The following is a 72,089-nucleotide window of genomic DNA, read 5'->3' on the forward strand; positions in this document are numbered from 1 at the left end:
ATCTATCGAATCGATTCGCTCGGGCGACTCCATCTCACCATGAACGGTCGTGGGTCTGAATAGAGCGATAAAGGACCGGCGGGAGGGTCACTAAACAGTTTTATCTAGGGTCTGTGTGTAAACATTTCCCATCATCCTACCTGACCTGTAGTGGGGAGCAGGGCGGGTCGATAGGTTTTCACACAGATTTGAACCCCGGATCCACCTGAGCTCCACATGTAATACATTATCCTACCAGACCTCATTAATACACACAATTAAAACGAAATCTATAAAATCATGACTATTATTTGATCAGATCATTTTAAAGCATTTAGATTCAGGTTTTATTTGATGGTTTATGTTTCTGACGGACGTATAAAATCCTCGTGAGCCGAATTCGGCCGCGGTCGGAGCGGCGGTGCAGCGGCGGGATAAAAATAATCCCGGTTGATTGAAATTGGCAGGAGCTTCAATCAGGCCTGTAATCAGCGTGTGGATGTGGTGTGGAGGAGCAGAGGTGCACGCTGGGTGGCTTTACTGCCAACCTATAAATATATGCATATATAAATAAATAAATATATACAAATGAAATATATACATATATACATACAGAATTACCAGCAGAACGTTTGTGAGTCTGAATGTGTTTGAATGAAGGGAAGCGGCTATTTAGAGACTTTTATTTAATGAAATCTTTACTCTGTACTTAAATACGAAGGGCTCATGATAAGAGACGAGGGCGGACACACATGCAGAGATGTATAAATAAATGTATAAATGTATATTAAATAAATAAATACATAAATTAATTAATTAATTAAATAAATAAATACATAAATTAAATAATTAAATAAATAAATACATAAATTAATTAATAAATAAATGCATAAATAATTTAAATAATTAAATAAGTAAATAAATATAAATACATTTATAATTTAATACATAATTAAATTATTCATTTAAATAAATACATAAATAAATACATAAATAAATAAACTAAATAATTAAATAAATAAATATAAAAACATTAATAATTTGATATATAATTAAATTAAATATTTAAATAAATACAAAAATAAATACATAAATAAACTAAATAAATAAATATAAATACATAAATAATTTAATACATAAATAAATAACTACATAACTTAATTAATTATTTAATTAATTATATACATTAATAAATTTAAATAATAAATAAATACATATAAATACATGAATAATTTAATACATAAATAAATGTATTTACTATATAAATAAATAAATACATGCATAAATGCATAAATAAATAAATATAAATACATAAATAAATACATAAATAAATACATAAATAATTTAATACATAAATACATTTATTTATTATATAAATAAATAAATACATAAATAAATACAAAACATACATACATACATACATACATAAATGTATTAAGTACATTAATTAATTCATTTATTAAATACATAAATACACAAATAAATAAACAGGACCACATATAAGAATGTATAATCTGATTTAGATCAACTTTTAATCTGTACTATTTTTAACGTGGTTAGATCTCAGCAGTGCTATCGGCCAGCCGGGCATTTACACAGACTTGATTGGCTTTATGGCTTGGTACCCTGTTCTGGATATTTCTGCCTGGCACCCTGTGTTTCTTGATGTAACTGGACCCTCTGTGACCCTGACCAGGATGAAGTGAGGATGCTGGCGGTAGTGTCGGTTCATTTCCACACTGAGTTTTGATTTCTGTACATGCACACAGGTGTTTTAGACACGTCCATCACGAATCAGGTGTAAATGTAATATATTTCATAAACTGTATTTATATGTAGTAACAGTTTAGGGAAGGACTTTACTTGATTCAGCATGACACCTCCCCCTGATCTGATGACATGATGTGAACTCGTCGGGCGTGTCCTCTCACCGTGTTTCACGCCCTCTCAGTCGTGGGTTTGAATCATGGATCAGATGATCGGGAGCAGGACAGGTGCACTGCAGATCAAAGAGCAGAACAAGGGCTGAGGGATCGCCCAGCGTGGTGACCTCTGACCCTGTAGACGATGCCATGTCACACCTTCGGCGTCTGTTCCTGCCATCAAACGCCTCACCCGCCGCGAGGAGATACGCCAGCCAGTGAGGGTGGATTATAGCCAAACGCTCCACTGTTATGAGCCCTGTGATCGTCTCCAGAGACCAGACCAGTGGTGGGATCTCCAGGAGTTCCCAGGCTAGCAGGGAGATATAACCCCTCCAACCCGGCACCTCCGCCCAGTTCCCTAGTTGGCTGTGCCTGGTGTACCTCCAACAGGAGGCGCTCAGGAGGCGTCGTCAGCTGGCTCCTCTCTATTATTGGGCTCCTCAAACCACCGGATAGACCTTACAGTCATTACCCCAAAGCCCCTGACCATCGGTGAGAGCTTTGCTTTATGGCTTAGCTCCCTCGGTCAGGTACTAAGAAAACGACCCCCCCCCCCCCCCCCCCCCCCCCCCCCACGTGTGGTAAAGATAACGCTGCGCCAGCAGAGTTCCCGACATGCCTGCTGTAGTTTCACGTACTTCATCATCACCGCTTCAGAATCTGAACTGTTGCTCATCACTCTCGCCACCTCATTTCTGAGAAACCAGCTCAGAATTAAAAACCATCACAAAACCGCCGCTGCCTTTTTTTAGTCGAAAACAGGAAGCGCCATCGTGCCATCTCGTAAAAATACCTACAGGGAGAGCTCGCTCAGAAACGGCAGCGTTTCCTCTTTCGGAAGAGCTTCCCCTTCATCGTCCTTTCATCGAAATCAGGACGTTCCACACCAGACCATAAAAAAGCACCAGATAATAGTGCAGTGACGAGGTCAAAGTGTTCGGGTTTCTGTCTACTGGTGAATTTGTTAAATAGTTCGAACAAAATTTGTACAACTAAGCCTCATATGTATTTATTGATTTCATGTGTCCGTATCTTGCACGGAGAGTCACTCACCGATCTCCATCATCCCCCGTCTATGTGCAGTACCATCGATCAGCCAGCAGAGGGCGTAACTGCAGCACTTATGAGTTATGCCCTCCATCCCTCTCTCTGTCAGACGAGCCGACAGGGCAGTTATTAAAACATTTCACTGCTAGTTATACCATGTATGACCTGTATGTGACAAATAAAACATTCATTCATTCATTCATTATCTGTTTTGACCTGGTCAGGGTTGCTGTGGGTCCGATTCATTGGGCGAAATGCATGAAAACACCCTGGACAGGTCACAAGCTTGCGAATCTCGAATCTCGAATCTCAGCCCTGCTAGTGGCTGACAATCGGCTCGTCTGAGGGAGTGGATTCCTCATAACTGCTGCAGTTACGACCTCTGCTGGCTGATCAAGGCACTGCACAGAGACCACAGATAATGGAGATCGGTGTGTGACTCTCTGAGCACGATACTGATCTCCGTATGAACCCTCCTGGTGCAAATGCTGTCATTTTTTGACTGCAAAGGCACAAATTCCCACACACAGACGTACTTTAAGTCTTCTGAGAAGCTTCTCTTAACAGAAGAGAGGCCGTTCTGGTTGAACAGGTCACACAGAGGTCAGTCTGCTTTAATATAGTTTGTTTTTTAAATGGGACACCCCAGGATAAGCTCACGGTCAGGTGTCCACATACGTTTGGCCATATAGTGCATCAATATTTTATTTTGGTTCTAAATTCAATCCTTCCAACAAGTTCGTTAAGTCCACGTGTTGCTGAACGGAAAGTGCTGAGGAGAAATGCTGCCCCCTGCTGTACCAACTGAAGTACTGCGCATCTAATGATTGAACACTCGTGCACCTGTCATACATAACATGTAGTACCTGATCAGGGTCACGGAGGGTTCAGAGCTCATTTAGGAAAAACTGGGTGCAAGGCAGGGCTACCCTGAACAAGAACCTTAAACTCACTACTGGCATCAGCTGCAGGGTTTGTGCCACACAGATTTGATCCCGACGTGTTGTGACTGTACAACACACCGGTAGGTGGATTGGCTAACCTGATTTGCCTGTATGAACCTGTATGATCCAGGCTGGATTTCTGCCCTCGTTTTACAGGCAGGCTCAGTGCCCGTTGCAACCCTGACCAGGTTTAAAGCTTACTGAAGATAAATGAATGAATAAATGAATGTTAAGCTGCAAATGGTGCCAGTTCTCTAAACTGATATAGGGTGGCACAGTGGCATGGTGAGTTGTGTGGGTGCTGCAGGGTTCACCTCACCTCGGGTCACTGTTATGAGTTTGGCATGTTCTTCCCAGGGTTTTCTATGGTTTTCTTACAACTTTGCTGGGTTTCACCTCCAAAAACATGCAAAAGTTGGACCGCTGGGTCTAAGTGGGTAAGCGGGTGGTGCCCTGTGATGGAGCTGCATTGGCACCTTGTGCCCAGTGTCGTGCCAGTCAGCGTGACCCTGAATATTCGGAAGAGGTTCATAAAATAAATGAAGGAATAAACTCATATGCTGTGTGTATAAAGTTTTACATGCTTATTAATTCAACAAATTCCAAAAAAGTTGGGACAGTAGGTGAAATGCAAATAAAAATGCTTTAATCGTTTTCATTTCTCGTATCAGCATTATTAATATTATATTCATATATTAATATCACAATTAAAGAGGCTAATAATGACGCCTGCGACACATTCTATGTGTCCAAAAGTATTCGGACACCCGACCGTCAGCTTACCGGACGTCCCGTTTCCAAAACAAACTCAGAGCTAATTAAAATAGAGCGCCCTCCATGTGATCCTTTCAGCTTTTCGTAAGACTGAAGTGTGTCTGTGTGTGGGGATTTGTGCCCGTTCAGTCAACAGGTGGGTGCTGATTGATCAGTCGACGTTCCGGTTCATCCCAGAGCTGCTGAGTGGGGGTGAGGTCAGGGCTCTGGGCAGGACGCTGGAGCTTGTTCATGCTGGATAAGGAGAGGACCTTCCCCAAACTGTTGCTGCAAAGTCGGAAGCACCTGATTTCCTATATATGATTATATGATTGATTTATTACACCTAGAGACTGTTGTAGTCTAGCGGTTAAGGTACTGGACTAGTAATCAGAAGGTTGCTGGTTTAAGCCCCGCCACTGCCAGGTTGCCACTGTTGGGCCCTTGAGCAAGGCCCTTAACCCTCAATTGCTTAGACAATATACAGTCACAGTACTGTAAGTCACTTTGGATAAAAGCGTCTGCTAAATGCAGGAAATGTAAATGTAAAAGTAGGGCCAGCATATTTAGTCAAACTCCTGCACCCTATCTGCCCCGCCCGAACACTCAGGTCCTACAAAATTTAGAAGGGTCACTGCTGAGGGACCCCCACAGAGCAGGTATTATTTAGGTGGTGGATGATTCTCAGCACTGCAGTGACACTGACATGGTGGTGGTGTGTTAGTGTGTGTCGTGCTGGTATGAGTGGATCAGACACAGCAGCGCTGCTGGAGTTTTTAAATACTGTGTCCACTCACTGTCCACTCTATTAGACACTCCTACCTAGTCGGTCCACCTTGTAGATGTAAAGTCAGAGACGATCGCTCATCTATTGCTGCTGTTTGAGTCGCTCATCTTCTAGACCTTCATCAGTGGTCACAGGACGCTGCCCACGAGGCGCTGTCGGCTGGATATTTTTGGGTTGGACGATTCTCAGTCCAGCAGTGACAGTGAGGTGTTTAAAAACTCCACTCATACCAGCACAACACACACTCACACACCACCACCATGTCAGTGTCACTGCAGTGCTGAGAATCATCCACCACCTAAATAATACCTGCTCTGTGGGGGTCCTGACCATTGAAGAACAGGGTGAAAGGGGGTAACAAAGCATGTAGAGAAACAGATGGACTACAGTCAGTAATTGTAGAACTACAAAGTGCTTCTATATGGTAAGTGGAGCTGATAACATGGACAGTGAGTGTAGAAACAAGGAGGTGGTTTTAAGCCTTTAATATTTTTCCTGGGTTAGCAGGGGCCCTTTTATCTCCTCCAGGGTGCAGGAGGGTGCAGGAGGGTGCAGGAGGGTGCAGGAGGGTGCAGGAGGGTGCAGGGTGGGGGCACGATCGGCTGCGTTTTTGTGCTGATTTGTCATCGTCATAAATCCACAGCTGTTTGGACTCTTCACATTTTTATTTGTCAGCTCAAAAGCGGCTCCCGTTCCGGCTCCTGATGAGGGTCTCTACGCTACTGTAGATCCCGACCTCCCGACCTCTGCTCTCATCCGTCTCTGTGAACGATCCGCAGGAATTTGTGCTTCTCAGCAGGTCTTAAACACTTTCCTTTTGTCTGAGGTCTGTGCTCGACTTGTTAGTATTTTTATTTTTATTAAGACCTTTTCTATTTTTTATTTCGGCTGCTCCCGTATTTAGGCGTCGCCACAGCGGGTCTGGTCCTAATACCCTCTTATTTCTACACTATATTACCAGAAGTATTCGTTCGTCTGCCTTCACACACACATGAACTTGAGTGACTCCCATTCTTAATCCACAGGGTTTAATATGATGTCGCCACCCTTTACAGCCATAACAGCTTCAACTCTTCTGGGAAGGTTTTCCACAAGGTTTAGGAGTGTGTTTATGGGAATTTTTGACCGTTCTTCCAGAAGCGCATTTGTGAGGTCAGACACTGATGTTGGACGAGAAGGCCTGACTCACAGTCTCCGCTCTAATTCATCCCAAAGATGTTCTATCGGTCAAGTTCTAGTCGAGTTCTTCCACACTAAACTGGCTCATCCACGTCTTTATGGAGCTTGTGCTTTGTGCACTGGTGCCCAGTCATGTTGGAACAGGAAGGGGCCATCCCCAAACTGTTCCCACAAAGTTGAAGCATTAAGAGTTCCTTTCACTGGAACTCCTGAAGAACACCCCCACACCATAATCCCCCCTCCACCACACTTTACACTCGGCACAATACAGTCAGACAGGTACCGTTCTCCTGGCAACCGCCAAACCCAGACTCGTCCATCGGATCGCCAGACGGAGAAGCGTGATTCGTCACTCCAGAGAACACGTCTCCACTGCTCTAGAGTCCAGTGGCGGCGTGCTTTACACCACTGCATCCGACGCTTTCCATTGCGCTTGGTGATGTAAGGCTTGGATGCAGCTGCACGACCATGGAAACCCGTTCCATGAAGCTCTACACTGACCAGGATAAAGCGCTGGTAAAACAGACTGAATAAATGACTCTCATGACTGATTAGTCGAGTTGCCACTGTTGGGCCCCTGAGCAAGGCCCCCAGACATAACTGTAAGTTGATTTGGCTGTATAGAAGCGTTTTCTAAATGTCATAAATGTACGTTTTAAAACTATACAGGGCAGTGGTAGCTTAGCTTAGTGGTTAAGGTTGTTGGTTCAAGCCCCATCACTGCCAGGTTGTGACAGTTGGACCCCTGAGCAAGGCCCCTAGTCATAACTGTAAGTCATATTGGTAGAACAAAAGCGTCTAATACGTCATAAATGAAAGTTTTAAAAATATACAGGGCAGTGGTAGCTCAGTGGGTAAGGTTGCTGGTTCAATCCTCGTCACCGCCAAGTTGCCACTGTTGGGCCCCTGAGCAAGGCCCCCAGGCATAATTATAAATCGTTTAGGTGGTTTAAAAGTGCCTGCTGCATGCTGGAAATAAATGTATGGTTTAAAACTATACAGGGCAGTGGTAGCTTAGCGGTTAAGGTTGTTGGTTCAAACCCCATCACTGCCGTGTTGTGACAGTTGGGCTCCTGAGCAAGGCCCCCAGACATAACTGTAAGTCGATTTGGCAGTATAGAAGTGTATACTAAATGCCATAGCTTAGCAGTGGTAGCTTAGAGGGTAAGGTTGCCGGTTCAAGCCCCTTCACCACCAAGTTTCCACAGTTGGGCCCCTGAGCAAGGCCCCTAGTCATAATAATAAATCATTTAGGTGGTTTAAAAGTGCCTGCTGCATGCTGGGAATAAAAGTACGTTTTATGAATATACATGGCAGTGGTAGCTCAGGGGTTAAGGGGGTTAAAGCACCAAGCTGTCACTGCTGGGCCCCTGAGCGAGGCCTTTAATCCTCAATTGCTTGAATTGCATTGCGATGAACAGTAAAGAAAAACTAAGCCTGGTGTGACATACACGTTCGCCAAAAGTATCTAAACTTTTATTAAGTTTAACGGTAAATATCGTGAATGATATCGAGCATGGTGATAAGAATCGTGACACTTCAGCTCCGTGTAGAACACGATGTAGCCCAGGCTTAGCCTCCTGACGCTGAGCCAATCAGCGCCCTCGTTACTGCGCCTATGCGGCCTGACCAGCCAATCAGCATCGTCGTGTTTGCAGCGTCGCCGTGGCGGTAATGTTATGGAGTTTTCTTTCCCTGGTGCATTAGGAGTTAAATGGAGGAAATGTGAGCCGCGCTACATAATTCTGACTTTTTACTCTTAATGAGGTTCAGTTATTAAGAACCTGATTATTAAAGTATCAGAAGCGAGAGCTGGAGAGAGCGGCGCAGAAATGGTGGTTCTTAAAATCAGAGATCAGGTGAGTGAAACCGTTAGCATGCTGGCTACATAGCGCTAGCTCTGATGCTAACCAGTTCAACCAGTTTCGGTTAGTAGTGGTTTATTAAGAGAGGTGGAATAAACTAAATCTAATCTAAGGTCAGTGTTTATTCTGATCTGATCTGACTGTATAACCCGGCGTGATTAATGACATTAGCTGATGTTGCTAGGTTAGCATGTTAGCTGCTAACAGGCTACCAGTATGCAGGCCAGAATATTCGGATCGAACCGGTGTTCTGTCGATTTGTCCTACCCTATCGAAACTTCCTACCGTAGCGCAGATTTATAGATCTATCTGTCGATTTGTCCTACCCTATCGAAATGTATTCCTGTAGTAAATATTTAAGTTTTATCGATCTATTCTTATTAAAATTATGTCTATCATATTATAAATTATAGGTATCTTATTATAACTAGTGGTAGCACATCTCGATAGGTATGTATCTTATTATAAACAATAGGTAGGACATCTCGATAGCTCTATATCTTATTATAAACAATAGGTAGGACATCTCGATAGGTATGTATCTTATTATAAACAATAGGTAGGACATCTCGATAGGTATGTATCTTATTATAAACAATAGGTAGGACATCTCGATAGCTCTATATCTTATTATAAACAATAGGTAGGACATCTCGATAGGTATGTATCTTATTATAAACTATAGGTAGGACATCTCGATAGGTCTATATCTTATTATAAACAATAGGTAGGACATCTCGATAGCTCTATATCTTATTATAAACAATAGGTAGGACATCTCGATAGGTATGTATCTTATTATAAACTATAGGTAGGACATCTCGATAGGTATGTATATTATTATAAACAATAGGTAGGACATCTCGATAGGTCTATATATTATTATAAACAATAGGTAGCACATCTCGATAGGTCTATATCTTATTATAAACAATAGGTAGGACATCTCGATAGGTCTATATCTTATTATAAACAATAGGTAGGACATCTCGATAGGTCTATATCTTATTATAAACAATAGGTAGGACATCTCGATAGGTATGTATATTATTATAAACAATAGGTAGGACATCTCGATAGGTATGTATATTATTATAAACAATAGGTAGGACATCTCGATAGGTCTATATATTATTATAAACAATAGGTAGGACATCTCGATAGCTCTATATCTTATTATAAACTATAGGTAGGACATCTCGATAGGTATGTATATTATTATAAACAATAGGTAGGACATCTCGATAGGTCTATATATTATTATAAACAATAGGTAGCACATCTCGATAGGTCTATATCTTATTATAAACAATAGGTAGGACATCTCGATAGCTCTATATCTTATTATAAACAATAGGTAGCACATCTCGATAGGTCTATATCTTATTATAAACAATAGGTAGGACATCTCGATAGCTCTATATCTTATTATAAACAATAGGTAGGACATCTCGATAGGTATGTATCTTATTATAAACTATAGGTAGCACATCTCGATAGGTATGTATATTATTATAAACAATAGGTAGGACATCTCGATAGGTATGTATCTTATTATAAACTATAGGTAGGACATCTCGATAGGTATGTATATTATTATAAACAATAGGTAGGACATCTCGATAGGTCTATATATTATTATAAACAATAGGTAGCACATCTCGATAGGTCTATATCTTATTATAAACAATAGGTAGGACATCTCGATAGGTCTATATCTTATTATAAACAATAGGTAGGACATCTCGATAGCTCTATATCTTATTATAAACAATAGGTAGGACATCTCGATAGGTCTATATCTTATTATAAACAATAGGTAGGACATCTCGATAGCTCTATATCTTATTATAAACAATAGGTAGGACATCTCGATAGGTATGTATCTTATTATAAACTATAGGTAGCACATCTCGATAGGTATGTATATTATTATAAACAATAGGTAGGACATCTCGATAGGTATGTATCTTATTATAAACTATAGGTAGGACATCTCGATAGGTATGTATCTTATTATAAACTATAGGTAGCACATCTCGATAGGTATGTATATTATTATAAACAATAGGTAGGACATCTCGATAGGTATGTATCTTATTATAAACAATAGGTAGGACATCTCGATAGGTATGTATATTATTATAAACAATAGGTAGGACATCTCGATAGGTATGTATATTATTATAAACAATAGACAGCGCATCTCGATAGATCTATGTCTTATTATAAATAGTGTTAGCACATCTCGATGGGCTTATATTTTATTACAAATGATAGGTAGCACACTTGATTTATTGACCTGTCTCTCAGACATTTATCTTAATTTTTAATTTATTTATTAGGATTTTAACATCATGGTTACATTCATGACAGGGCAGGTAGTTACTCATTACACAAGATTTATTAGTTCACACATTTAATATCAAACACAGTCAGAGACAGTTTTGTATCTTCAATTTACCTCACTTGCATGTCTTTGGACTGTGGGAGAAAACTAGAGCACCCGGAAAAAACCCCCCACATACACATGGGGAGAACATGCAAACTCCTCACAGAAAGAATCCACCTGTAAATGGAGCCCAGGACCTTCTTGCTGTGAATCAACAAAGCTACCCACTGAGCCACTATACAGCCCATACATCTCAAATAATTGTGTAATTTTTAAACTAGTTTATTAACAACAACACATCCTGAGTCTCTGGTGGATGTGTCTACATTTTTTACATATGTATTTTGGGTGTGATTTGTTATATTCTGCACATTAAAATGTACCCATCTACTGTCACACTGCACCTGAGTAAAACAGGTAACAATGCTGTACAAATCAGTAAATAATGTTCACAATAACTTTTTAATAATAAAGGTAAAATTAGATAAAATATATCTGTATATCTGTATAATATAGCTGCTCTAAATATCTATCATTTCAATCATGCTCTTGTCAGCTCTGTCTTGCAGCATGGAGCAACTTATGCAGTAATCCTCTGCATTGTCTTAAATCACCACTCAGCCCTGCTGTCATGAAGTTCACTTGGCTTTATAATTCCTATTAATTAATGGAGACAGTGGCAAAATCTGGTTTAGCAAAATTCTAACTAGTTTAAAATGTTCAATAACAATATTACCTCCAGCTATTTATACATGCATATGAACTTGAGTTCATCCTGAAAAACTTATCATGTATAAGCACTCTGTAGTTCTAAAATTACTGACTGTAGTTCATCTGTTTCTCTACATACTTTTTAACCTGCTTTCACCCTGTTCTTCAGTGGTCAGACCCCCCACAGGACCACTACAGAGCAGGTATTATTTGGGTGGTGGATCATTCTCAGCACTGCAGTGACACTGACATGGTGTTAGTGTGTGTTGTGCTGGTATGAATGGATCAGACACAGCAGTGCTGAGTTTTTAAACACCTCACTGCTGGACTGAGATTGGTCCACCAACCAAAAATATCCAGCCTACAGCACCCTGTGGGCAGTGTCCTGTGACCACTGATGAAGGTCTAGAAGATGACCGACTCAAACAGCAGCAATAGATGAGCGATCGTCTCTGACTTTACATCTACAAGGTGGACCAACTAGGTAGGAGTGTCTAATAGAGTGGACAGTGAGTGGACACTGTATTTTAAAACTCCAGCAGCACTGCTGTTTCTGATCCACTCATACCATCACAACACACAATAACACACCACCACCATGGCAGTGTCACTGCAGTGCTGAGAATGATCCACCACCTAAATAATACCTGCTCTGTGGGGGTTCTGACCATTGACGAACAGCATGAAGGGAGCTAACAAAGCATGCAGAGAAACAGATGGACTACAGTCAGTAATTGTAGAACTACAAGCGAGTTCTTTTGGCTATGTAGTGTGTATATGTAGTGTTGGCTATGTAGTGAGTATTATATGTATATACAGTATATGTATGTATATACAGTATGTATATATATATATATATATATATATATATGTGTATGTGTGTATGATGTATGTACATTTTGATTTTGTAGTAAATAATATTCTAACCCGAAGAACATCTTAATCTCAAATAATTAGAACTAAACTGACAGGGGAGCAGCAAAAAATAGTTGTACATATACAAATAACTGAGTACATAAAAAACGTAATAAATGCTCAACATATTCATTCAGTAATTCACTTTAAACTCAACTTTAACTTCAAACAACCGTTACTGTACATATTGAACTGCTAATAAAGCACAAAACTGAAAAATAACCTAATACATTTTGTGTTGTCATAATGTTAAGGTCGCAGATGGTTATTTAAAAATGATTGGCTTTTCTAGATGTATGAAAAACGCATCTAAAATTACCAAAGGCATGTATAAACGTGGTTAAATACAACGTTAACACAGCATTATTAAGATACACAGTTATTTAACTGTAATCAATCAAGTACAGCTCATTTAAGCACTTTGAATATTTTTATATAGCTTTTTTTTTTAAAGTCACATAATAACATCATTACATACACTTAAACTTTAAACTTTTTAAAGAATTAAAACGAAACCATACGTTACTAACCGCTAGAACAAATAAATTAGGCAAAGGTAGCACAGAATTATAGGCGTTCCCCGCAACGAGTCAAAACCGATGTGCGCATGCTCAGTAGGACAAATCGATGGGTAGGATAAATCGACAGAACACCGGCTGTGTGTGTGTTTTTAGACTCTTTTCTGCACCACCTACACCTCGTACCGCGGCTGCTTAGTGTCTAATGTCACTGAGACATGAGATCAAGGTCTGGCTGATCTGATCTGATCTGTCAAAATAACCGAATTCTTTACTCGAATTCGAATTCCAGTTTTGTGTTCTGTAACTATTATAGAATTGTAATAGAGGTTAAGGAATCGGAAGGTTGTTGGTTCAAGCCCCCCACCTCTCCTAGGTTTGATGGTGTTTTTAGTCTCTTAAAGAGGAACTTGGTGGAGGTTTTATCTTACAACAAGCCTAAAGTGGATTCATATGAGCACAGCACACTGACTAGATGATTATTCCATAAGGTTTTATATTTTATACTCTATTATTATTATTATTATTATTATTATTACACTTTATTACTCTATTACACTTATTTGGTCAGCCAAAACCTTAAGAGTTTAATAAAGGTTGAAAAAAACGTATAGATGACAGAGATGTAGTTTGTTTGTAGGTTATTTTGTAGTTTGTATTTTCTTTAGCTTAAGCATAAATTATATCAATACATTATATCAGAAATTATTTCCATTTTATTCTTGAAATTATTTCTATTTAATTTGACCAATAATTTCCATTTTATTGTACAAATTATTTCCACTTTATTCTTAAATTATTTCCACTTTATTTTTTAAAATTTCTATTTTATTTTTGAAATTATTTCTATTTTATTTTACCAATAATTTCCATTTTATTTTCAAAATGATTATCTATTTTATTTTGAAAATGATTTCCATTTTATTTGGGAAATTATTTCCATTTTATTTTTGAAATTATGTCCATTTTTTTTTAAATAATTTCCATTTATTTGTGAAATTATTTCTATTAAATGTTATCAATTATTTCCACTTTATTCTTTAATTATTTCCACTACTTTTTTAAAATGATTTCTATTTTATTTTTGAAATTATTTCCATTTTATTTTTTAAATTGTTTCCATTTATTTGTGAAATTATTTCTATTTAAGTTTACCAATTATTTTCACTTTATTCTTAAATTATTTCTACGTACAAAATCTTATGGTGGTTGAACGTCTGCTGAAACCTTACATGAATATTATGAGCACGGTGCCTCAGAGACGAGCAGCCCCATATTATGATGCTCCCACTTCTGTACTCTGTGAATGATCAAAGTGTTTTTGTGCTCTTCTTACTCCAAACACGACGAGCTGAATTACTGGCAAAGAGTTCTATTTTGGTTTCGTTTTACAATTGTTTTCTGCTGTGTGAGTGTGTGAGTGTGTGTGTGTGAGTGAGTGTGTGTGAGTGAGTGAGTGAGTGTGTGTGTGAGTGAGTGTGTGTGTGTGAGTGTGAGCGGCTGAAAACCTGCGATGGACTGGCGCTCTGTCCAGGGTATTTTGTAGGGATGTAACGATACACTCTACCCTTGATGCCATGCGATTCATGATACTGGGTTCCCGATACGATTTTCCCCCCGATTTTTTTAAAACTGAAATTGAAGACAAATTATGACAATTATTATGATAATTAAAAGTTTCCTTTCATTATTTCTCTTAAAAAAAGAAAATAAATACAGTGTACTCTGACCATATTTATATTTATTATGAGTGCACTATTGTTTTTTGAGCGTGCAATACCCCACTACTACCTCACTGCTGTTTTAAACAATGTCTATTGTCCTTTTTTATAGTTATAGTTTATTCTTTTTCTTTATATTTAAGATTCTTAGACATACATACATACATGTGTGTGTTGTGTATGTGTATATAATTTTCTTTTTGCTTCTAGTTTTACTTATTGTATGTGTAAGCACAAAATCCTGTATTTGTGATTTATCTTTTATTTATCTAAATAATGAAAGCCCTTTTATTTCTGAGGTAGGTACAAACTATGCAAAACAATTTTGAATTAAGCTTGCATCTGGCAACCAGGCGTACAGCACCAGTGACGTCAACCAGGCGAGATGTATAGCGCCAGCACCCGCTGCTGTATAAAGTGAATATCGATTCATTTTACATGTCAAATCGATTTGAATCGGTTATTAAGTGTCTTGTGGTGCATCGTTACATCCCTAGTATTTTGTACTCATGTCTTGTACCCTGTGTAACTGGAAGATTTAGTCGTGTTACCAGGTACTCCTGCTACAGCTGAATGGACAATACAACAGCCACAAAAACAGTACAGCATCAGACAAAGTGTGCAATAAAGCTGTACAGGAGATTATTTACTTGTAATAATGTGCACTGACTGCATGAGGGAAACGTGGGAGGCATGTGTGATAAGATCCAGGTTTATTCTGTTAAAGCGGAGGGATGTGGGAATAGTCCTCCTTTAGTTTGGTGATAACCTGGGGAACGAAGCTATAGAGGCGGCGGTTGGTCTAAATCTTTAAAGCTCTCGATTTAAAAATATGACTTAATCTTTTAAAAGAAAAATAAGATAGTAAAATATCCTGACATGAATGTAACAAATCAATAAATAATCAAACAAGCAATAGGCCGCCGCACCCCTACGAGGATCGTTGGCAAACGTACTAACCTGATGTTTCTCTCCTCGTCTGTTTCAGCCTCCTCTGCTCAAAGCGATATTTAACGTGGACCCTGATGAGGTGCGCTCGCTCATATTCAAGAAGGAGGACGTGAACGTTCAGGTAAACTGTTCCTCTTTTACATGGGTACGCCTCCGAATCCTGGAGCGCCCGTGAGATTCTTGACATCAAGAGATTCTTTAATGTTTATTTATTACATCTTTTAACGTTAGCTTATTTCTATCTTTTTATTTATTTCTTTATGTAATGTGTATCCATGAGAGAGCGATCAGTATGGTTACTTCAGGCGTCTGGAAGCTTCGCTGATCCTCTGTGGTGTTTGTTAAGGTGGAATTTCTTGTTTATTTTAGGATAACGAGAAGAGGACTCCTCTACACGCCGCGGCCTACCTGGGAGACGCCGAGATCATCGAGCTTCTGATCTTATCAGGTCAACACCAGTCTTATTCACTCACTTATTAACGTCTCCAGGACGACAGGTCTGGTTCTTCTAAATAATCTCAGTTACTTGCTAAGTGGTTTCAGCGTCCGTATACTAATGACACTGATGTTTAGAACATCGAGAATTTCTGTATTTGTGAAAACAATACAACAGTAGAATATTACCAAATCCTCCACTTCCCTTATTTTAACACCAGGAGGTTCTTACAGCCAGAATATTAATACTTTATTCTCGACATATTGCATTTTATTCTTGGAATTATTTCCACTTTATTCTTGATATTATTTCTATTTATTTTTTAAATTATTTTCACTTTATTTTTGAAATTTTCATTTTATTCTTGAAATTATTTCCATTTCATTATTAACATTATGTATATTTATTTTTAAAATTTTACATTTATTTTTGAAATTATTTCCACTTTATTCTTGATATTATTTCTATTTATTTTTGAAATTTTCACTTTTCTCAAAATTATTTCTATTTACTTTTGAAATTATTTCCACTTTATTCTTGAAATTATTTCTGTTTATTTTTTAAACTATTTCTATTAATTTTTTTAATTATTTCTATTTATTTTTGAAATTTTTTATAATTTTGAAATTATTTCTATTTATTTTTGAAATTATTTAAATTTTATACTTGAAATTATTTCTATTTATTTTTGAAATTATTTCCATTTGTTTTTGAAATAGTTTCCACTTTATTTTTGAAATTATTTTTATTTTATTCTTGAAATTATTTCTATTTATTTTTGAAATTGTTTTCATTTAATTCTACAAATTATTTCAACTTAGTATTGCAAAGATATTTTCATGTTTTTCTTGAAATGATTTTTACTTTTGTTTTAAAAATATTTTTATTTATTCTTGAAATTATTCTCACTTTTATTTTTAAAATTAAAATGTAACATTTTATTTACAGGTTTTAATACGTCGTTGTAATTTAGTGTATTTTGTACTGAATGTTGTTTATGGTGTTGGTGGTTTTTGCAGGGGCGAGAGTAAATGCCAAAGATAATAAGTGGTTGACTCCTCTGCACCGGGCCGTGGCTTCATGCAGTGAGGTAGGGCATGACGAACGTCACCTTTCAGACAGCGCTCGCTGTACAGTGGAGTCCTAAAGTATTCTGAATACTTTCTGACTCCGCCGTATATAAGACGCCGTGGTCCTGACGCTGTGTTCCCTGCCCTGTGTTTCTCCACGCCCCCTCAGGAGGCGGTGCAGGTCCTGCTGAAGCACTCCGCCGACGTGAACGCCCGCGATAAGAACTGGCAGACACCGCTGCACGTGGCCGCGGCCAACAAAGCCGTGCGCTGCGCCGAGGCGCTGGTGCCTCTACTCAGCAACGTGAACGTGTCGGACCGGGCGGGGCGCACCGCCCTGCACCACGCGGCCTTCAGCGGCCACCTGGAGGTCAGTGCTGTCCGGGTTTCATCCTCGTCGAGGGTTGTTTTAGCATAGCGCTAAGTATGTTTTTCTGGTTTAATCAGATGGTGAGATTGCTGCTCTCCAGAGGAGCCAACTTTAACGCCTTCGATAAAAAGGACCGGCGAGCCATCCACTGGGCGGCGTACATGGGTACGGTCTGCCTCCCGATGCACGTACACGCTGAGGTTCAGTGAGTGTGTGGGATGTATGCTAACCTGGGTCCCGTCTCTCTGCTCTCAGGTCATCTGGAGGTGGTGAAGCTGTTGGTGTCGCACGGCGCCGAAGCCGCGTGTAAGGACAAAAAGGCCTACACGCCCCTGCACGCGGCGGCCTCCAGCGGCATGATCAGCGTCGTCAAGTACCTGCTGGACCTGGGAGTGGATGTGAGTTCTGTTCCCACGTTTTTATTCATCATATAAACATTTACACACGTTCGGTACGATGAACTGGACCAACAGTGGCTGCATAGCAGAGTTTGGATTTGAACCGACAGTCTTCTGATGGATAGCTCACTAGACTCACACTGTCCAATTTTAGGCAAATTCTGGGCACCAATAGTGCAACTCGAGTATCTGTATCAGCCAATGAAACGATAGCAATGATGATTTCATCCCTGATGTGCAATTTAGTCACTATTTTGGTGCTTATGTGGCCTCAGGTTCAAAAATCCTGTTATATTAAACAATGAGACTTAGTTTAGCAGGTTTATTTAAAGGTGTAAAGCACAAACGTCATTTTATGTGGCCTGCGAGAGCTTAAAAGGCGAACGATTGTCTTAAATTACAGAAGAACCTCGATTTAACAGACTAAAAGGGGTGTGCACTGGTCCGTAAAACACTGAGGTTTTTCCTGGGTGGTGCAAAATTATACGAAAACGCAGCACTGAGGTCCACAAAATTACTAAACCTGCACATGTGATCAGCAGTAAAATGAACAATGTAAGTAGAGATGTATGTCATATGTCATGTAAAACCTGTAAATAAATCATAGTTTTTCTTTAGACCTACGTATATCACAACGTATATAAGTTCTAACTTTTGAGTAATACCTTTATACCTCTTTTACTCACCACTTCCCTCGTCTTTTGAAGCCAGAAATGATCACTAGACCTTGCAAAAATGAAGCATGAAACACAGAAAGGCGAGAACAAAACGAGACTCCCGACAAAATAAAGCCTCTCACTCATGTAAACAGAGAGACGTGCGCCGCCTAGTGGACGATTACTGAACTAATAATTTCAGGGGAACTTTAAACATTCGGACCAGTTATTCGGTTTGAGTTCAGTGACCACTGAAGTGACCTCATCTCGCCACTAGATGGCGGTGTTTCCAGTGATGTGATGTTGAGAAATATCTGCAAATAATCCCAAAATGTCCAAAAGAAAAGAAAATTGATGCACATTGATAAATAGTAAAAATAGAGATGAAATATGTAGTGTAAAACCTGTAAATAAATAATTTCACTTCTTTAGACCTGCGTGTATCACAACGAGAAGCCATAACTGAGCACTAAAACTCGCAAACATGAAGCTAAAACTCAGAAAAAAGGCAAGAATGGAGCGAGTCTCCCAACAAAATAAAGCCTCTTGATCATGTAAACAGAGAGACGAGCGCCGCCTAGTGGACGATTACTGGTCTTACTACAGGTCTCGGTGCGCTTCTCACAGAAACTTTAAACAATCAGACCGCACATTCGGTTTTCCAGGTTCCTCTGTAGATTGTAAAATCCTACATAAACTACATCTCCCACAATGCAAGTCGATTTTGTCACCAATGGATTGACTGATATCCTGCATCTTGCCGCTAGATGGCGGTGTTTCCACATCAGTGTTTAACTAACAACAAGTGATGTTGAGAAATATTTACAAATAATCCAAAATGTCCAAAAGAAGAGAAAATTGATGCACATTGATGAACAGTGAAATGAACAACGTAGTCGGGAGTCTCCCGACAAAATAAAGCCTATCGATCATACAGAGAACAGAGACGTGCGCCGCCTAGTGGACAATTACTGAACTATTAATCTTGGTGCGCTTCTCACGGGAGTATTAAAAAATCGTACCAGATATTCGGTTTTCCAGATTTTGTCTGTTAAATCGAGGTTCCTCTGTACATTGTAACATCGTACATAAACTACATCTCCCACAATGCATGTTGCTTTTGTGACCACTGAAGTTACCGCATCTCGCCACTAGATGGCGGTGTTTCCCCATCAGCGTTTAACTAAGTCGGTTTCCAACAAGTGATGTTGAGAAATATCTACAAATAATCCCAAAATGTCCAAAAGAAGAGAAAACTGGTGCAGAAGGAGGGCAGTATAATTTAATTCACTCAAGTCCTCAATATTTCTGTGTCCCGCGTAGATCAACGAGCCCAACGCGTACGGGAACACGCCGCTGCACGTGGCCTGCTATAACGGCCAGGACGTGGTGGTGAACGAGCTGATCGAGAGCGGCGCCAACGTCAATCAGGTCAACGAGAAGGGATTCGCTCCTCTGCACTTCACGGCGGCGTCGCGGCACGGCGCCCTCTGTCTGGAGCTGCTCGTGGGGAACAGCGCCGACGTCAACATCAAGGTCAGAGACCGCTATCGGAGAAACGCGGGGCGTAGCACGACGCGCTGCAGCGGTATGTGTTGTTTTAAACCTGATTTTAATGTTTTACATTTTAGAGCAAGGACGGGAAAACGCCGCTGCACATGACCGCCATCCACGGGAGGTTCTCACGATCTCAGGCCATCATTCAGAAGGGTGAGTGATGGGTGCTGAGTGTATCAATGATTACTCAGTGCGGAGGGTGGATTGTACAGAGGTGCTGAGTCAGGGTGACGGAGGGGGATGTTCAGGACAGGGATGATCCACTATGGCGCCCCCTAATGGGAGCAGATGAAGATTAACGATTACATGAAGTGATGCACGGCTGTTTTGGAATGAATGCGCAGGTGCCGAGATCGACTGTGAGGACAAGAACGGGAACACGCCCCTGCACATAGCCGCGCGATACGGACACGAGCTCCTCATCAACACGCTCATAACCAACGGAGCCGACACCTCCAAGTGAGTATCCAACACCCGCCCGCTCGGACAACTCACACACACACTTCACTACTCAGAATGTGTTTGGGTCGAATCTCAGGCACCTTTGTTTCATATGTATGAGGTTTCTAAGTGGAAGATGAGCTGTACATAAGAAACAGAACTGAACGTAACAGGACTAAAAGTAACAGCACTAAAAGTAACAAGGCTGAACGTAAGAGGACTGAACGTAACAGGACTAAACGTGAGAGGACTAAAAGTAACAGGACTGAACGTAACAGGACTAAAAGTAACAGGACTGAACGTAACAGCACTAAAAGTAACAGGGCTGAACGTAAGAGGACTGAACGTAACAGGACTAAACGTGAGAGGACTAAAAGTAACAGGACTGAACGTAACAGCACTAAAAGTAACAGGGCTGAACGTAAGAGGACTAAAAGTAACAGGGCTGAACGTAAGAGGACTGAACGTAACAGGACTGAACGTAACAGGACTGAACGTAACAGGACTAAAAGTAACAGGGCTGAACGTAAGAGGACTGAACGTAACAGGACTAAACGTAAGAGGACTAAAAGTAACAGGACTGAACGTAACAGGACTAAAAGTAACAGGACTGAACGTAAGAGGACTAAAAGTAACAGGACTGAACGTAACAGCACTAAAAGTAACAGGGCTGAACGTAAGAGGACTAAAAGTAACAGGACTGAACGTAACAGCACTAAAAGTAACAGGACTGAACGTAAGAGGACTAAACGTAAGAGGACTAAAAGTAACAGGACTGAACGTAACAGGACTAAAAGTAACAGGACTGAACGTAACAGCACTAAAAGTAACAGGGCTGAACGTAAGAGGACTGAACGTAACAGGACTAAACGTAAGAGGACTAAAAGTAACAGGACTGAACGTAACAGGACTGAACGTAACAGCACTAAAAGTAACAGGGCTGAACGTAAGAGGACTAAAAGTAACAGGACTGAACGTAACAGCACTAAAAGTAACAGGGCTGAACGTAAGCGGACTAAACGTAAGAGGACTAAAAGTAACAGGACTGAACGTAACAGGACTAAAAGTAACAGGACTGAACGTAACAGCACTAAAAGTAACAGGGCTGAACGTAAGAGGACTGAACGTAACAGGACTAAACGTAAGAGGACTAAAAGTAACAGGACTGAACGTAACAGGACTGAACGTAACAGCACTAAAAGTAACAGGGCTGAACGTAAGAGGACTGAACGTAACAGGACTAAACGTGAGAGGACTAAAAGTAACAGGACTGAACGTAACAGGACTAAAAGTAACAGGACTGAACGTAACAGCACTAAAAGTAACGGCTGAACGTAACAGGACTGAACGTAACAGGACTGAACGTAACAGGACTGAATGTAACAGGACTAAACGTGAGAGGACTAAACGTAACAAGACTAAACGTAACAGGACTGAACGTAACAGGACTGAACGTAACAGGACTGAACGTAACAGGACTAAACGTAACAGGACTGAACGTAACAGCACTAAAAGTAACAGCACTAAAAGTAACGGCTGAACGTAACGGGACTGAACGTAACAGGACTGAACGTGAGAGGACTGAATGTAACAGGACTGAATGTAACAGGACTGAACGTAACAGGACTAAAAGTAACAGGACTGAACGTAACAGGACTGAACGTAACAGGACTAAACGTAAGTGGACTGAACGTAACAGGACAGAACGTAACAGGACTGAACGTAACAGCATTAAAAGTAACAGCACTAAAAGTAACGGCTGAACGTAAGGGGACTGAACGTGAGAGGACTGAATGTAACAGGACTGAATGTAACAGGACTGAATGTAACAGGACTGAACGTAACAGGACTAAACGTAAGTGGACTGAACGTAACAGTAACAGTAACTGATATAAAATAAAGATTAAAAACATGGATGTGATCTGGAGTCACCGAACGCTGCAGGATAAAAGCATTTCTGACTGATTTTACTCTGATATTTCATTCTAAAGTGTCGGGTTAGAGAGAGGGGACGTGAACTAATACTATTATTCAGGTCTTATAGGTTTTTTTTTATTAATGTTTTAAATTATAGATCCTACACTTGCAGGTAAATGAATGTGCAGGACACTTTGACCCCAAAAAGCCCTAAAAATGCAGTAATAAAGAGAACGTTGCGTATGTGCTGCTGACCCTTGATCTGATCCCGCTGGTTATCTCTGGTGTGTCGTAGGCGGGGGGTCCACGGCATGTTTCCTCTGCACTTGGCCGCTCTGAGTGGATTCTCAGACTGCTGCCGGAAACTTCTGTCCTCTGGTAACCAGCTTTAATACCTCAGCAGCGTCTCGGTACGTTCAGTATACATTTATATGTATTGATTTATCCCTCTAAACGACGTGTGTGTTATTTCTCAGGCTTCGATGTCGACACGCCGGACGACTTCGGAAGGACGTGCTTACACGCCGCGGCGGCCGGCGGGTCGGACACTTTTCCTCAATCGCTCATGAAATAACGGCTAGCACGTGCTTACTCTATAAAATAACCCGTTTGTTATCCATCCGCCTGTGCAGGAACCTGGACTGTCTGAACCTTCTGCTGAACACGGGGGCGGATTTTAATAAGAAGGACAGTTTCGGGAGGTGAGTCCTGCTACCACGGATCAAAGTCTTGTTTTCCTCTCAATTTAGTCGTATCCAGTTCCCCCATTGCACTGCTGCAGACCTCCCCTCTTGACTAACATGTGTGAGACGAGGAGGCTTCATACAGAGACCCGTATCATGCATGGAGGGTCACATACCGTCTCTGTGCAGCACCTCGATCAGCCAGCAGAGGGCGTAACTGCAGCGGTTATTAGGAAACCGTATGGCCGGTTTCAGACCCTGACCAGAATAAGCTGGTTCATAAAAATGAATTAATAAAACAAGGTTTTAACAGAAAAGACGATAAACAGACGTAATAATATTCTTTATCTACGTGATTGTATTATTTTTATTAAAGTACTTTATTCAAATGACTTCATTAAATGCAGTTTATTTCTTTTCCAGGACGCCTTTGCACTACTCAGCAGCGAACTGTAACTATCAGTGCCTCTTCGCCATGGTGGGTTCGGGCGCCAGCGTCAACGACCTGGACAACCGGGGCTGCACGCCGCTCCACTACGCCGCCGCCTCCGACTCTGATGGAAAGTGAGTGGTGGGATCGTGGACTCGTGCGTGGACGGAGCGTCGCGGTCAGACGATCGTACGTGTAACCGTATTTTCTCGCCGCAGGTGCCTGGAGTATTTGTTGAGGAACGATGCTAACCCAGGGATTCGAGACAATCAGGGCTATAACGCGGTGCACTACGCCTCAGCGTATGGACATCGGCTCTGTCTGGAGCTGGTAGGAGCAGATTTTATAGATTAAAGCAGGATTAAGTGTTTTAGACTCTTTTAGCACCGTGCTGTTCCAATGAAAAAAGTTTCATTGTTTGTCGTTTCGTTTCATTACTAACACGTTTGTCTATTTCTCTGTCTGTCTATTTATCTGTCTGTCTGTCTGTCTATTTATTTATCTGTGTCTGTCTATTTATCTGTCTGTCTGTCTGTCTATTTATTTATCTGTGTCTGTCTATTTATCTGTCTGTCTGTCTATTTATTTATCTGTGTCTGTCTATTTATCTGTCTGTCTGTCTGTCTATTTATTTATCTGTCTGTGTCTGTCTATTTATCTGTCTGTCTGTCTATTTATTTATCTGTCTGTCTGTCTATTTATTTATCTGTGTCTGTCTATTTATCTGTCTGTCTGTCTGTCTATTTATTTATCTGTCTGTGTCTGTCTATTTATCTGTCTGTCTATCTATTTATTTATCTGTGTCTGTCTATTTATCTGTCTGTCTGTCTGTCTGTCTGTCTATCTATTTATCTGTGTCTGTCTATTTCTATGTCTGTCTATCTGTCTGTCTGTCTATGTGTATTTATCTGTGTCTGTCTTTCTCTATGTCTGTCTGTATTTATCTGTCTGTCTGTCTGTCTATTTATTTATCTGTGTCTGTCTATTTATCTGTCTGTCTGTCTGTCTATCTATTTATCTGTGTCTGTCTATTTCTATGTCTGTCTATCTGTGTCTGTCTATTTATGTGTATTTATCTGTGTCTGTCTTTCTCTATGTCTGTCTGTATTTATCTGTCTGTCTATTTATATCTATTTATCTGTCTCTTTCTCTATGTCTGTCTGTATTTGTCTGTCTGTGTCTATCTATCTGTCTGCCTCTCTATCTGTATCTGTCTGTCTCTCTAGTTGTATCTGTCTGTCTGTCTATTTATCTGACTATTTATCTGTCTGTCCATCTACCTGCCTGTCCATCTATTCATCTATCTACCTGTCTGTATGTCTGTCTGTCTGTCTATCTACCTATATATCTATCTGTCTGTCTGTCTGTCTGTCTATCTATAATCTATTTCTATAACTGTCTGTCTTTCTATCTATTTATCTGTGTTTATTTATTTGCCTGTCTATCTATCTACCATATTTATGTCTGTCTGTCTAAATAACTGTCTGTCTATATATCTGTCTGTCTATTCATCTGTCTGTCTAAATAACTGTCTGTCTATATATCTGTCTGTTTATTCATCTGTCTGTCTATATATCTGTCACTCAATTTGTTTATCTGTCTAATGTAATCTCTGTCTTTAATCTATCTGTCTGTCTGTATATTTATTTATATTTATATCAATCATTTATAACCTGTCTCTCTCTCATCTCTCTCTCTCTGGTGTTCTCCTCAGATTGCGAGTGAAACTCCTCTAGACGTGGTGAGTTTACGACGTTTTTATGATCGTTAGATTTCCGAGTTCTGTTATAGATTTGTAATGTTATTTTATTTCTGTAGCTGATGGAGACGTCAGGGACCGACATCCTGAACGATTCAGACGTACGAGCTCCCGTCAGCCCGCTTCATCTCGCCGTGAGTACACACACACACACACACACACACACACACGCGCTCTACCGCTTCTTATCACCTGCCAGTGTTCCCACACAGAGCCGCATCACGTACATGCTGTGTTTTGCCAGGCGTACCACGGGCACCACCAGGCGCTGGAGGTGCTGGTTCAGTCTCTGCTGGATCTGGACGTCAGGACGGCGCAGGGTCACACGCCGCTGGACCTGGCCGCTTTTAAAGGTCACGTGGAGTGTGTGGATGTTCTCATCAACCAAGGAGCCTCAATCCTGGTGAAGGACTTCACCCATAAACGCACGCCCATCCACGCCGCAGGTACCGCTCACCGCTTAACATTCGCCACAGTGCTTCCTGTATCTGTTTGCTATATGTTTCCTGTCCGTATTGATTTTTCGCCTGTATGTTTGTCCTTCCTGCAGCTACGAACGGGCACTCGGACTGTCTCCGGCTCCTGATCGGGAACGCCGACCTGCAGAGCGCCGTGAATATTCAGGACGGGATCGGACAGTAAGTCTTGTTATAAACGTGTAGATTAATTTCCTTCAAGCTTGTGAATTCAGATATTATCAGACTAACGTCTGCCAGGTGGGGGGAGCGGAGGGATTCCTCATCACTGCTGCCATTACGACCTCTGCTGGCTGGTCGAGGTGCTGCACAGAGACGGGGGATAATGGAACTTATTAGGAATTTATTATTGATATATTTTAAATGTATTAGGCGCATATTAGGAATATTTTGGGAATTTATTTGGAATATATTAGGAACTCATTTGGAATTTATCAGGAATTTATTTGGATCTTTGGAATTCATTAGGAATATATTAGGAATTTATTTGGAATTTATTTGGAATTTATTAAAAATATTTTAGGAATTTATTAGGAATTTATTTGGAATTTATTAAAAATATTTTAGGAATTTATTAGGAATTTATTTGTAATACATTAGGAGTTTATTAAGAATTTATTAGGATTATATTTGGAATTTATTTATAATACATTTGGAATATATTTGGAAATTATTAGGAATTTATTTAGAATTTATTAGGCATTTATTAAGAATTTTTTGGGAATTTATTTGGAATATATTTGGAATTTATTAGGAATTTATTTGGAATATATCTGGAATTTATTAGGAATTTATTAGGAATTTATTGGGAATTTAATAAGAATTTATTAGGAATTTATTCGGAATACATTTGGAATTTATTTGGAATTTATTGGGAATTTATTTGGAATACATTTGGAATTTATTTGGAATATATTTGGAATTTATTTGGAATATATTTGGAATTTATTTGGAATATATTTGGAATTTATTGGGAATTTAATTGGAATTTATTTGGAATACATTTGGAATTTATTGGGAATTTAATAGGAATTTATTCGGAATACATTTGGAATTTATTTGGAATTTATTTGGAATATATTTGGAATTTATTTGGAATATATTTGGAATTTATTTGGAATATATTTGGAATTTATTGGGAATTTAATAGGAATTTATTTGGAATACATTTGGAATTTATTTGGAATTTAATAGGAATTTATTTGGAATACATTTGGAATTTATTTGGAACATATTAGGAATTAATTTGAATTATATTGTATTAGGAATTTATTGGGAATTTATTTGGAATTTATTAGAATTATATTAGGAACGTTATAGAAATATATTGAGATTATATTAGGAATCTTTTTGTAATATATTAGAAACGTATTGGGAATAAATTAGAAATATATTAGGAATGTTCTTCAGCCGTTTAATCCCCCCTCCTTATTTTTCAGGACTCCTCTGATGCTGGCGGTGTTGAGTGGACACACGGACTGCGTTTATTCTTTACTCAATAAAGGAGCCAACGTGGAAGCCAAAGATAAGTGGGGTCGCACGGCTCTACACAGAGGGGTAAATCATCTCATTCTAACCACACGGTGTGTTTTAGTAAATCGATCGATGAGGAAGCATCGTTCCGTCTGCACGAATGAGAGTCCAGTTCGTTAGACGCTTCCACCAATCCCGGCTCGGATCATGTTTGGGATTCGGGGGCATTTTCACGGCGTGACTGTTTCTCGTTTGACTTGTCCAGGCGGTGACGGGTCACGAGGAGTGTGTGGAGGCTCTGCTGCAGCACAGCGCCAGCTTCATGGTGCGGGACTGTAAGGGGCGCTCTCCCGTACACTTGGCCTCCGCCTGCGGTCACGTGGGGGTTTTGGGAGGCCTTCTGCACGCCGCCCAGTCCCTGGATTCCGTTCCTGTTATTACAGACCATCATGGATACACACCTCTGCACTGGGCCTGTTATAACGGTAACTATAAACACAAACACACACACACACACACACACACACTTCTCTCATGCTAAGATCACATATCACAGCGGGAGGAGACCCTGTCTGACCTACTCTCCCTCAGACACGGCAGCAGTAGAGCTGTAGTTGGAAATGACTAGATCAGGATGGCGCCCCCTAATGTGAACAGCTGAAAATGACCTTTTTTTTGTCTCTTTTTTTAATTTCAGGTCACGACACGTGTGTTGAAGTGCTGCTGGAACAGGAGGTGTTTCAAAAAGCCGAGGGGAACAGCTTCAGCCCCCTCCACTGTGCTGTGTGAGTACCATTATTCCCCCAAATATTAACCCCTGTGTACTATATACCCCCAGTATAAACCCGTGTACTATATACCCCCAGTATGAACCCCTGTGTACTATATACCCCCAGTATGAACCCCTGTGTATTATATACCCCCAGTATAAACCCCTGTGTATTATATACCCCCAGTATGAACCCCTGTGTACTATATACCCCCAGTATAAACCCGTGTACTATATACCCCCAGTATGAACCCCTGTGTACTATATACCCCCAGTATAAACCCCTGTGTATTATATACCCCCAGTATGAACCCCTGTGTACTATATACCCCCAGTATGAACCCCTGTGTATTATATACCCCCAGTATGAACTCCTGTGTATTATATACCCCCAGTATAAACCCCTGTGTACTATATACCCCCAGTATGAACCCCTGTGTATTATATACCCCCAGTATGAACCCCTGTGTACTATATACCCCCAGTATAAACCCCTGTGTATTATATACCCCCAGTATGAACCCCTGTGTACTATATACCCCCAGTATGAACCCCTGTGTACTATATACCCCCAGTATAAACCCCTGTGTATTATATACCCCCAGTATAAACCCCTGTGTATTATATACCCCCAGTATAAACCCCTATGTACTATATACCCCCAGTATAAACCCCTGTGTATTATATACCCCCAGTATAAACTCCTATGTACTATATTCCCCCAGTATGAACCCCTGTGTACTGTATACCCCCAGTATGAACCCCTGTGTACTATATACCCCCAGTATAAACCCCTATGTACTATATACCCCCAGTATGAACCCCTGTGTATTATATACCCCCAGTATAAACCCCTGTGTATTATATACCCCCAGTATAAACCCCTGTGTATTATATACCCCCAGTATGAACCCCTGTGTACTATATACCCCCAGTATAAACCCCCTGTGTATTATATACCCCCAGTATAAACCCCTGTGTATTATATACCCCCAGTATAAACCCCTGTGTATTATATACCCCCAGTATGAACCCCTGTGTACTATATACCCCCAGTATAAACCCCTGTGTACTATATACCCAGAGTATAAACCCCTGTGTACTATATACCCCCAGTATGAACCTCTGTGTACTATATACCTTGAGTATAAACCCCTGTGTATTATATACCCCCAGTATAAATCCCTGTGTATTATATACCCCCAGTATAAACCCCTGTGTATTATATACCCCCAGTATAAACCCCTGTGTATTATATACCCCCAGTATAAACCCCTGTGTATTATATACCCCCAGTATAAACCCCTGTGTACTATATACCCCCAGTATGAACCCCTGTGTATTATATACCCCCAGTATAAACCCCTGTGTACTATATACCCCCAGTATGAACCCCTGTGTACTATATACCCAGAGTATGAACCCCTGTGTATTATATACCCCCAGTATAAACCCCTGTGTATTATATACCCCCAGTATAAACCCCTGTGTATTATATACCCCCAGTATAAACCCCTGTGTACTATATACCCCCAGTATGAACCCCTGTGTACTATATACCTTGAGTATAAACCCCTGTGTATTATATACCCCCAGTATAAACCCCTGTGTATTATATACCCCCAGTATAAACCCCTGTGTATTATATACGCCCAGTATAAACCCCTGTGTACTATATACCCCCAGTATGAACCCCTGTGTACTATATACCCCCAGTATAAACCCCTGTGTATTATATACCCCCAGTATAAACCCCTGTGTACTATATACCCCCAGTATGAACCCCTGTGTACTATATACCTTGAGTATAAACCCCTGTGTATTATATACCCCCAGTATAAACCCCTGTGTATTATATACCCCCAGTATAAACCCCTGTGTATTATATACCCCCAGTATAAACCCCTGTGTACTATATACCCCCAGTATGAACCCCTGTGTACTATATACCTTGAGTATAAACCCCTGTGTATTATATACCCCCAGTATAAACCCCTGTGTATTATATACCCCCAGTATAAACCCCTGTGTATTATATACCCCCAGTATAAACCCCTGTGTACTATATACCCTTAGTATAAACCCCTGTGTATTATATACCCCCAGTATAAACCCCTGTGTACTATATACCCCCAGTATGAACCCCTGTGTACTATATACCTTGAGTATAAACCCCTGTGTATTATATACCCCCAGTATAAACCCCTGTGTATTATATACCCCCAGTATAAACCCCTGTGTATTATATACCCCCAGTATAAACCCCTGTGTACTATATACCCCCAGTATGAACCCCTGTGTACTATATACCCCCAGTATGAACCCCTGTGTACTATATACCCCCAGTATGAACCCCTGTGTATTATATACCCCCAGTATAAACCCCTGTGTACTATATACCCCCAGTATAAACCCCTGTGTATTATATACCCCCAGTATAAACCCCTGTGTATTATATACCCCCAGTATAAACCCCTGTGTACTATATACCCCCAGTATAAACCCCTGTGTATTATATACCCCCAGTATGAACCCCTGTGTACTATATACCCCCAGTATAAACCCCTGTGTATTATATACCCCCAGTATAAACCCCTGTGTATTATATACCCCCTGTATGAACCCCTGTGTACTATATACCCAGAATATGAACCCCTGTGTATTATATACCCCCAGTATAAACCCCTGTGTATTATATACCCCCAGTATGAACCCCTGTGTACTATATACCCCCAGTATAAACCCCTGTGTATTATATACCCCCAGTATAAACCCCTGTGTATTATATACCCCCAGTATGAACCCCTGTGTACTATATACCCAGAGTATGAACCCCTGTGTACTAAATGCCCCTGTGTTCACTGTATATTGTAGAATAAACGATAACGAGGGAGCAGCGGAGATGCTGATCGACACGCTCGGACCCACCATCGTTAACGCTGCCGACTCTAAAAACAGGTAAATCAGAATAAATCACGTGTTTCAGCCTCAGCAGTCACTATCAGGTGTAATAAATCATTTATATAAGGGAACAACAACAGTTTAGGGAAGGTCCTTTGCTCCCTGGAAGCTCCAGTGTCCTGCACCAGAGTCCTGACCTCAGCTCCACTCAACAGCTCTGGGATGCTGTCATCTTTTGACTGAATGGGCACAAGTTCCCACACACGCAGTCTTGTGAGTAGCTTGAAGCTTCTAGCTGAAAAGCTCACGGTCAGGTGTCCAAATACTTTTGGTCATATAGTGTAGCTGAACATGGCAGCAATGTAAAAGCCAAGCTATATGATTAAAAGTATTGGGACACCTTTACATCACACCTACAGCAGCTTTTATGACTCTACATTCTAGATCCATGAGCACTGAGATGTAGTAGACCCCCCCTAAACCAAACTTTGCATCTAGAACGGCTTCCTACAAGATTTTGGAGTGTGCCTGTGGGAATTTCATGGACCTTGCTTTGTGCACTGGAACAGAAAAGGACCTTCCCCAAACTGTTTCCTCAAAGTTGGAAGCATACGGTCATCCGAAATGAAAGATTCTCCTTTAAAACAGCCAATCTTGACTCTCTTCCGGTCATCTGGGCGCCCCCTAGTGCCTGCAGCAGAGAAAATCGGCCACTGGTCTGCTGGGTGGGGAAAAGACGGGACTAAAACCAAAAGTGGGCGGGGTCTTGGGCATGGTGTTAAGGACCCCGGTCAGGGTTATCTCAGTACGTGGGGATAAGAAGGGGTCGTGTCTGAGGGAGGGCGTGTCGGGAGAATATACGTCAGGGTCTCCAGCAGAGGAAGAGGAACCGGTTATGACTAAGAATGCAGAATTGAATTGGTTTGTTCGGTCTCTCAGGACGCCGCTTCACGCTGCCGCCTTCACCGATCACGTGGAGTGCCTGCAGCTCCTGCTGGGTCACGACGCCCAGGTGAACTGCGTCGACTCGGCCGGCAAGACGCCGCTCATGATGGCCGCCGAGAACGGCCAGACGAACGCCGTGGGTAAGCGGAGATCCGTTATCTGGGCGTGAATACGGTCGCTCCTGAGATCAGGTGAATACGAGCGGTTCTGGTCTGACTCTCGCTGTGTGTTTGGCAGAGCTGTTGGTGAGCAGCGCTAAAGCGGATCTGACCCTGCAGGACGCCAACAAAAACACCGCGCTCCACCTGGCCTGCAGCAAGGTACGTACCGACAGCTTGGACACAGATACAGTCGCCTGTCTAGGGAAAAAGTATTCACACCCCCACAAACTGCAGGTCTTCTATACACATACACACCCCCGCCCACCTGCCACGCCCGTTCACCCGCTGCACTGCGATCACACTCGCATTTTGTTCAGGGAAAAAGAAGCACCTCTCTAGTTCTATTTTAAATCTTCCCGCCCCCGCCGGTCCGTGGAATTATATCTTCAAATAAAGGTCGGGGAGCGCTGGCGTAGACCCTCATGTTTTGAGCTACACCAGACGAATTACATTGAAAATCATATAAGGAGAAGGTTAATTTTTCGCACCGTGGTCTGTAAGATGCAGGTCATGTCGCTGGTCAGAATTAAGTGTCATATCTAAGGTTTCCTGCGTAATATGCAATTTGCTGCGATATCGAACATGTAAAGTTTGTGTCTAGCGTTCAAGTACCTCACGGTTTACTGGTTAATCTGCACTACGAGGCGTCCTGGTGTGACCGAACATCTTGTTAGAGTTGCTGAGTTTATAAATCTATGAACATAGATGAACTCTGGGGAGCAGAAAACTTCACTGCTTTGTTCTTTTGAGGCGCCGCACAGAGACGATCACGCGTGTAGAGAAACACACTTTTACATTCATTGTGGATCCACAAAGGGACAACACACACGTCGCACACTGTCAGCACACGGTAGCACAGAAACGTCTCTTACACTAGCGATCCTACGGCAATTCAGTTAGTCCAAGTCGTGGAGTGTAAAGCAGCTAAAATATCACGACTCGGGTAACTGAGTTTGGAAAACTAACAACCAACAGTCCACTGAAGTCGTGCGTCATTCTGTAGTCCTCGTTATGCCCATATTCGGAGACCCGGGTCTAAGTCAGATTTCCTATAGGAATAATGAACGGGGTTTTCAAAAGAATCGACTCTGACGCATCCTGTGCTGAATAAACATGTTCAGAACCCTGTACGTTTCGTCCTGTGTACATTCTTCTCCTGTACATCGCCGGATCCTCTGAATTACGAGGTTTTTAAAGGGGCGTAATACTAATACTGCTACACGAAAGCCGAAAGACGTCACTGAACTGCACCAATCGAATCGACGGAACGAGCAGCCCGTGTTTGGTGAGTACAACCAAAGGCGTAACACCCGACCGTCCTCGCTTTCTACTTTAATGTAGCTAGCTACTAAAAATATAAAGTAAAACTTGTGAATATCACGGCGCTGTTACACCGTGCGGTTATTTAAGAGGCTTATAAAAGAAAAAAAAAGAAAACATTAAGAGGCTTCCAGTCTAGTGACGTCAATTCAGTGCGCAGTAGCGTTAGCTTACATGTAGCACTATTCATATTTTGACTCTTTAATGACTTCGTAATTCAGAGGATCCAGTGATAATAGACCGAAGAATCTCCATAAAACAAAACCTAACAGCTCTGGAACATTTTTTATGACTAAGGGATGTGAGAGAGGCAATTTTCGAATCTCCGTTCATATTTCCCATTCAACATTTCTCTTAGACCCGGGTTACCAAATATGGGCATGACAACATGGCGTGGCCTACAAAATGACGAAGCGACTTCAGTGGTCTATTCTGTGGACGCATGAGGGGGGGTCAAAGAACATGAAGCCTCGCACCGTGGCTGGATGTTCTAGGTTCACGTTTATCTATTAATGCCGCTGTGCCGTGTATCGTAGCTTCATTTATTCTATCGTTTCATTTATGAGTGAAATTTAATGACCGGTGTGAAATGTGACACTTTTATTAATAAATCCCTGAAATCTGTGATTCAGAGCATCTCACATCCTCAGGACTCTGAGACTTTGCTGTGCTGTTGACGTTTTTCTGTCCTGCTCTTATTTCTCCCCCCTGTAGGGACACGAGACCAGTGCCTTGATTGTTCTGGAGAAGATCACGGACCGAAATCTCATCAATTCCACCAACGCAGCTTTACAAACGTACGTATTTACACACTAAATACATCTTTTATGGTCCAAAGGCACGTTATCCTGGTCAGGATCGCAGCAGGTCCGGGTCCACGGGGAAACACGGGCTGGGCGGGGCACCTATCCCTATATTTATCCCCTTAAAGCAATTGTCTAATTGCTGATCAGTCCGTCCAGTGTATAACAGGTACCTGCTCCAGCACCAGTGCAGTTTTACTCTCTGTGTCATGAGAGAACATACAGGTACCTGTACCGTACAGGGCCTTGCTCGAGGGCCCAACAGTGACTGCATGGCAGAGCCTGGATTCGAACCGACAATCTTCTGATTGATTACCCAAAGCTCCCACCCACTAGTCTCCCACTGAACACGTCATTCATTACAGTCTTGCAAAGGCTGTTTTATACATGTTCCACCAATTTAGTCATATCCAATTGCAGTTGATAATTTGGTGCTGTTCTTTGTTCAGGCCGCTGCACGTGGCCGCCAGGAACGGACTAACGGTCGTGGTACAAGAGCTTCTGGCCAAGGGTGCGAGCGTGCTGGCTGTCGATGAAAACGGTAAATATCTGCACGTCTTTACATTATTTATTTATTTATTTATTTATTTATATACAGTGGTGGTAAAAACTCGTCAACCTGTTTAGTCATATCCGATTCCCTGACTGTATTTCCCCTATACTGCTGCAGACCCCCACTCCTAAGTAACACAAGCCCCCTCCGACACACGTGCAGTAAAAAGATCTCGTTCATACGGAGATCCGTATCGCGCACAGAGTCCATATGTTATCCCCCGTCTCTGTGCAGCACCTCGATCAACCAGCAGAGGTCGTAACTGCAGCATTTATGAGGAATTCTGCCCAGACGACCATGAGCAGAGGCAGGATTTGAACCCGGGGCGGCACGGTGGCTCCACACAGCACACAGCAAGGAGGTCCTGGGTTCGATCCCCAGGCGCGGCGGTCCGGGTCCTTTCTGTGCGGAGTTTGCATGTTCTCCCCGTGTCTGTGTGGGTTTCCTCTGGGAGCTCCGGTTTCCTCCCACAGTCCAAAGACATGCAGTCAGGTTATTTGGAGACACTGAATTGCCCTATAGGTGAATGTGTGTGTGTGTGTGTGTGTGTGCCCTGCGATGGACTGGCACCCGGTCCAGGGTGTTACTGTGTGCCTTGCGCCCATTGAAAAGCTGGGATAGGCTCCAGCACCCCTCCGCGACCCTGATTGGATAAGCGGTTAAGACAGTGAGTGAGTGAGTGAGGGTTCGCAGGTGAAAAGAAGCGGTCGGTGCTTCACACGTGTCGGAGGGGGCGTGTATCAGTCAGGGTGGAGGTCTGCAGCAATACGATCAGGGAATTGGATATGACTAACAAATAATCCTGTTTTCATCACGCCTATCTTCTGCACCCAGGCTACACGCCCGCGCTGGCCTGCGCCCCCAACAAAGACGTGGCAGACTGCCTGGCGCTCATCCTGGCCACCATGATGCCCGTCTCTCCCGGCAGCGGCTCGGCGCCCGGCCTGGCGTTCAGCGCCGTCAACCATTACGCCAGCCCCGCCAAGAGCGCCACCTTCGACAGCCTGCCCATGCTGCGCAGCGGGCACAGCTCCTACTGCAGCTTCAACAGCATCGGGCACCAGCACGGCTTCTATAAGGACGACGAGCTGAACGACTCGGACTCGGAGACCTACTGAGAGAGTGTGTGTGGGTGGGGCGGGGGGGCAGCCTGAGCCACTGTACTGAGCCTTAAGAGTCACACACACACGGCTGGCACCGCCCCGCCCCGCCCCTCCGTCTGCCCATCTCCACCAGCACCGGAGATGCCCTTCTGACGCCTCTCCGTGGCAATAAAGCTGATCGGATCGCCAGCGTGCGACCGCAGGACCGACGTTTTGCCGCCGTGGGCGAGGGCGGGTTTCCAAATTGTACGTGGGCGAGGCGAGAGGCGTGGCAGATTTAAGTGGTGCGCTGTTAACTTTTGCAGTTGCGAATTTACACAGAGGGCGAAAAAGATGATTTATTTTTTAAAACGGGATTTTAATACAGGTCTGTGTCAAAAAATAATAATTCAATAAATAATTCAATAAATAAAAAGATTTTTTTTTTTGTCTATTTTCGGATCTGAAGTGGGTCGAGGGTGAAGAAAATAAACATCGTCGTGTTTAAAGCGTTAAAAGCGACGGGCGTGACTACAGTGCTCAGAAATAAAATAATGCTCATTTTTATCTGATGTATTTATTTTTAATTTTCGCGTCTCTCGTCGTCTTTCGTGCCTTGGCGTGTTCGCCGCCCGGACGCAGCAGAGCGGGCGCGCCCCCGGAGCGAAGGGGGCGAAACACTACGTCTGTGAAAAGCACTGAAAAGCGCGGACTGAAGCGACCGGCTCCCAGCATGCTTTGCTCCCCATGAAGAACACTGTGGATGTGGACACGCTGTACGCTGAAATCTCACGTGATAGGTCCTATATTTTTCTGGCTCGTATCTATTTTTGGCTCGGCCTCGATTAGCTAACCTAACGGGACGATCGGGAACCGGACGCGTCTTGGAGTCATCCCGCTGGCTGAGCGTCGCCCGGTCGGCGTGAGGGGTGTCTGTGTATTTTATGGTTGAATAAATAAAGAAACGTGATTTCACGACTGTGTTTGTACCATCATTCTAGTTTGTAAATAGAAGCACGTTTATTTGATTCCTGTGACGCGCTCCAAAAAAGTTGGGACGGGGGCGTGTTCCCCCTGGGTTCCATCAGGTCCATGTCTACAGTTTGCCTGGACGATGATTCAAGTTTGTTTTGCCCTTTAACACAGTGTGGAAGATGGTAAGAGAGGCAAAAAATTCTCATGGATCATTTTTAGAGTTACAGAGAAAATCTGCATCTTAGGGTCACCAAATCTCCAAAACCACCATCAGATGCCAGCTTGGTGCCAACTAGGGCTGCAACTATCGATTCTTTTTGTAATCGAGTATTCCATCGATTATTCCAGCGATTAATCGAGTAATCAGATAAGAAATATTTGCTTTAATAAAGAGCAAAAATAAATATGTTTAAGATTAAATAAGACACTCTTAAAACAAACTACAATTTTATTCCTGCATACAGGACAGTTTAAAGAGAACATTTTTGAAATGCAAAAACAAATAAAAAATAAATCAAATTACTTTTAAAATGTATACAGGCACCTAAAACTAAGGCATAAATATTAATAAACAATAAAACATAAACGGGAGCCTCGAATCTGTGCAACTTCCAGAACTAAAAGTTTCAGCCTCAGCTCAGGCAGAACATAAAGCTTTAATATTTAGTCGGGAGGCTCTGTGGTGTTTGTAGGAGGTTCTGTCAGGATTGTACAGTGTATCACAAAAGTGAGTACACCCCTCACATTTCTGCAGATATTTAAGTATATCTTTTCATGGGACAACACTGACAAAATGACACTTTGACACAATGAAAAGTAGTCTGTGTGCAGCTTATATAACAGTGTAAATTTATTCTTCCCTCAAAATAACTCAATATACAGCCATTAATGTCTAAACCACCGGCAACAAAAGTGAGTACACCCCTAAGAGACTACACCCCTAAATGTCCAAATTGAGCACTGCTTGTCATTTTCCCTCCAAAATGTCATGTGATTTGTTAGTGTTACTAGGTCTCAAATGTGCATACGCAGCAGGTGTGTTCAATTTAGTAGTACAGCTCTCACACTCTCTCATACTGGTCACTGAAAGTTCCAACATGGCACCTCATGGCAAAGAACTCTCTGAGGATCTTAAAAGACGAATTGTTGCGCTACATGAAGATGGCCAAGGCTACAAGAAGATTGCCAACACCCTGAAACTGAGCTGCAGCACAGTGGCCAAGATCATCCAGCGTTTTAAAAGAGCAGGGTCCACTCAGAACAGACCTCGCGTTGGTCGTCCAAAGAAGCTGAGTGCACGTGCTCAGCGTCACATCCAACTGCTGTCTTTGAAAGATAGGCGCAGGAGTGCTGTCAGCATTGCTGCAGAGATTGAAAAGGTGGGGGGTCAGCCTGTCAGTGCTCAGACCATACGCCGCACACTACATCAAATTGGTCTGCATGGCTGTTACCCCAGAAGGAAGCCTCTTCTGAAGTCTCTACACAAGAAAGCCCGCAAACAGTTTGCTGAAGACATGTCAACAAAGGACATGGATTACTGGAACCATGTCCAATGGTCTGATGAGACCAAGATTAATTTGTTTGGTTCAGATGGTCTCAAGCATGTGTGGCGGCAATCAGGTGAGGAGTACAAAGATAAGTGTGTCATGCCTACAGTCAAGCATGGTGGTGGGAATGCCATGGTCTGGGGCTGCATGAGTGCAGCAGGTGTTGGGGAGTTACATTTCATTGAGGGACACATGAACTCCAATAAGTACTGTGAAATACTGAAGCAGAGCATGATCCCCTCCCTCCGGAAAATGGGTCGCAGGGCAGTGTTCCAGCATGATAATGACCCCAAACACACCTCTAAGACGACCACTGCTTTATTGAAGAGGCTGAGGGTAAAGGTGATGGACTGGCCAAGCATGTCTCCAGACCTAAACCCAATAGAACATCTTTGGGGCATCCTCAAGCGGAAGGTGGAGGAGTGCAAAGTCTCGAATATCCGCCAGCTCCGTGATGTCGTCATGGAGGAGTGGAAAAGCATTCCAGTGGCAACCTGTGAAGCTCTGGTAAACTCCATGCACAGGAGAGTTAAGGCAGTTCTGGGAAATAATGGTGGCCACACAAAATATTGACACTTCAGGAACTTTCACTAAGGGGTGTACTCACTTTTGTTGTCGGTGGTTTAGACATTAATGGCTGTATATTGAGTTATTTTGAGGGAAGAATAAATTTACACTGTTATATAAGCTGCACACAGACTACTTTTCATTGTGTCAAAGTGTCATTTTGTCAGTGTTGTCCCATGAAAAGATATACTTAAATATCTGCAGAAATGTGAGGGGTGTACTCACTTTTGTGATACACTGTATCTCCTAGATGAGGTAGATCTGGTGTGTGTGTGTGTGTTTGCCTGAGCCTTCAAAAAAGCCTGTGGTGGTTGTAATGAAGAAAAGTCGGCGTATCAACACGACACTCTGATGGTCTGGATGTTGTTCTGAGTTTTCAAACAGACCCCGAACCAACCCTGAAACCAGGTTCTCTGGTCTGTGGTAGCAAACTGCCAAATAAAGTGGGTTTGGTATATAAAGAAATGAGCACTGAAAAGAACCCGACATGGTGCAGCGTCTGTGATGCCCTCCGAAGTCTCTGAGAACAGGGTTGCCAGGTTCAGAATTAAATGTATTTATGTGAGGATACTTTCTTTATTTGTATACTTTTGGCTGCATAGTGTACATCTAAATAACATTATTTCTTACAATAATTCTATTTATTTCATTTGCATGTTTCATCACAGCTTTATCCTGGTCAGGATTGCAGGGGGTCCAGCTTCTTTGGAATCACTGGGTGCAAATCCTCACTTATCTATTTATTTTAAATATATTCTAGTCAGGGTCCCTAGGAGCCAGTGTCATCCGAAAACACTGAGTTTAAGGCAGTAATGTCCATATTTTAATAATTAAGTAATGTTTTTGTAAAAGTGGAAGTAATATCACACGTTGCATCAGGACGTAACCTGTGTAGATTGTTCGTATCCTCACACATTTTCATTGTCGTCTCCAGTTTTTCCAGATCATGCAGTCGTACCTGGATGGTAGTCAGTGAAAAGCTTAAAGAATTGTATCATCTTCATCATCTCAGTTCAGTCTGGGTTAGAATAGTCTCAATATGTTTGGACGACCAAGTCACGGTCAACAGAGGTTCAACGTGTGCCAGGCTCATTCTGTTTCATACAAATTGAGGCCACCATGGTCCTGCGAACACTCAACCTTAGATATTGTTTTATATCCAAAACCCTGATCTACACGATGCCAAAATTTATCTCAGAGATCTAAAACAGTTGGTTTTAATGACTTGGGGTTTTTGTCCTAACCCTCCATGGTTAATTTTAGACAGGTCATTATGTTCAGTCTGGACATTTTATTCCCCTGGTGAATGTGGATTTAGATCCACCCCCATAATCCCGTCATTCACGCTGGAATATCTTGCCCTCCGTGGCTTGCGTGCCTTTTAAAGGTTAAACCCACATACAGTGTATCACAAAAGTGAGTACACCCCTCACATTTCTGCAGATATTTAAGTATATCTATTCATGGGACAACACTGACAAAATGACACTTTGACACAATGAAAAGTAGTCTGTGTGCAGCTTATATAACAGTGTAAATTTATTCATCCCTCAAAATAACTCAATATACAGCCATTAATGTCTAAACCACCGGCAACAAAAGTGAGTACACCCCTAAGAGACTACACCCCTAAATGTCCAAATTGAGCACTGCTTGTCATTTTCCCTCCAAAATGTCATGTGATTTGTTAGTGTTACTAGGTCTCAGGTGTGCATAGGGAGCAGGTGTGTTCAATTTAGTAGTACAGCTCTCACACTCTCTCATACTGGTCACTGAAAGTTCCAACATGGCACCTCATGGCAAAGAACTCTCTGAGGATCTTAAAAGACGAATTGTTGCGCTACATGAAGATGGCCAAGGCTACAAGAAGATTGCCAACACCCTGAAACTGAGCTGCAGCACAGTGGCCAAGATCATCCAGCGTTTTAAAAGAGCAGGGTCCACTCAGAACAGACCTCGCGTTGGTCGTCCAAAGAAGCTGAGTGCACGTGCTCAGCGTCACATCCAACTGCTGTCTTTGAAAGATAGGCGCAGGAGTGCTGTCAGCATTGCTGCAGAGATTGAAAAGGTGGGGGGTCGGCCTGTCAGTGCTCAGACCATACGCAGCACACTACATCAAATTGGTCAGCATGGCTGTCACCCCAGAAGGAAGCCTCTTCTGAAGTCTCTACACAAGAAAGCCCACAAACAGTTTGCTGAAGACATGTCAACAACGGACATGGATTACTGGAACCATGTTCTATGGTCTGATGAGACCAAGATTAATTTGTTTGGTTCAGATGGTCTCAAGCATGTGTGGCGGCAATCAGGTGAGGAGTACAAAGATAAGTGTGTCATGCCTACAGTCAAGCATGGTGGTGGGAATGCCATGGTCTGGGGCTGCATGAGTGCAGCAGGTGTTGGGGAGTTACATTTCATTGAGGGACACATGAACTCCAATATGTACTGTGAAATACTGAAGCAGAGCATGATCCCCTCCCTCCGGAAACTGGGTCGCAGGGCAGTGTTCCAGCATGATAATGACCCCAAACACACCTCTAAGACGACCACTGCTTTATTGAAGAGGCTGAGGGTAAAGGTGATGGACTGGCCAAGCATGTCTCCAGACCTAAACCCAATAGAACATCTTTGGGGCATCCTCAAGCGGAAGGTGGAGGAGCGCAAAGTCTCGAATATCCGCCAGCTCCGTGATGTCGTCATGGAGGAGTGGAAAAGCATTCCAGTGGCAACCTGTGAAGCTCTGGTAAACTCCATGCCCAGGAGAGTTAAGGCAGTTCTGGGAAATAATGGTGGCCACACAAAATATTGACACTTCAGGAACTTTCACTAAGGGGTGTACTCACTTTTGTTGCCGGTGGTTTAGACATTAATGGCTGTATATTGAGTTATTTTGAGGGATGAATAAATTTACACTGCTATATAAGCTGCACACAGACTACTTTTCATTGTGTCAAAGTGTCATTTTGTCAGTGTTGTCCCATGAAAAGATATACTTAAATATCTGCAGAAATGTGAGGGGTGTACTCACTTTTGTGATACACTGTATATTGTAATTAAGAGGGAGACTGACAGCATTAATGATGACCTTCACAATGTGCCACATGACATATTTTATTTAGAAGAAATGCCAGTCTTGTCGTGGACGTTTGCACTCCTGGGTGACGCCGCGTCCCCGTATAAAAGACGAGGACGATGGATGGAGTAAAAAATCACCCGCAGGTTCATTTAGAACTCGACCACACAAGCATGTAAGTGGATCTGATGTTGCTGTGAGTGGTTTAAGGTTATCCTGGTGTTTAATATGTGCTGTTTTCGAGACAGGTTGACCGTACTGGTTTTGGCTGCACTGTTGGTGGGTTTGGGTAAATCACACCAGTTGAGCGCAGAAGAATGGAAATCTCTGAACAACCCAACGAGCAGGATGCTGGTGAGCTGAAATCATCCACATTTCTTCAGTTTGATTGATTTTATTAATGTAAAGTTAATTGTTTAAATTAAACCTCTTTTTAATTCATATCCTAAATGGCCGAAAGTATTCGGACACCTGAACATGAGTTTGTTGGACGTCCCATTAAAAAACAAACCTCTAAGTGAGTCTATCTTAGGAGCTTCTAACAAGACTTTAAAGTGTGTCTGTGTATGGGAACTTGTGCCTGTTCAGTCAAAAGATGTCTTTGAATTATACGGCTAGACGCTGATGATCAGTCGGTGTTCCGGTTCATCCCAGAGCTGTTGAGTGGGGATGAGCTCAGGGCTCTGTGCAGGACACTGGAGGTCTTTATAGAGCTTGCTTAAGACCATCCCTAAACTCTTGAGCATATAATTTCCTTTATATTTTATAAGTGGTCTTATTACGGCTGTTGTCGTGGCAGAAACACATAAATTCAAAAATTAGAAAGTGTGTCCCAATACTTTTGCTTGTATTGTGTATTTTACTCTCTGTCCACTTTATATTGGCCAAAATGCTGTGCACGGGTTCATGGGGAATTTGGACACCCCCATTAAAACCCCCTTGGATGCACCAGAATTGGACAGTATATTATATTAATCAGTATTGACACAATTTCATTTCATTTGCATGTTTTAGCACGGCTTTATCCTGGTCAGGATTGCAGGGGGTCCAGCTTCTTTGGAATCACTGGGTGCAAAGCCTCACTTATCTACTTATTTTAAATACATTCTAGTCAGGGAGTCTAGTCTATCATTCTAGTCAGGGTCTCTAGGAGCCAGTGTCTCCTGAAAACACAGAGTTTAAGGCACTAATGCATCTAAGCACCGTCACCGTCCATATTTTAATAATTAAGCAATGTTTTTGTAGAAGTGGAAGTAATATCACATGTTGTTTGAGATTTAAGATATCATATCACATCTTCATCCCGTCTCCAGTTTTTCCAGATCATGCAGTCGTATCTGGATGGTAGAGAGGCTCAGACTGGAGCCGGCAACATACGGACGGACGTACTGAAAGACGGAAACAGCAACGTGGCCGACAGTGCGTTCGATAATTACAAATATCTGGACAACAGCATATTTGAGTTGGATTGATTTGAGTCGTATAAACTGTGATCATGTGTGTTTGTAAGTTTATGCACAATTATTACAGCTTGTTCAACAGTTCAACATTGTCTGTGTTTTTTCTGTCCTTTGTTACCTTAAAATTCAATTGTTTTAAATGTTGTCATTTATTTTACCAGATGTAGCGTAATTATAATAAACAACCCAGTGTTGTTGTTTTTTTTTAAATACTGGTATTTACATATATTAATGTTTTTACACCAGTCTTTTACTACATTTGCAAAGCTTTAATCATTTGCATTAAAATACTATTGCTTGGTTGACTATAAATATTTAAATCACATAAACTTTGTTTATCTATTCAGTTTTTATAATTTAAGCTACACGTTCACTGGTCTCTGCAAGGCATGGTTATATAAAACGCTTTAATAATAAATAAGTACATAAACAAACCACCTTTACATAGTAAACTATCACTATTCATTTATTGTCTTTTTACCACCACTTTATCCTGGTCAGGGTCGCAGTAGGTCTCATTCATTGGTCAGGTTGCCAGTCCTTCACAGGGCAAACACACCTAGTTACACACGTGTGTCCCATTTTTTTCTTTGGAAATGGGGTTTGTGTTTTAACCCAGTCCTGACCCCATAACGAATTGGCTCTTATCAGCACAGCAAGAAGGACCCAGGTGGGACGGTCCGGGTCCTTTCTGTGTGGAGTTTGCATGTTCTCCCCGTGTCTGTGTGGGTTTCCTCCTACAGTCCAAAAACGTGTAAGTGAGGTGAAGTGGAGATACAAAATTGTCCATGACTGTTTGATATTAAACTTGAACGGATTAGATTAGATAGATAGACAGACAGACAGACAGACACTTTTTTAATCCCGAAGGAAATTAAGGCCTCAGTAGCAAGTTACATAAATCAACAAGTCAAAAGTAATAGTACACACTACAGAGATTCATATTATACAAACAAGTATTTGTATAACCACAACAAGACTCAGACAACACACTACAACAACAGGACCTGAGGGTATATATGGAGGTGTACTGTATGATGAATCTTGTGTAAGCAGTAACTGTCCTGTCCTGTCCTGAATGGAACCAAAGTGTAAAACATCACGTTACAACCCTAATAAATAAAATATGATGCTGATCATCACTGCTGCATTTAACACGTTCACTATAAGTAACTACCATCAGCCCAACATTTAATCTATATCCATAACCGCCACACGTGGTTCTAATGCTTTTGCCGATTGTTGCACACTTATTGACGTTTTCTTTTCTGAGAATGACTGAAAGATTTCTCCATTATTGAACATCTGAGTAAACAGAAGCATGAATAAACACAGGGGTCGACAGTGGCACAGCTAATCAAGTAAATGTCTTACAGCAGCTTGCAATAGATTAGCGCCCTTTCCACAGTGTATTTCCAGCTCTTGGAAAGGGCGTAGATCAGGGTTAAGGATATAAAACAATATCTGAAGTTGTGGCCTCAATTTTTATGAGACAGAATGAGCCTGGCTTACGTTGAACCTTGTTGACCGTTAGTTGGTCGTCCAAACATATTGAGACTATTCTAACCCAGACTGAACTGAGAGATGATGAGGTCTGATTAATTCTTTAAGCTTTTCGCTGAATAGAATTATTGTAAGAAATAATGTTATTTAGATGTGCACTATACAGCCAAATGTATTTGGACACCTGGTTGTGAGCTTGTTGTACGTCCCATTTGAAAAACAAGTCTTTTCTGATCATTAGAATAGTAAGACTAGTTAGTAGGAACAAAATATCCACTTTTACGTGGTCAAGTTGAGGTGGGTCTGGCGGTACCCAGGTGCAGATTCATTGTAGAATAGATGGATAAATATGGAACGTAAAACAGTAAATACATAAATAGTTCATTAATAAGTAGGAACACAAGTGTTAAATAAATATATAAACTATAGAGGTCATTGATTCAGGGGTGTGAGAGCACGGCGGGGCGGTGGCTAGCTCTGTCTCCTCACAGCGAGAAGGCCCTGGGTTCAATTCCCCCATCCAAAGACATGAAGATAAACTAATTAAAGCAAATAAAATGTGCACAGTGTTTGTGTTTATGTGTGAACACAGGTAGTGAATAAATAAATGAATGAATGTTTTAATAAAGAAACGCATGTAAAGAGTTGGCATACAGACATTATTTGAGTACTTCTTTATACATATGTGCATATGCATTTTTGCTCCACGTTTTATGTATGTATTGCCTTTAATTATAGAGTTTGATTACTTTATATTAACCCTTCTGTCATGTTCACCTCCCGCCCCTTACTTTAGTGTTCCCGGTCAAAATTGACCGGTCTGTTTTAACTGCTCTTAAATTAGCACAAAAACCATTTTTCACCACCAAATTTTTATTCAACATTCTTTAGCTGTGATCAATGTCTCAAAGTAGTGTTTAACATGAATTTATAGAATTAGACATAAAATAACTGCAGTGAAAATACAAAATGAACGTGTTTGTCATTTCGCCAGCGGACGGGTCGTGTATCTCTGTTATCAAATCGAATAATTCTTGAAAGGACATGAAACTGTTGTAAGGACATAGTTGCCCGGAATATAGGCCTGCCAGACTCTGCATCCCACAGACTTTTTGTAGCCTCATTGTTTGAGCGATATACTCCTGCTAAAATCAACAGACCGAAGTAGGCTTGGAGGTCTACCAGGTCGATTTCTCTCCAGGTGTCCCCAAACACACGCTTCCCCTCCAGGTTTGTCATCTCCAGTATAATTCCCTCAATGGACTCTGGTAAAAAGAGTTGGAAGCTGGACTTGATGTCATCCACACGAGATGTCGCATACCGTGTTGGCCCTGGAGTCATCTTTATGATGTTTTCCACTCTCGCTCTACTTCCTCTGTCCTGGGGGGATGAAGACCAGAGCAAGTGTCCACTCTTGGACTGGAATCTCTCCTCAGGTGCCTGTTCTTCAGGTGCCTCTCCCTCTCCATCTGACTGGTCAGTCTCCTCAAAGTTTGGATCTAAATCTGTGTTGTCTTCCACTTCCGAGACATCCTCCTCTATCTCTGGTTCAATTTCAGTGCCCTCTTCATCATGTCCAAAAACCTGGACCAGAACCTCTTCCACAGATAACCGCTTGGTCAGTCGCCTACTTATTGTGCTCAGAGTAAAATGAGTGCAAGGCAAACATCAATCTATATATATGGGGTCTGTGTGAAGATGATACATTGATTAGTCTGGAAGGTGTGGTTAACGTGTGGTTCACGTGGGGGATGGGCACATAAGCGCGGGAAAGAGATGGGTTCACATAACAGACACCTGTTTAGTCTGGTCAAGATAGTGAGAGTGAGTGAGTGAGTGAGTGAGTGAGTGAGTGAGTGAGTGAGTGAGTGGGTGGGTGGGTGAGTGAGTGTGGGTGGGTGAGTGAGTGTGGGTGGGTGGGTGAGTGAGTGTGGGTGGGTGAGTGAGTGTGGGTGGGTGGGTGAGTGAGTGTGGGTGGGTGGGTGAGTGAGTGTGGGTGGGTGGGTGAGTGAGTGTGGGTGGGTGAGTGAGTGTGGGTGGGTGGGTGAGTGAGTGTGGGTGGGTGGGTGGGTGAGTGAGTGTGGGTGGGTGGGTGGGTGGGTGAGTGAGTGTGGGTGGGTGGGTGAGTGAGTGTGGGTGGGTGAGTGAGTGTGGGTGGGTGGGTGAGTGAGTGTGGGTGGGTGAGTGAGTGTGGGTGGGTGGGTGAGTGAGTGTGGGTGGGTGGGTGAGTGAGTGTGGGTGGGTGAGTGAGTGTGGGTGGGTGGGTGAGTGAGTGTGGGTGGGTGAGTGAGTGTGGGTGGGTGGGTGAGTGAGTGTGGGTGGGTGAGTGAGTGTGGGTGGGTGGGTGAGTGAGTGTGGGTGGGTGAGTGAGTGTGGGTGGGTGGGTGAGTGAGTGTGGGTGGGTGGGTGAGTGAGTGAGTGTGGGTGGGTGGGTGAGTGAGTGTGGGTGGGTGAGTGAGTGTGGGTGGGTGAGTGAGTGTGGGTGGGTGGGTGAGTGAGTGTGGGTGGGTGAGTGAGTGTGGGTGGGTGAGTGAGTGTGGGTGGGTGAGTGAGTGTGGGTGGGTGGGTGAGTGAGTGTGGGTGGGTGAGTGAGTGTGGGTGGGTGGGTGGGTGAGTGAGTTTGGGTGGTGTGTATGGGGATGTTTTCTGTCTGATGGATGAATATAGTCTGAATACCCATTCATTTCCTATGGCGGTCACTTTTGACCGGGAACACCACAGGTGTCACAAGGCTGACTAAAACACTCAAAATTCAATGAAAGAGGTGATCATCACTTTTATATGTTCAAGTGCATATTGTGGAGGATATCATGAGGCCTTGAGGCAATCAGATGTAAAACACAATATTTATGAGTGTTTTAAGTTGTAAATCGGTCAGATTTGACCCGAACACGACAGAAGGGTTAAAAAGAAAAGACACGTTTTATGTTTTATTTGTGATTTTATAGCTCGATTTCGGTTCAATAACACTGCGCAGATTTTAAGCAGTAATGATCAGCTTGAAGGTGCTCATACGCAAGGCTGCGCTGTTTCTGCGCATATTATCACTTCGATAGGAAGTAATGGAGGAGGTGACCGGAGCTCAGATTATAGCCGAGGCGCTAAAAACGCAGGTGAAGATCAAAATACTATTTTATTATTTAATTATATTTATTAAACACAGCGCTGCTGCACGCTTGTATTGGTTTTCAATCTTTAAATAATAAAACCGAGCGAGCGCAGTGCGCATGTGTTCAATTTCTAACTTAGAACAACTTCATAATTCATGACAGCTTTTAAGTTGGGAATAAGAAACAAGTTTGACCAGTGTGGGTTCAGATAAACCCATTAAAGTGTTAAACTGGTGAATAATTTGAGCAGATTTGCATGTCAGCTCTGCGCTGATCTTCTTTGACCCGGCAGAGCGCCAAAGTTCAAAGGTCACTGCACTTAGCGTACTGGTTAGCGTATTAGCTTTAGCTTAGTAGCTAGCGAATTAAACTTTATGTTTTTATGTTTGCTAAACGAGCATTTTATAAGTACATGCTCACATTTAAGCATATTAATGATTTTTTTCACTATCTGTGTCCTTATAGAACCCATAATAAACCCAGCACAGTAGTTTGTGCTCTCCTGATACGAGTGTAGCAGGTGCAGCAGTGTTGTTGTTATTCTTGTTATTATTAACACCTTTAAGCACTGTTTTAATAGGTGTACAGTTTTAAAGAGACTGTGTTCTTCTAGTCCTTTATCAGTGGACAGTTCTCTCACTACAGGATACTTAGTGTTTCAAAATCCCAACAACACTGCTGCACCTGATACCTAATACCAGTGGAACACACACACTGCCTGGTCTTTATTATGTTATTAAAGTTGCAGTGCTGAGAAAGGTCCACCACACATAATTTGTAGTCAGTCAGGGTCCTCTGTGGGTCCATTTTTACTGATAGATGGATTACAGTCAGTAATCGTATACCCACAATCGTGTACCCTCATTGTTTGTTTGTTTATTGGGATTTTAACGGCATGTTTTACACTTTGGTTACATCCATGACAGGAACGGTATAAACTCATCACACGAGATTCATCACTTCACACGTTTATATCCAACACAGTCATGGACAATTCAGTGTCGGAGGAAACCCACGCAGACACGGGGAGAACATGCAAACTCCACACAGAAAGGACCTGGACCGTCCCACCTGGGGATCGAACCCAGGACCTTCTTGCTGTGAGGCGACAGTGCTACCCACTTAGCCACCGTTCCGACCTCCCTCATAGTAGCTTATAAAATAATCTACGAATTTATATACAGTGCTCGGTTTGTATATATCTGAATATGAAAATGTTTATGTCTGACAAACCTGGACTAGTGTGTCCATACGTCTGGTTTTTTATCTGCCTGTCTACAGTCTGGTGCAAAACCTGGACGGACACGTATTCGTCCTCCTCCAGAAGTGAACCGGACGCTTAAAACGATCATAATTCATTTTCCTGTCGTTAACTTATGAACACGTCAGAAGAAACTACTCATGATTGATTGGTTTGAAGCTTCACTTTCCGTGAGGACGTTCCACCACTTTATTATGGAATGTTCATCCCTGAAATCCTGGTTAATGACTAAGTTTTAATAACCGTTCACGCTGTCGACACACCAAAACGATAAACAACGTCCAGCTCTGAGTGTCGCCCAGCACCGACTCATTTGGAAGATTTGGGAAAGATGAAATTCATGTAAACCTAATCGACCCTCGTTCAGATTTATACAGATTGAGCACTGGATGTAAATGTATTGATTATTTTATAAAGTACTTGAACCATACAGAATACACTGTTGCCTCACAGCACGAAGCTCCTGGGTTCGGTTCCCAGATGGAGTTTGCATGTTCTTCCTGCTCTGGTTTCCTTCCACAAGTCCAAAGACATACAGTCAGGTGAACTGGAGCTACTAAAGTCCCCCTAGCTATGAGTGTGTGTTTGAGTGTGTGTGTTTGCCCTGTGATGGACTGGCAACCTCTGTAGGTTGTTTTCTGCCTTTCACCCAGTGAGTCAGGACCCACCGTGACCCTGAGCGGGATCAAGTGGAGGTGAAACAGACCATGAATGAATGAATGAATGAAAGTGTGTGTAATTCACCTGTGTGTGTGTGTGTTGTGCTTTTCCTGCAGAATGTGGAGTACATGTTTGGCATCGTCGGCGTGCCCATTATTGAGGTCGCCATGGCAGCCCAGGCTGCTGGCATCAAATATGTGGGCATGCGTAATGAACAGGCGGTAAGAATGTCTCCATGCACATCCAGAACCTTTTTTATTCATCATAAATAATGAAGCTTGGTTTATTTATGGTTACAGACACTGTGTACGTATTAAATCCCATTACCGTAATAGTTGGGACATTTTGTAAACACAATAAAAGGAAGAATCTGGGATTTATTCATGCAGTTAAATCTTTATTTATCCGACAAACGTAGGAAGAAAGAACTTCTACTGTTTTGGTAAAGCAGTTGATTGTATTTGTAAATTTAAACCACTCGGACAGTCAAAATAATAGTAAACTGTTTAAAGAATATTCATTTACTGTCTTAAAAGGTTCCACAGTGAGCAGGTGAGTTGGTAGCAGGTGAGGGAATCATGATCGGCTATAAAAGGATCCACCAAAGGTTCAGTCTTGATACTCCAATCATTTGTGGGAGAGTTAATTTCTCATTGCAAGATCTGGTACCATCTACTGTACATGATGTTGTAAAAAGATTGCGATAATCCCTACAAACCTCAGTCCGAACAGGATGACGCAGGAAACCAGTGTGTCGGACGGCACTGCATGAGAAACCATCGTGCTACTAAATACAGCCACATGGGCTTGGGAGTGCTTCAGAAAACCGTTGTTACTTAACACAGTTCGCCGCTGCATAAAGAAATGCAACTTGAACCTGTGTTATACAAGAGAAACCTGTACATCAATTCTATAAAGGAGAATGCTATGTTTTTGCATAGTTCTCTGGGCCTGAACTCATCTCAGATGGACCAAAGAAGTGTGTGCTGTGGTCATATGAGACCATCCAAACTGTTATCAGCGAAAGGTGCTGTTGAGGTCAAGGCTCTGTACAGGACACAGGAGATTTCCTTGATGTCTTTATAGAGCTAGAGGGACACAGTCCTGCTGGAATAGGAAAGGACCTTCCCTAAACTAAGCTGCAAAGTTGGAAGCACATAATATCTTTTATATGATTGATTTATTACACCTGTTACACCTGCTTGTGGCTGAAACACCTGAATTCAGTAATTAGAAGTGGCGTCCCAATACTTTCGTCCATGTATTTATTTATTTATTTATAATATTTTTTGTTGTTGGCCAGGCATGCTACGCTGCATCAGCGGTTGGATATTTGACGGGACGGTATGTTTATGATATTTATTTCATCGTGTACGGTGTGTTGGCAGCTCACCTGTAATTTTTTTTATTCTCCACCTTCGCAGTCCGGCCGTGTGTCTGGTCGTGTCGGGACCGGGACTGATCCACGCGCTCGGCGGAATGGCTAACGCTAACATGAACTGCTGGTGAGGCCACGATATCAAAATCCGCATAAAATATCCTGAACTTGTGGGTCTGTCCATAAACTAACGGTCTCCCTGAAATTCCAGGCCTGTGATCGTCATCGGCGGGTCGTCTGATCGGAACCAGGAGACGACCGGAGCCTTTCAGGAATTCCCTCAGGTTTGTTTTGTAAACGTTCCACGTTTTTGGGGGGAAGTTACGCCCTCTGCTGGCTGATTGGGGGATAATGGAGATCGGTGCGTGACTCTCTGTGCGCGATACGGATCTCCGTATGAACCCCGGTGCAGGTGAAAGGAAGCGGTCGGTGCTGCACGCGTGTCGGAGGGGGCGTGTGTTAGTCACGACCTTCCTCAGTCAGAAGTGGAGGCCTGCAGCAATACAGTGGGGGAATTGGATATGACTAAAATATAAAACCAGAGTAACAGTGTCATCCCTCGACCTTAATTTCTTCCTAAATGTACGCTGCTGCGCTCCGGAATGTTCTGGATGTTAAACACGGATTTTGATTCATGTTTTTCTGTGAGGTTTTGTCCCCGCCGGGGGGTCGTGCTGAAGAAATACGATCTGGGAATCGGATATGACGAAAAATACATTAAAAACTCTTTCCTCTGTCAGGTGGAAGCCTGTCGTCTTTACAGCAAGTTCTCCGCTCGGCCGGGCAACCTGACCATGATCCCTGCCGTGGTGGAAAAGGTGCAGTTACGTCTCACACTTCTTGTTTGTCATCGTATACAAAACAACGTAATATGATCTATAATAAAATAAAATAAACCACTTCTTTTCACCAGGCAGTACGCAGCAGTATGTACGGCCGTCCCGGAGCGTGCTACATAGACATTCCTGGAGACATGGTGAATGCCAGCGTGGACCTGAAAAGTGTCAGGTGACGCCTTGTTCCTCACACCTACATATTATTCTGTTAGAGTCAGTGACTGTGTTGCCAAAAGTATTTGGACGCCCGACCGAGAGCTTGTTGGACGTCTAGTTTCAAAAACAAATCATATTAAAATAGAGCGCCCTCCAGAGATGTTCACAAGTCACAAAATACGAGTCCGAGTCACGAGTCAATATAATCCACACAAAACATATATTTTAAATGTAGCGTAGAAATAAAGAAATAATCTTTAACAACAGCTGCTTTTCTTTTATGAGAAGCTTCCCACAAGACATAAAGGAGTGTGTGTGTGTGTGTGTGTGAGCGAGCAATTGAGGTTTAAGGGCCTTGCTGAAGGGCCCAACAGTGGCAACCTGGCAGTACAGGGGCTTAAACCAGCGATCGTTTGATTACTAGTTCAGTATCTTAACCAGTAGGCTACAACTGGTAGGCAGCGTTTGTAGGGCTGTGTCGGTGTTCCGATTCATCCCAGAGCTGTTGAGTGGGGCTGAGGTCGGGGCTCTGTGCAGGACACTTTTCTTCACGTCTTTATAGAGCTCATGCTGGAAAAGGAAGGGACCTTCCCTAAACTGTTGCTGCAAAGTTGGAAGCACCTCATTACCTTTATATGTAAGATTTATTACACCTGTTAGTGACTGTTATGGCTGGAATACATGAATGCAAATATTAGAAGGGGCGTCCCAATACTTTTGTCCATATAGTGCAGTCCATGTAGTATAGTTGTTCCACCCTTAATCTGTACATTTTAATTGAAATAGACAATAATAATTAACATATATAATAAGATATAATAATAACAATAATAACCTTCTTTTGTTGATTTGTGGGTATGCTTCGGGTCGTTGTCTGATCTGTGTTCAGTTCCGGTAGCTCATGACTGACTGTAGTCTCCGTGGCTGGATGGTTTCAGGTTTCCGTGCTGCTGTCCTCCTCCTCCCGGCAGCCTGGCCAGCGACTCGGAGATCTTGAAAGCGGCGGCAGTGCTGAAGCGGGCTCACAGACCGCTGCTCGTCATCGGGAAAGGTATTCCTCCTCCAATTTTCCTCCCAATTTAGTCATATCCCCTTCCCTGATCTCCTGACTCCTGACTGAGGGTCGTGACTAACACACGCCCCCTCCGAAACGTGTGCAGTACCAACCGCTTCTTTTCACCTGCACCAGGTTTCATATGGAGATCCGTATCGCACACAGAGAGTCACACACTGCTCTCCATTATCCTCCGTCTCTGTGAAGTTCCTTGATCAGCCAGCAGAGGGCGTAACTGCAGCAGTTATGAGGAATCTCTGCATCCCTCTCTCCCTCAGACCAGCCAGTCATTGTCTGTGTAGGCGCCCGGTTGGTCAATAGCAGAGCTGAGATTTGATCATGGTGCTAAACAAACATTCTGAGTTTTTAGTCTTTAAATTAATAATTTCTCGACAAATATTTACACAATAAATAATAAAAAATACCTGGCAATAATAAACAGTAAAAAATATGAAAGCAAGCAGAATAAATAAGAGACATTTAGGAAAAATAATGTAACATGAAATATATAGTATAAATAACCCAAAACTTGCTGTATCTTCATTTTGCCCTTCAGTTTTCTGTGGGATGATGTTTTTGTGTGTTTTGTGTTGGCTTGTACTTAATAAGCGCCTGTGTGTTGGGTTCTGTAGGTGCAGCCTATGGCCGGGCAGAGGATGAGCTTAAAGAGCTGGTGGAACTTACTGGGTTGCCCTTCCTGCCCACTCCGATGGGGAAAGGAGTTCTTCCTGACGACCATCCGAACTGTGTGGCCGCCGCCCGCTCCAGGTGAGTAAAATTCATCAAATCTGAATCTGTTTCTGAGTGAACTAATATAAAAGTTCAGAGTAAAAACACACCAGATGATCCTCTGTGTGTAAAATAAACTGTATTATTTAAAAAGATTATTATTATTATTATGATGATTATTATTATTATTATTTTCATTATAAACACTGGTATTATCGCTATTATTATTATATCATTATTAATATATTATTATTATTATTTTATATTATCATTATTATTTTATATTATTATTATTTTCATTATAAACATTGGTATTATTATTAATATTAATAATATTAATATTATTATTATTATTTTATATTATCATTTTTTTATATTATTATTATTATTGCTGCTATTATTATTATTATTTTATATTATTATTATTTTATATTATTTTTTTAATATTATTATTATTATCATTATTATTATTATTATTGCTATTATTATTATTATTATTATTTTATATTATTATTATTATTTTCATTATAAACATTGGTATATGATTGATTTGATTGATTGAGTACTTTATTAATCCCCGAAGGGAAATTATGGTGTCGCAGCAGCAATAACAATTATAAACAAGTAAGATATAAAATCTAAAAATATACATACAGTGTATCACAAAAGTGAGTACACCCCTCACATTTCTGCAGATATTTAAGTATATCTTTTCATGGGACAACACTGACAAAATGACACTTTGACACAATGAAAAGTAGTCTGTGTGCAGCTTATATAACAGTGTAAATTTATTCTTCCCTTCAAATAACTCAATATACAGCCATTAATGTCTAAACCACCGGCAACAAAAGTGAGTACACCCCTTAGTGAAAGTTCCTGAAGTGTCAATATTTTGTGTGGCCACCATTATTTCCCAGAACTGCCTTAACTCTCCTGGGCATGGAGTTTACCAGAGCTTCACAGGTTGCCACTGGAATGCTTTTCCACTCCTCCATGACGACATCACGGAGCTGGCGGATTTTCGAGACTTTGCGCTCCTCCACCTTCCGCTTGAGGATGCCCCAAAGATGTTCTATTGGGTTTAGGTCTGGAGACATGCTTGGCCAGTCCATCACCTTTACCCTCAGCCTCTTCAATAAAGCAGTGGTCGTCTTAGAGGTGTGTTTGGGGTCATTATCATGCTGGAACACTGCCCTGCGACCCAGTTTCCGGAGGGAGGGGAACATGCTCTGCTTCAGTATTTCACAGTACATATTGGAGTTCATGTGTCCCTCAATGAAATGTAACTCCCCAACACCTGCTGCACTCATGCAGCCCCAGACCATGGCATTCCCACCACCATGCTTGACTGTAGGCATGACACACTTATCTTTGTACTCCTCACCTGATTGCCGCCACACATGCTCGAGACCATCTGAACCAAACAAATTAATCTTGGTCTCATCAGACCATAGGACATGGTTCCAGTAATCCATGTCCTTTGTTGACATGTCTTCAGCAAACTGTTTGCGGGCTTTCTTGTGTAGAGACTTCAGAAGAGGCTTCCTTCTGGGGTGACAGCCATGCAGACCAATTTGATGTAGTGTGCGGCGTATGGTCTGAGCACTGACAGGCTGACCCCCCACCTTTTCAATCTCTGCAGCAATGCTGACAGCACTCCTGCGCCTATCTTTCAAAGACAGCAGTTGGATGTGACGCTGAGCACGTGCACTCAGCTTCTTTGGACGACCAACGCGAGGTCTGTTCTGAGTGGACCCTGCTCTTTTAAAACGCTGGATGATCTTGGCCACTGTGCTGCAGCTCAGTTTCAGGGTGTTGGCAATCTTCTTGTAGCCTTGGCCATCTTCATGTAGCGCAACAATTCGTCTTTTAAGATCCTCAGAGAGTTCTTTGCCATGAGGTGCCATGTTGGAACTTTCAGTGACCAGTATGAGAGAGTGTGAGAGCTGTACTACTAAATTGAACACACCTGCTCCCTATGCACACCTGAGACCTAGTAACACTAACAAATCACATGACATTTTGGAGGGAAAATGACAAGCAGTGCTCAATTTGGACATTTAGGGGTGTAGTCTCTTAGGGGTGTACTCACTTTTGTTGCCGGTGGTTTAGACATTAATGGCTGTATATTGAGTTATTTTGAGGGAAGAATAAATTTACACTGTTATATAAGCTGCACACAGACTACTTTTCATTGTGTCAAAGTGTCATTTTGTCAGTGTTGTCCCATGAAAAGATATACTTAAATATCTGCAGAAATGTGAGGGGTGTACTCACTTTTGTGATACACTGTATATGAAGAAAATAAAATAAAATAAAATAAAAATATAATAACATAAAAAATAATAATATAATATAAAAACATCTAACAGGACAAGAACAAAAGAAACTAAAAGGGAGGGGGGCTGAAGGTGCAGTTACAGACGTTGTGCAATTTGAAATTTTTAAATAAAAACTAAAAACAGTACCCTGTGCAAATTGTAGTTTAATTGTCTTTTGTGGGTGTTATAGGTTCTGAGTCCTTCTCTTGCACCAGTGAGAGTTATTATAGGTTGCCACCGCTGTGGGCAGAAATGACTTCCTATAGCGCTCTTTGTTGCAGCGAAGTTGGCGGAACCTTCCACTGAAGGCACTTTGCTGTTTAATCAGCAGGTCGTGTAACGGGTGTGTGGTATTGTCCATTACGTTGAGCAGCTTGTGCAAAATTCTCTGCTCAATAACCAGCTCTAGGGGCTCCAGAGCAAAACCCAGCACAGAACCAGCCTTCCTGATAAGCTTGTTAAGCTTTTTGGAGTCTTTGGCTCTAATGCTGCTCCCCCAGCAGATGGCTGCATAGAAAATTGCACTTTCGACTACAGACTGGTAAAAAATGTGTAGCATCTTGCTGCATACATTGAAGGACCTGAGCCTCCTTAAGAAATAAAGTCTGCTCTGGCCTTTTTTGTAGACAGCCTCGGTGTTGCACTTCCAGTCCAGTCTGTTGTCAAGATGGACACCAAGGTATTTGTAACTTTCCACCACCTCCACATCATCCCCCAGGATACAGAGGGGTTTCAAAGCAGCCCTGGTCTTCCTGAAGTCTAGGACCATCTCTTTTGTCTTGGTCACATTTAAAAGAAGGTGGTTGTTCCTTGACCACGAGACAAAGCGGTCAACCAGATCCCTGTACTCACTCTCATCTCCACCCCTGATACACCCCACCACTGCTGAGTCATCTGAGAACTTTTGTAGATGACAGGACTCAGAGTTGTACTGGAAATCTGAGGTATACAGGGTAAAGAGAAAAGGTGAGAGAACAGTCCCCTGCGGTGCTCCTATGTTGCTAACCACCTGATCAGAAACACCTCCTTTCAGTCGCACAAACTGCAGTCTGTCTGTCAGGTAGTCAGTAATCCAAGAGGAAGTGAAGGTGTCCACTTGCATTAATTGAAGCTTCTCTTTAAGCATCAAAGGCTGGATGGTGTTAAAAGCACTGGAGAAATCAAAGAATATAATCCTCACAGAGCTGCCAGCTAGATCCAAATGCGAGTGTGCTCGTTGTAGCAAGTAGATGATGGCGTCTTCAACACCAACCTCATGGCGGTAGGCGAACTGCAGTGGGTCCAGGGAGGTGGTCACCTGGGGTCTGAGATGGGCCAGAACAAGTCTCTCCATTGCCTTCATAATGTGTGATGTTAAGGCAATCGGTCTGTAGTCGTTGAGGGCAGAAGGAGAAGACTTCTTTGGTACTGGAACGAGGCACGATGTCTTCCACAGCACTGGAACCTTCATGAGACGCAGGCTCAGATTAAAGATGTGCTGCAGAACCCCACATAGCTGGTCCGCGCAGGTTCTCAGGACTCTGGGGCTTATGCCATCTGGACCAGGAGCTTTGTTCCAACGTAGTCTTTCCAGCTGTCTCTTCACCTGGCTGCTGGAAACAAACAGACAGGGGGAGGGTGTACTGGAAGGCTCAGTTGTGTGAGACGTGGAGGGGGGTGAAGATTGAAGAGATTTTAAGTCCAATGTACAAGTACAAGTGAAGGGTGTAGAGGAGATGTGTGAATTGTTGGTACTGATGACTGAAGAGGTGTGACAGGAACACAAAGGTGGTACTAATAGCTGGAGAGGTGTGGCAGGAGAGGTGTGACTGGAACCCAAAGATGATGGGTCTGTGTGGTTGGGGGGGGAAGTGAAGGCTGAATGATCAATGCTGAACCTATTAAAGAAATTGTTCAGCTCGTTAGCTCTAATTCCGTCACCCTCCGTCTGATTCATCCTTGCCTTGAAGCCCGTGATTGTTCTCATACCCGACCACACGTCCCTCAATAGTATAGTTATTATTATATCATTATAAATATATTATTATTATTATTTGTATTGTTATTATATTTAATTATTATCATTATTATTATTTGTATTATTGTTATTATAACTTTATTATTATAACTTTTATTATTTTTTTTCAATATTATTGTTATTATTTTTAATTATTATTATTATTAACATGGCTATAATAAATAATAATTTGTATTATTATGTTATTATCAGCATCATTGTTATTATTATTTGTATTATTGTTGTTATTACTTTTTATTATTATTATTATTATTTTTTTTTTATCAATATTGTTATTATTATTATTATTTTTATCAATATTATTATTTCACTTGTATTGGTACGAATCACAAACAATTAGGATTTAAATATTAGAATCTCGTTGTATATAAATAACACACCGTGATGTTGTGTACGTCATGATTACATATATAAAGCACACGTGTGTGAGCAGTGCAGGTTTGATGTTCATGCAGATTACAGGTGTGTGTGTGTGTGTGTGTGTGTGTGTGTGTGTGTGTGTGTGTGTGTTTGTGTGTTTGTTCCAGAGCTCTGCTGGAGGCCGATGTGATCGTGCTGCTGGGCGCCAGACTCAACTGGATGCTGCACTTTGGTCTCCCTCCCAGATTCAACCCCCATGTTAAAATAATTCAGGTGGGTTACAGGTGGACGTGTAGCATGAAGTTGTGTTACTCTCACGCGCTCGCTGTTCCTTTAGCTTAGCCTTGAGGGTGAGGGTGGAGCATCGTGACCACGACTACGTGTCAGCTCCGTGGTGGATGGAGTAGCTGGCTTCTGGTTCCACCTAACACTTACCCTCTTTATAGCTGCAGTCAGACCCAGCGAAGTAAGAGTCAAGTTCCTTTGTTTATCACATGCCAGGCCGCCATTTAGTGTTGTGGAGCGTCTACCCCACACCCTGTAAAGCCTGATATCCAGTGATAGCGGAACTTGGGTCCAGAAGCGCTATGAAGGTCCTGTGCACCAATGACTGAAGCGTATACGATTGGATGAGCTGTATGATCTCCGTGTAGGTGGACGTATGTGCCGAGGAGATGAGCAACAACGTGAGCGCCACAGCAGCCCTGCTGGGAGACGTCCGGGCCGTCGTCACCCAGGTAACAAATCACCACCAAAACATCATTGTACGTTACTCACATCACAGAGATCCACTCACCGATCCGAATTCCAGCTGACCGAACGCTTGAGATCGGACGCGTGGGCGTACCCGGTGGGCGCAGAATGGTGGTCCGCGCTGAGAGAAAAGATGGCTTCCAACGCTCAGATATCCAAGGTAAAGCGCCGACCGTATATTTACGATTTCTCTTCGATAATTACGTCCGTACGTTTGACGTGAGTGTTCTGTGCGCGCAGGCGCTCGCTCTCCGCCCCACGCTGCCCATGAACTACTACACCGCCTTCCACCACATCGCCCAGCTCCTGCCCAGGGACTGCATCATCGTCAGCGAGGGCGCCAACACCATGGACATCGGGCGCACCATGCTGCTCAATCACCTCCCCAGACACAGGTTCCTCACGCTGGCGTCTCAGCGACCATAACAAAACGTCTACACATGGCTGACAGATTGTGTTCGGGGTTTGTGGACCCTGTTCTGGAGGAAACGGGTCACAATCCTCGTACCAGATTCGGGCTGGGCCGTTCACGTCTGTGCAGACGCCCGACCGACTGATAGCACAGCTAAGATTCGAACCCTGAATCCCCAGATCTCAGCAGTAGTGTTTTAGCTACACTTTACTCTACCGCTTCACAATTCGAGCCCCCGGCTAATAATTCCGTATGATTTCCATATGATAATCATGGATACTCACAGCCAGAAGGTCCTGGGTTCAATTCCCTGGAGGGAATTCACAGCTGAAAGTGAAACATTTTAAATATGAATAAAAAATTTCTGCCGTAATTCTACACAAACAGCGATTAGCTTGTCTGGTTTGTCGTCATAAGTGCTGCAGTTACGCCCTCTGCTGGCTGATCGATGGTGCTGCACAGAGACGGGGTATAATCGAGATCTGTGCGTCTCTCCGTGCGCGATACGTATCTCCATATGGACACGCCCGGTGCAGGTGAAAAGAACTGGTTGGTACTGCACAAGTGCACACAATCAGGGAATTGGATACGACTAAACTGGGGGGAAAAAAATGCATTTAAAAACAGAAAACCTTTGTATTGATTTGCCGTTACAGTCACCGCGACTATAAAGATGGGACTCGAACCAATTTCCTTTCATTTGTCACCATGTAGTTAGTGTTTGTAGCTCTGAACGTTGTCGTGCTGTCGTTTCGCAGGCTGGACGCGGGAACGTTCGGCACCATGGGGGTGGGACCCGGCTTCGCCATCGCGGCCGCAGTACTGGAGCAGGCCCGGCGCGGGACCAAGAGAGTGGTGTGTGTGGAGGGGGACAGTGCGTTCGGGTTCTCGGGGATGGAGGTCGAGACCATGTGCAGGTAAAAGCTCAGGTTCTTATTATATATACACTGGTGTTCAGGATCAGGGTCCAGGCACTACGAGGTCCACTAGAGTTCCTCCACACCAAACATTTGACAGTGTCTTTATGAAGCCTGCTTTGTGCACACTTCTCCTGGACATGTAATTAAGGGCCTTCCCTAAACTGTTGCCACCAAATTGGATGGGTACAACACCTGACAGTTACACAGCAGTTAGAAGGGCTGTCCACATACTTTTGGCCAGATAACATACCGTGTAAGGTACTTTTTGAGAGAGAATGATTCATTTGAACTGAGTCGGTCATGTAGAGAATGATTCGTTTAACCTGATGTTGAGAATGATTTGTTTAAAGAGAGTCATTTGGAGAACGATTCGTTTGAACATAGTCATACATGTAGGGAATAATTCATTTGAACAGAGTCAATTATGTCAAGAATGATTCATTTGAACAGAGTCATTCTTGTCAAGAACGATTCATTTGAGCAGAGGTATTCATGTTCAGAGGGAATCATTTGAACAGAGCGATTCATGTCGAGAATGATTCGTTTAAACTGAGTCATTTATATCAAGAATGATTCATTTGAACAGAGTCATTAATGAAAAGAATGATTTGTTTGAACAGAATGATTTAAGTTTGAGAATGATTCGTTTAAACTGAGTTATTTACGTCAAGAATAATTCATTTGAACAGAGTCATTCATGTTGAGTGATTCATTTGAACAGAGTTATTCATGTCAGGACTGATTCATTTAAACAGAGTCATTTATGTAGCGAACGATTCATTTGGACAGTGGTATTCATGTCCAGAGGGAATCATTTAAACAGAGCGATTCATGTTGAGAATAATTTTTTTTAAACAGAGTCATTCATGTAGAAAGAACGATTCATTTGAACAAGCATATTTATGTACAAAGGGAATCATTTGAACAGTTGTTCATGTCGAGAACGATTCATTCATTCATGTAGAGAGAATGATTCGTTCTTGTCTAAAATGATTTGTTCGAACAGAATCTTGCATCTCAAGAACAATTCATTTGGACAGTGGTATTAATGTCCAGAGGGAATCATTTGAACAGAGCGATTCACGTTGAGATTGATTCATTTGAACAGAGTCATTCATGTCAGGACTGATTTATTTGAATAGTCATGCATGTCGAGAACGATTCGTTTAAACAGAGTCATTCATGTATAGAGAAAGATTCGTTTGGACACGCATATTTATGTACAAAGGGAATCATTTAAACAGAGTGATTCATGTTGAGAGTGATTCGTTTGAACAGAGTCATGCTGTTATAAGAGGGCAGTTACATTCCTACAGCACGTGTATGTTTTTATATCCGGTAATTCACACACGGCCGCTTTATTTTCTAATGAATATATAAAATCACCACATAGAGCTTAAAATGAAGCTTTATTAATATTTTGCACCAGGTATAAGCTGCCGGTCATCATCATCGTCATCAACAACAACGGCATCTACAGCGGCGTGAACGCAGAGACGTGGAGAGAAATGGAGAAGATGGGAGACATGACCGCTATGTGAGTCCTGTCACACCGCCGTCCCGACAGGCCGCTATCAGAACCGACCGTTAGCATCCGTGCGATCGCGTGTGTAATCCTGGCGTGTGTGTTTCAGCGCTCCTCCGGTAACGCTCCTCCCCGAGGCGCGCTACGAGCAGGTCATGTGTGCGTTCGGGGGCCGCGGTTATCTGGCGAGGACGGTGGAGGAACTGCGCCACGCCCTGCAGCGAAGCCTGAGCGACACGACCGCGCCCAGTTTAATCAACGTCCTCATAGATCCGGCCAGCGACCGGAAACAGCAGGTAATGTACTACCTTCAGCACACTTCACAGCCTCAGCAAACACATGCACAAGATTCTGTTTTCATTTTAAAGACAAGTTGAATATTATTCAACAGTCATTGTTCAATGAATGCTGGCTGATGGATGGTGCTGCACAGACGGGGGGTAACGGAGATCGGTGCGTGACTCTCTGTGCGCTATACGGATCTCCGTATGAACCCTGGTGCAGGTGAAAAGGAGAGTTCTGTACAACACACGTGTCGGAGGGGGAGCGTGTTACGTACGACCCTCCTCACTCATGATGGGGGTCTGCAGCACTAGAGGAGAGATGTAACCAGGGGAATTGGATATGACTAAATTGGGGGGAAAAGGAAAATGCAGAAATAGAATTTTAGAAATTATGACTGCATGTCATTCATTTGAAGTTATTGATGTCAGGAATGATTCATATTAACAGAATCATTAATGTCGAGAATGATTCATTTGAACAGAGTCATTCATGTTGAGTGATTCGTTTCATCAGAGTCATTCATGTTCAGAATGATTCATTTGAACAGAGTCATTCATGTTAAGTGATTTGTTTGAACAGAGTCATTCATGTTGAGTGATTCATTTGAACAAAGTCATTCATGTCGAGAACAATTTGTTTATAATCATTAACGTCATTCAGAGTCATTCATGTCACGATTCATTTGCAGTGATGCATGTTGAGTGATTCATTTGAACAGTCATTAATGTCTAGAATGATTCATATGAACAGAGTCATTCATGTCATGAACGATTCATATGAAAAGAATCATTAATGTTGAGAACAATTCATTTGCACAGAGTCATTTATGTTGAGAATGATTCATATGAACAGAGTTAATAATGTTGAGAACGATTCATTTGAGTCATTCATGAGCTCGAACTGTTTGATGGTCTTTTTGGGAAGTCCAGTTATGAGACCAGTACAACAGTCCACCCTACTACTATGATGATGATAAAAGGATCGTTTCTATCAGACAGAAACACACACACACACACACACACACACGTGTTGCACAAGGTTTATTTTAATAAACAGTTTAATTGAACTGTTTAACACCCGCCTGGTTCTCGTTGTGTGTGTGTGTGTGTGTGTGTGTGTGTGTACGTGCAGGACTTTCCCTGGCTGACCCGCTCCAATCTGTAAGCTGGACGGCAGGACGATCAATATCCTGCGATACTTTCCCTCCCTCAGACCGTCGGAGCTGACCACTGGCTGGACGCCCTCGTCTCTCATCCACCTCTTACGATAATTAAAAGCACAGAATGTCTCCTGATGAGAAAGTGCTGATTCCACAGAGCTCCGGGGATCCGTCTTCATCCAGGATGTAGATCAGGGCCCACTGCAGCACAGCACGGTCCACCCGCGTCACCCTGTGGACCCTGGTCACTTTTGGGAAATGTTTGTCTTTAATTAACCAGAAGTAGTTTTGTATTTGTGTAGTTTGTGTGGGCTGAATATTGGGGTCTGTGTTTATAACAGAATGTAACACTATACAGGTGAAATAGCTTCACTAAACTCTATTTAATCTGGGTGGAGATGAACTACAGTAATTCTATCATCTTTTAAATTAAGGTCGTACCTCTGAGCCAAACTGTCCAACTCTGGGGGGCAAAATGGACCTGACGGCTTTTGGTGTTTATTATAATTCTGGTTTATATTGTATAAAAATGATAATAAAAATATATATTGTTAAAAATAATCACATGAAACCACTGAATAATCACTTTTTTATGCATTTTATCTGCTGATTTGATTAAAGTGCTGAACCACAGGCGCTCGGGTGGATGAGAGATATAACCAGGGGAACTGGATATGACCAGATTAGAGAGAAAAAGAGACGTTAAAGTTTGACTGTACGTTAAACTGTTCACACGTGGATCTGTGTGTTAATGCTCAAACGATGTGGATGTTTTGCATCATAATCCAGTATGAACGTAAAACTCCCAATTTAGTTGTATCCAGTTCCCAGATGTTCTCCTTTTTGGGGTCTGATGTTATTCTGTTTGGGGTCTGATGCCCTTATTTTGGGGTCTGATCTTTATTGGGGTCTGATGTTCCTCCTTTTTGGGGTCTGATGTCCCTCTTTTTTGGGGTCTGATGTTCCTTCTTTTTGGGGTCTAATGTTCCTCTTTTTTGGGGTCTGATGTCCCTCCTTTTTGGGGTCTGATGTTCCTCTTTTTTGGGGTCTGATGTTCCTTCTTTTTGGGGTCTAATGTTCCTCCTTTTTGGGGTCTGATGTCCCTCCTTTTTGGGGTCTGATGTCCTTTTTGGGGTCTGATGCTCTCCTTTTTGGGGGTCTGATGTTCTTCTTTTTGGGGTCTCATGTTCCTCCTTTTTGGGGTCTGATGCTCTCCTTTTTGGGGGTCTGATGTTCTTTTTGGGGTCTGATGTTCCTCCTTTTTGTGGTCTGATGTTTTCCTTTTTTGGGGTCTGATGTTCCTCCTTTTTTGGGGTCCGATGTTCCTCCTTTTTGGGGGTCTGATGTTCTTCTTTTTGGGGTCTGATGTTCCTCCTTTTTGTGGTCTGATGTTTTCCTTTTTTGGGGTCTGATGTTCCTCCTTTTTGGGGTTCTGATGTTCTTTTTGGGGTCTGATGTCCTTTTTGGGGTCTGATGCTCTCCTTTTTGGGGGTCTGATGTTCTTTTTGGGGTCTGATGTTCCTCCTTTTTGGGGTCTGATGTCCTTTTTGGGGTCTGATGCTCTCCTTTTTGGGGGTCTGATGTTCTTCTTTTTGGGGGTCTGATGTTCTTCTTTTTGGGGTCTGATGTTCCTCCTTTTTGTGGTCTGATGTTTTCCTTTTTTGGGGTCTGATGTTCCTCCTTTTTGGGGTCTGATGTTCCTCCTTTTTGGGGTCCGATGTTCCTCCTTTTTGGGGGTCTGATGTTCTTCTTTTTGGGGTCTGATGTTCCTCCTTTTTGGGGTTCTGATGTTCTTTTTGGGGTCTGATGTTCCTCCTTTTTGTGGTCTGATGTTCCTCCTTTTTGGGGTCCGATGTTCCTCCTTTTTGGGGGTCTGATGTTCTTCTTTTTGGGGTCTGATGTTCCTCCTTTTTGGGGTCTGATGTTCCTCCTTTTTGGGGTCTGATGTTTTCCTTTTTTGGGGTCTGATGTTCCTCCTTTTTGGGGTTCTGATGTTCTTCTTTTTGGGGTCTGATGTCCTTTTTGGGGTCTGATGCTCTCCTTTTTGGGGGTCTGATGTTCTTCTTTTTGGGGTCTGATGTTCCTCCTTTTTGGGGTCTGATGTCCTTTTTGGGGTCTGATGCTCTCCTTTTTGGGGTCTGATGTTCCTCCTTTTTGTGGTCTGATGTTTTCCTTTTTTGGGGTCTGATGTTCCTCCTTTTTGGGGTCTGATGTTCCTCCTTTTTGGGGTCCGATGTTCCTCCTTTTTGGGGGTCTGATGTTCTTCTTTTTGGGGTCTGATGTTCCTCCTTTTTGGGGTTCTGATGTTCTTTTTGGGGTCTGATGTTCCTCCTTTTTGGGGTCCGATGTTCCTCCTTTTTGGGGGTCTGATGTTCTTCTTTTTGGGGTCTGATGTTCCTCCTTTTTGGGGTCTGATGTTCCTCCTTTTTGGGGTCTGATGTTTTCCTTTTTTGGGGTCTGATGTTCCTTCTTTTTGGGGTTCTGATGTTCTTCTTTTTGGGGTCTGATGTCCTTTTTGGGGTCTGATGCTCTCCTTTTTGGGGGTCTGATGTTCTTCTTTTTGGGGTCTGATGTTCCTCCTTTTTGGGGTCTGATGTCCTTTTTGGGGTCTGATGCTCTCCTTTTTGGGGGTCTGATGTTCTTCTTTTTGGGGTCTGATGTTCCTCCTTTTTGTGGTCTGATGTTTTCCTTTTTTGGGGTCTGATGTTCCTCCTTTTTGGGGTCTGATGTTCCTCCTTTTTGTGGTCTGATGTTTTCCTTTTTTGGGGTCTGATGTTCCTCCTTTTTGGGGTCTGATGTTCCTCCTTTTTGGGGTCCGATGTTTTTCTTTTTGTGGTCTGATGTTTTCCTTTTTTGGGGTCTGATGTTCCTCCTTTTTGGGGTCTGGTGTTCCTCCTTTTTTGGGGTCTGATGTTCCTCCTTTTTTGGGGTCTGATGTTCCTCTTTTTTAGGGTCTGATGTTCCTCCTTTTTGGGGTCTGATGTTTTCCTTTTTTGGGGTCTGATGCTTCTCTTTTTTAGGGTCTGATGTTCCTCCTTTTAGGGGTCTGATGTTCCTCCTTTTTGGGGTCGGATGTTTTCCTTTTTTGGGGTCTGATGTTCCTCTTTTTTAGGGTCTGATGTTCCTCCTTTTTGGGGTCTGATGTTTTCCTTTTTTGGGGTCTGATGTTCCTCCTTTTTTGGGGTCTGATGTTCTTATTTTAGGGTCTGATTTAATTACCGTTCACACCAGAACCAGCGTCCAGCTCTGAGTGTCGCTCAGCACCGACTCATTTAGAAGATCCAGGAAAAATGAAGTTCAGGATTTTTGTACTAAAGTATCACGAGTCTAAATGTGAGAAGAACCTTCATTACTGTTCTGATTTATACTGAGTTTAGTTTCATCACAATTACATCAATTAAGCTTTTAATTCTGTTTCCTGTACACACGATCCTGACTAACCACGACCACGCCCTCCTCTTAGGGTCTGATGCCCTCCTGTTCGGAGTTATGGCCACCCTATTTGCATATGAGCTCGGATCCTCATCAAATTTCCTCTTTTTCACTTTGTACTGGTTGCAATAAATGAAAGTGGCTCAAATAATCAGAAACGCGATCTTTTCATTTTCCTTTGTGACTGGAATTTCTCACAAGTTTAAGATCATTTAATGTGATGAATTAGTTTAATCTTATTCAGTTTCAGTTAAGCTGTAGTTTATAACTCTGACTTTAGGTGGCAGCATTTTGTACCATATAAAACATGACCGGTTCTAACACCTGACGTTTCGTTTTTGCACATTTGACCACATGTCTAGGGTTGCCAACTTTCAGAACTGGAAATAAGGAACACCTTGGGCTGGCGGGTTGGCGGAAGGTATAGGGTGGCGGGTGTTTACCTGAGCGGGGGTGTGGGGGGGTAGGCGGTTAGGTTTGCACCTATAAAAAATATAACGAATCTTACACCGTCATGGGAACATGATCAACATGTTTTATTTAGGCTGTTTAACATTTATTATTTTCATTCTTTATAATAATAAATCAGAACCATATTTTAGGCAAAACGACATAAAGAACATCATGCAACATTTTTACATAATCCATCTTCACACTGACATGCAGCCCCGGTTCTGGACTGCGTTGCTTAGGGGGGGCAGTGAGAAAATCTGGGGGGGCAATGCCCACCCCAGCGCCCCCATAGCGCCGGCCCTGCTTGTGTTCCTTTAGTTTCGCCCTAAGCTGGATTCGAACCTATGGTGGAATAATATGCGCGATGCGCTCCGCCCACTGCGCTACCCAAACAGCGGAGTAATTAACAGGCTGTTATGCTGATATAACCTGCGCACACACGCCGTTACTAAACCTAAAAGTGAAAACCATTTAAAATAATAACCAAACGCTTTCTAATTCCCACGGTTTCATACATATCGCCCCGTCTCAGTCTAATCTGCTGCATTTCTCTCCCACTGATAAAAATACGGAACAAAGCGCGTCCAGTATCAGTTCAATACGGAACGCCACGTTTAGTTTCCAAATAAGGAACGGTTCCGTATTTTACGGGACGGTTGGCGACCCTACACATGTGATGTAACTACAGTACAAACCCCATCTTTAAATCTTTATTTAACTGATAAAAGTAGAAAGAAAAGATTTCCAGCATTTTTACTGATCAACATTGTAGTCTGTAAATAGAAACACATTTAGAATTTGATCCCTGTAACAGACTCCAAAACAGTTGGGATGGAGGCGCGTTGCCCCCCGTGTTCCATTAGCGTTGCTTTGGTAACTGAGGACACTAATCATTGCAGTTTAGTGAGTGAAATTTTCATCATTCATATCCAATTACCTGACGGACTTCTGTGTGTTAGCCGTAACTAACACGTTAGTCTATACGGAGATCCGTATCGTGCACGGAGAGTCATGCACCAAGCTCCATTGTCCCCCGTCTCTGTGCAGCAGAGGTAAACTTCAACTGTCTGTCTATTCTATAGAGAGGTTAAGAAGGCGAGTGCGACTCTGGTGAAGCTCTTGGGTAAATTCCCTGGTCCAGGATCATTACCGCACTGTTCCTGTTTAGCAATAAAGCAAAACAAGACGTTTGTCAGCACCAACAGCTCTCGGTACGCCAAGGCTCACGTCCAGCAACCATCCGAGACGATTCATTTGATTTAGTTCGGCTGTAATTCTGGATTTTATTTATATTTAATGATTGGTGCTTAAAATCAGATCGCTGTCATATTTCGTTTACAGTCGCAGATCATGTGGGATTATGAATACCGTGACTACGGTTTGGACGTTCGTCGCTGGATGATAAATGAAATGAAATGAAATGTAATTATTAAGATACTGTCTCTCCGTCTCTCTCTGTTTTCCCTGGGCTAATGGATTGGCATCCGTGGTGGGTGGCATGAACAGTGTGTTCCTGCTGGACTCGAGCGCCTCTGCTTAATTGCTGTGTCATTATTTCTGAGACGAAAGGAAGAGCCAGCAGTTCTGTACCGCACTGCACCGCTGTATTTGTGCCAACAAAACACACAAAAAAGTCCATCTGTCTAATTCTAACATCAGCGCACCATGTTTTATCATCATGTGATCACTGTATGTGTGGACGCCGACGGTGTAGCGTCGTCACCGTTTTACTGGTGCAGCGGGATATTCCGCTAGCACACCAGCGCCGAGATTCTGAACTCCTCGATTTGCCACCGGTCGGCTGGGTGCCATCTAGCGGGCATAATCGGCAGTGCCTGCAGCAGACACGTTTCTGTTGTACCAAAGTACAAGTGAATAAGAAGGGATTGCCACGCCCACGTCGGAGGCAGTGTGTGTCAGGCGAATATACACCATCCTTGGTCGCCGTCGGGGTCCCCAGCAGCGGATTGGCTATGCTAAATTGGCAGAAAAAAGGGGGTTAAAATGCATAAAGAACAACGCAGCATCCGTGACGCATATAGTCACCTATAGTCAAAAGTTTACATCCACCTGTAAGAAATGTTTATATTTTAATTGTTTATTATGTTTTTGGATGTCAAATGTACATACGTCATCCTACATAGATTCATAAACATTCTATCATTTAACTTTGATTATAATTAAGCTGATGTTAATTCCTTCTTTGCTATAATTGACTTTGTCTAGCAACCATATACAGAGGAACCTTGTAACTCGACGTCCCCTAAACTGAATCTGAGCTGAATCTGCATCACTGTGGAATAAGCGTCAGATCCAGGGTTACAGCTCCACGTGTATCTGTGTTTATCTGGATTCTCCTCCCTGTTTCACTTTTAAACTTGTGTTACAGCTCCAGCTTCTGAGAAATGGTGAGAATCAGAATCAGCTTCTCCCAGAGTCTAAAACGCTTCTGGTTCAGAATAAAGCTTAACGTGGTTTAATGTAGTAAAAGAAGGAGACAGGAGCACTAAACTTCTCTTCATTATTACTGCTCATAAGTTCCTCCACTAATCACATTCATCACTCGCTGTTTTACTACAATAAGTCACGGTGAGTTTTGTCACTTCTCGTGTGAATGCGCCGGTGCTGAAGGGAATACGGTATTCCAACATCGAGCATCTCCACCATTAAGAAGCATCAGGAAACAATAAAGAAGTAAAACTAAAGTGCAGCTTTTATTGTATTTTTATTGATGTGTAACTGTTAGTAATTGTATTTCAGTGTGTTTATATTATATTTGTGCTATTTTCAGTGTTTAAGTGTCAAAAACAACCTCATTATTTTACATGAGACTAAAATATCTGCAGCTCCACGGGACCATGGACGCATTAACAGGTTCCCCAAACATCCTCATGGGAAAAAATACCTCGAAACTCAACGTCTTTAAAACTCAACACCACTCCCAGAACCGACTGATGTTGGGTTTTAAGGTTCCGCTGTATATAGGACAAGTTTGACTGCACCTCGCTTAAGCTGAGAGAACAGTGCCATGGACTCCAAACAGCCAGATTAGGGGTGACGGTGGACCCAGTGCTGACACGTAGCCTGACCTCAATGTCAGAGCGGCCCGTGTGGTTTTATTTTCTCTTTCCATGAGCGGCGGAGGAAAACACAGCCGGTGCCAGTAGTAAGATCTAATATTGGCCACGCAGGGCAGCTGACTCCTGTATATTTAGCGCAGGTCCAGAGCGATTTAACCGTGGCACGGACTGGCTTCCCTTCACCCAGAGACATTAGCGTATAGTGAGCGTACGAGCGAGCGAGGGGAGAGAGAGAGAGGCGGAGGGGTAGCGTAGCGGCGTGAAGCCTCAGTTCAGAAGCCGTCGGTGCTGTCGGACGTACAGAGCCTCCCGCAGTCGTGCACCATGTTCCTCCTCACGCTAGGACTCTATTTACCGCTCCTGCTCCACGATGCCTCGCCACACTCCTTCATGGGCGACGCTTTCCTCCCGGCAGGTAGGACGGATCGAGATCGTTTCGGGTCGGGGGGGCGGTGAGCGCCGCAGGGGTTCTGACGTTCATTTACATGCTGTTAGTAACAGAATACTCACAGATTATTAATATAAAGTGTGATTATTTATACTGTATTTATTCTATAGAATTTAACAAGGATGCAAAATAAATTTTACATTTTTCCTGTGCAATACAAATATTTAATCTAAACCTGTGCTTACATCTTTAACATACATAATATCTGCTATTCATGTCATCACTGAGATCTTCAAATAGTCCTGATCGATGATAAGTGGGCACCCAGATTCACCTCCAATATCCTATAGAAAGGCTTTTCGGAGGAGTAGAACTTGCTGTAGATGAAAGGTGGGGCTGGTCTGACCGTAGTCAGGTGTCCATATATCATCGACCATTTGGTGTAATGCCTTATTATAAAGGTTTTCCCAAAATCACCAGAACTGTCTTCCATCGGGTTCAGGTTGCAGTGAGACGGGTTTGGGTTTGAATGACGGACACGAGAATATCGGCTGCCTAGGTGGCGCTAGAGTCCTCCTTTTTCTTCTGTATTTTTAAACATGGCGTGGTTCATTTGAAGCATTACGTTGAGATAACTGTGGTAATTAAATGATTATAACACGGTAATAATGTTGTAATAAAGCGTTCACTCATATTTTCCTTCTGTCCCAACTTTTTTGAAGAGTGTTGCAGGCATCAAATTATGAATTTACATTAGATGCTTTTATTCAGTTGTACAGTTATGA

General features: G+C 42.4%; 4 protein-coding genes across 5 annotated transcripts in view; all 4 read left to right on the top strand.

Moving 5' to 3' along the window:
- Nucleotides 1–8,277: 8,277 nt before the first annotated feature.
- On the top strand, nt 8,278–36,862 carry ankrd28b (ankyrin repeat domain 28b). The gene is made up of 28 exons (XM_062992368.1): nt 8,278–8,473; nt 15,725–15,808; nt 16,057–16,135; nt 17,143–17,213; nt 17,363–17,563; nt 17,641–17,728; nt 17,819–17,961; nt 19,941–20,153; nt 20,249–20,327; nt 20,519–20,633; nt 22,828–22,910; nt 23,009–23,072; nt 23,165–23,233; nt 23,639–23,779; nt 23,864–23,975; nt 25,360–25,386; nt 25,464–25,538; nt 25,649–25,850; nt 25,955–26,042; nt 27,320–27,437; nt 27,619–27,838; nt 28,051–28,138; nt 30,997–31,080; nt 31,963–32,108; nt 32,206–32,288; nt 34,164–34,246; nt 34,702–34,793; nt 35,640–36,862. Exons 1-28 carry the CDS (start codon nt 8,447–8,449, stop codon nt 35,921–35,923), a joined length of 3,159 nt encoding a protein of 1,052 aa, XP_062848438.1. The 5' UTR covers nt 8,278–8,446; the 3' UTR covers nt 35,924–36,862.
- A 5,306-nt stretch (nt 36,863–42,168) lies between these two features.
- LOC134310039 (uncharacterized) lies at nt 42,169–43,521 on the top strand. The gene is made up of 3 exons (XM_062991556.1): nt 42,169–42,224; nt 42,298–42,403; nt 43,363–43,521. Exons 1-3 carry the CDS (start codon nt 42,169–42,171, stop codon nt 43,519–43,521), a joined length of 321 nt encoding a protein of 106 aa, XP_062847626.1.
- A 4,528-nt stretch (nt 43,522–48,049) lies between these two features.
- hacl1 (2-hydroxyacyl-CoA lyase 1) lies at nt 48,050–64,512 on the top strand. 2 transcript variants are annotated; one of them, XM_062992370.1, is made up of 17 exons: nt 48,050–48,125; nt 50,160–50,264; nt 51,347–51,387; nt 51,468–51,548; nt 51,633–51,705; nt 52,162–52,239; nt 52,335–52,429; nt 53,352–53,464; nt 54,100–54,235; nt 59,065–59,170; nt 59,551–59,634; nt 59,709–59,810; nt 59,891–60,045; nt 60,821–60,979; nt 62,412–62,519; nt 62,617–62,803; nt 63,924–64,512. In XM_062992370.1, the coding sequence occupies exons 1-17, from the start codon at nt 48,075–48,077 to the stop codon at nt 63,954–63,956; spliced, it is 1,707 nt and encodes a 568-aa protein (XP_062848440.1). In that variant the 5' UTR covers nt 48,050–48,074; the 3' UTR covers nt 63,957–64,512. The 2 variants fall into 2 exon arrangements, with proteins under 2 accessions (XP_062848440.1, XP_062848439.1); XM_062992369.1 differs by lacking the exon at nt 48,050–48,125 and having other exon boundaries at nt 49,882–50,264.
- A 6,684-nt stretch (nt 64,513–71,196) lies between these two features.
- colq (collagen-like tail subunit (single strand of homotrimer) of asymmetric acetylcholinesterase) overlaps nt 71,197–72,089 on the top strand; it is a 21,543-nt gene continuing 20,650 nt past the window's right edge. Inside the window, exon 1 of the mRNA XM_062992371.1 lies at nt 71,197–71,331. Within this exon, the coding sequence (XP_062848441.1) occupies nt 71,241–71,331 (91 nt within the window). The 5' untranslated portion in view covers nt 71,197–71,240. The remainder of the gene's footprint in view (nt 71,332–72,089) is intronic.

The sequence above is a fragment of the Trichomycterus rosablanca genome, chromosome 3, assembly GCF_030014385.1.
Source record: "Trichomycterus rosablanca isolate fTriRos1 chromosome 3, fTriRos1.hap1, whole genome shotgun sequence".
In the NCBI taxonomy this organism is placed as follows: domain Eukaryota; kingdom Metazoa; phylum Chordata; class Actinopteri; order Siluriformes; family Trichomycteridae; genus Trichomycterus; species Trichomycterus rosablanca.

Coding starts and splice junctions, on each gene's coding strand:
- ankrd28b (XM_062992368.1), top strand. CDS start 8,447: ATGGTGGTTCTTAAAATCAGAGATCAG. Junction 16,136..17,142: donor CGAGCTTCTGATCTTATCAG/GTCAACACCAGT, acceptor TGGTTTTTGCAG/GGGCGAGAGTAAATGCCAAA. Junction 17,729..17,818: donor CCACTGGGCGGCGTACATGG/GTACGGTCTGCC, acceptor CTCTGCTCTCAG/GTCATCTGGAGGTGGTGAAG.
- LOC134310039 (XM_062991556.1), top strand. CDS start 42,169: ATGGATGGAGTAAAAAATCACCCGCAGGTTCATTTAGAACTCGACCAC. Junction 42,225..42,297: donor GAACTCGACCACACAAGCAT/GTAAGTGGATCT, acceptor TTTTCGAGACAG/GTTGACCGTACTGGTTTTGG. Junction 42,404..43,362: donor ACCCAACGAGCAGGATGCTG/GTGAGCTGAAAT, acceptor TCCCGTCTCCAG/TTTTTCCAGATCATGCAGTC.
- hacl1 (XM_062992369.1), top strand. CDS start 50,103: ATGAATGAAAGTGTGTGTAATTCACCTGTGTGTGTGTGTGTTGTGCTT. Junction 50,265..51,346: donor GCATGCGTAATGAACAGGCG/GTAAGAATGTCT, acceptor GTTGTTGGCCAG/GCATGCTACGCTGCATCAGC. Junction 52,430..53,351: donor GTGGACCTGAAAAGTGTCAG/GTGACGCCTTGT, acceptor GGATGGTTTCAG/GTTTCCGTGCTGCTGTCCTC.